Below are 64,464 nucleotides of genomic sequence, written 5' to 3' on the forward strand. Positions count from 1 at the left end.
ACTAGCAAAGGAACTCCACCGAAAACTGAAATACCTAGTAGAAGACTCATGCCACTCCATCCACTCCACCCAAGAATTCCTGAACATCATCAAAGACATCAAAATAGAAGAGGATGAAATAATGGTCTCCTTTGATGTAACATCCCTATTCACATCAATTGACATCAGCTTGGCCAAAGAAACACTGACTGCACTACTGGACGAACCAAGGACACAAACACCAGACAGCACCTCAAGCTAGTAGACCTATGCCTCACTACCCACTTCAGCTTCAATGGCAAGACCTACAAACAAGTCAATGGAACACCCATGGGATCACCAATATTAGGCTTCTTAGCAGAAGCAGTAATGCAGAGTCTTGAACAAACAGCCCTCCCCACGATCCAACCCAAACTTTGGGTCTGCTACGTGGATGACACCTTTGTCATCCCAAAATGGAACAAATTAGAAGAAACCTACAACATCATCAACAACATCCTTACTGGCATAAATTTCACAAAAGAGAAGGAGAACAACAACAGACTCCCCTTCCTCGATGCCACTGTGGAAGGAACAGTCAATGGAGTACTGCAGACCAGCGTCTACAGGAAAGCAACACACACAGATCAGATACTTTACTACAGAAGCAATCAGGTCAGGGAGCATCTAAGGAGCAGAAGAATCAAGATTTCGGGCATAAGTCCTTCCTGGTGAAGGGCTTATGCCCAAAACATCAAATCTCTTGCTGCTCGGATGCTACCTGACCTGCTGTGCTTTTCCAGCAGCACACTCTTGACTCTCATCCCCAGCATCTGCAGTCCTCACTTTCCCCTTCAGAAGCAATCATCCTAACACCCACAAATGGAGCTGCATCAGGACATTATTTAAACGGGCCACAACACACTGCAGCATCCAGGAACTACGAGCAGTAGAAGAAAAATACCTATGCAGCATATTCAAGAAGAACAGGTACCCAATAAACACAGTCTGCCTATTCCTAAACAACTAACCCAAACAAGTAGACACAACACGCCCAGACACTTTAGCCACACTACCATATATCAAAGACATCTCGGAGATGACTATCAGACTACTCCGACTCTTGGCATCATGGTAGCCCACAAACCTATCAACACACTGAAACAGCTATTGATGAACCTAAAGGACCCTATACCAACAATCAGCAAAGCAAATGTCCTTAGCAAAATATCCTGCAAGGACTGCAACAAACACTACATTGGATGGACAGGCAGAAAACTAGCCACCAGGATACCTGCACACCAACCAGTCACCAAAAGACATGACCCACTATCACTAGTATCCTTACATACAGATGAAGAAGGACACCACTTCAACTGGGACAACACATCCATCCTAAGACAGGCTAAACAGAAACACACATGGGAATTCCTAGAGTCCTGGCATTCAAACTGGAACTCCATCAATAAACACATCGATTTGGACCTCCATTTACCAACCTCTGAGAAAAAGAACCAGAAATGGTATCACCCACCCGAACAGACCACGACACATAAATAGAAAGCGGGACAGAACACCAGCACTTCACCAGAGGCTTACTGATGATGTTACCTAGCATGGTGATGAAACGCCTAAGAACAAACCTACCAGCTCAGCCAGCAAACCTACCACCTGAATTTCAACCTGAGCTACAACGTCGCAGTTGTTAAGATAAACACTGTTAGAAGGATACTTTTATGCTCAAATATCAGTTTAAATTTGGCAATTACATCTATTTCAATGATATGGTCCTTGAGTTAGCTGTTTAGAAAGGACTCTGTAGAAGCTGAAGTTTTCTGATGGCAAGTTCCTGATGTATACATTTAACTGTGCATTTGCTGTGGTTACAAGTACTGTCTGATTTACATGTTTGGAATTGTGAATGTTGTTAGCCTCATTGTTATATTTACTGCAAAATTTGACCAAGAATTACACTGACCACTATTACAGTCTCTGTTCTAATACACCTAATGTTCTGGCAAAGATGTGTGGTCACAACAGCCTTGGCACAGGCCAAATGTAAGTTTGCCCTTTAGATCATCATTTGTGCTTAGCTGTGCAGTAAACAAAAGTCAAGGTACTGTATACTTTAAGGAATTGGCTGTGCATCACAAAAATAAGTGGAAGGTGGGTTGCATGTAAATCCAGAAACTGTTTTTTGATTGGCTATAAACTGGTTCCAAAACATGGGTCGTTAATCTATTTTAATGCAAACAGTGAATTTGACCTCGTGGCTCCAAGGATAATGACATTTTGATGCATTTTGCCAATTGACATTGTGTAACACTTTGTGATCTGTGCATCAGCAAAACAAGTGATTGGCAGCAGTGCAAACCACTTGAGACTTGAACCACGTCTAGGAACTTTTCTTTATAGGAATTGAATGGGCCAATTATTCCCTTAATAGGCAAAGATGGAGCATCTTACAGTTCAACACCTCAATGCATCTAAATAAGATGAAATAAAACATTTAAAAATATATACGTTTTAAAAAACCAAGTAAGTTAAATGCCCAGAATTGGGGGAGGCAGTGGTGTACTGGTCGTGCTGCTGAATAAATAATATTGTAATCTGGAACCTGGGGCTAAGGTTTAGGGGATGTAAGTTCACATCCAATAATATTGGATTGTGAAATTTAAATTGAATTCAAAATATGAAATTGAAAGCTAGCCTAATGATGACCATGATCAATTGTCATTAAAATACTTTTCTGGTTCACTAATGTTCTTTAAGGAAGTGATGACCGTATCTGCACGTGCATGAAACAATAACATGTCCAAGCTCTCATCCAAACCACAAATTAATCCAAATGGCATTTACCTGTTATGTCTCAAATTGCCCAGACATGTCCTGTTTGTGTTAGTCAGGAATTACTAGACAGGAAATTGAATTGGACTAGCCACATAAATACTGTGGCAATAAGAGCAGGTCAAGGTGTTGAGATTCTACAGCAAAAACTCACATCCTGTCTCCCCACGGCCTATCTACAAAGCACAAGTCAGGAACTGATTGAGTACTCCCCATGTGCCTGGATGAGTGCAGCTCCAACAACATTCTAGAATCTCAACACCATCCAGGATGACGCAGCGCATTTGATTGGTACCCTATCAACTACCTTCAACATTCACTCTCTTCACCATGGATACACATGAGATCAGGGTGTACCATTGAAAAAATGCATTGCTATAACCCATTAATGCTCCTTAGACAGTATCTTCCACTACCACCCAGAAGGCAAGGGCAGCAGATACATGTGAACATCACCGCCTGCAAATTCCCCTCCAAACAGCACACCATCCCTGACTTGTTACTGCTCCTTCACTATCATGGGGTCAAAATTCTTGAACTCTCTTCCTAATAGTAAAGTGGATGTATCTACATTGCAAGACTGCAAGCAGTTCAAAGAAGACAGCACACCACCACCTTCTCAAGAACAATTAGAGATTGATAATAATCCTTACCCAGCCAACAATTCCCAGATTCCAATAAAAAAAATTAATAAAAAGACATTGCATCATCCTTTCTGTGACAAAAACACAGAACTTTGTGCCTAACAGATTGCTGGAAATTGTTTCACCACAATGGACTGCAGTGATCCAAGAAAGAGACCCACTACCACCTCCTTAATGGCATTTAGAAATGAGTGAATATACTACTCATTATCAACCATGCCCACACCCTGAGACTGAATATAAAGGAACTATGTACACTGCAGGAAAAGTCCAATATTGAATTGGAAAACGTTGACTGCTTACTGCCTTATATGACCTACTGCTATTGGAAAGAAAAAGACTTGCATCCACACACTGCTTTCCATAATTCCAGGATATCACAATGCAAATGAACCAGCTTTTGCCATTCATATTATAGACGTTTGCCAGACCCCACCCTCCTCTAGCTTATCTCTCCATGCTTCAGGCTCTCTGCCTTTATTCCTGATGAAGGGCTTTTGCCCGAAACGTCGATTTTACTGCTCCTCAGATGCTGCCTGAACTGCTGTGCTCTTCCAGCACCACTAATCCAGAATCTGGTTTCCAGCAGCTGCAGTCATTGTTTTTACCTAGTTGATTTTAACCCTACTGCGAATCCTCTTGCAAGGATGCCTGCCTTGAAGAAGTTTTCCTCCTCTCTCTACAAGAATCTCAGGGAGTCCTTCTCCCACTGCAACTCCCAGGTCATTTCCTCTGCCCTGAAACTCTTCAACCATGTCCTGAAACAAACTCGCTACCACAGCCACATTTGCTTCCTCAGTGCCTGCCTCCGTAACCAACTCATCCCACTCGGACTCCGGACCACCTTTAAACCAGCAGAGTTCGGACCCGAACAGGACAAACAGTACAGACTACAGATCCAAAAACACCAGCAACAGTTCTCCTTCAAGATCCTCCGCTCCACGCTCGCAGCAATGCGCCGGCAGCTAACCTCTCTACAGTCAGCCCTGCCTCAGCTGAAGGCTACACTCTCTCAGAATTGCAATGGATCCACTCTGTACTACATCCTCAGGAGAATTCATACTCTCAACAAACAGTATTTCAATTCCATCTCAAACATCAAGAACTGTAAGTACAACAAACTTTTATCTACCCATCCCTATAACCAGCGCTCCTCAAACATTCCAGAAGATTCCCCCGGCCTCTGGAACTGCTAAGACGCCATCAGCCATGCGGCTGGTGCAGCTGCCACCCCCATGCTGATTGATGATGCCACTTCCGCCCCCTTCATGGCCACTCCCACAACCACTTTCGCCCCTCACAATTCCTCATGCATCACACGTGACATCACTTCTGGCCCTCACATCATCGCTGATGTCACACGCTCAATGACTTCTGCCACCCCTACTGCCGTGTCTGCCACCACTTCCGCCCCCACCAACGCCACTCACCTGCATTCTGCTGACACGCCCCCCCCCCCACAGATCCCACTGTCACCATTCCCGGCCCCCAGAACCCTGAGGGGAACACCACCCCTGCTCATGACTCCACCCCCATTCCCCCCACCATCACACCCACTCCAGTTACTGGCTCCACCCCCACTCCCAGCTCCATACCCACACCAGATCCCAGCTCCCAGCCCTGCCGAGTTTTCACCATCCCTCCAGACCTTCCCCTCACTGAGGACGAATGATCAGTCCTCAGCAAAGGACTCACCTTCATCTCCCTCTGTCCACGCATCAATGAATTTAATACACGCCGTGATGTCGAACACTTCTTCCACCGCGTCCGCCCCCGAGCTTACTTTCACAATCAGGACTCCCACCCACCTTCCGAGAACCCCTTCGCCCACCTCCAACACACTGCATCCACCTGGACACCCCGCGCTGGCCTATTACCTGCCCTCGACCTCTTCATTTCCAATTGCCGCCAGGACATTAACTGCCTCAACCTGTAAACCCCTCTCCCACTCCAACCTCTCACCCCTACAATGCACAGCCCTCCAATCCCTCTGCTCCAATCCCAACCTCACCATCAATCCAGCAGATAAAGGGGGCGCAGTGGTAGTCTGGCGCACTGACCTCTACACCGCTGAAGCCAAACGCCATCTCGAGGACACCTCTTCCTACCGCCCCCTCGACCATGACCCCACCTCCCATCACCAAACCATCATCTCCCAGACCATACAGAACCTCATCACCTCAGGAGATCTCCCACCCACAGCTTCCAACCTCATAGTCTGGGAACGCTGCACTGCCCAGTTCTACCTCCTTCCCAAGATCCACAAGCCTGACCACCCTGGCCGACCCATTGTCTCAGCATGCTCCTGCCCCACTGAACCCATCTCTACCTACCTTGACACTGTCCTATCCCCCCTCATCCAGATACTCCCTACATACGTTCGAGACACCACCCACGCCCTAGACTTCCGTTTCCCCGGCCCACAACAACTCATCTTCATCATGGATATCCAATCCCTCTACACCTCCATCCACCATGACCAGGGCCTCCAAGCCCACCATTTTTTCCTCTCCTGACATCCCCAACAGTACCCTTCCACCGACACTCTCATTCGTTTGGCCGAACTGGTCCTCACCCTTAACAATTTCTCCTTCGAATCCTCCCACTTCCTCCAGACCAAAGGGGTAGCCATGGGCACATGTATGGGCCCCAGCTATGCCTGTCTCTTTGTTGGCTATGTAGAACAGTCAATCTTCCGCAATTACACCGGCACCACTCCCCAACTCTTCCTCCGCTACATTGATGACTGCATTGGCGCCACCTCGTGCTCCCGCGAGGAGGTTGAGCAATTCATCAACTTCACCAACACATTCCACCCTGACCTTAAATTTACCTGGACCATCTCTGACACCTCCCTCCCCTTCCTGGACCTCTCCATCTCCATTAATGACGACCAACTTGACACTGACATTTTTTACAAACCCACCGACTCCCACAGCTACCTGGATTACACCTCTTCCCACCCTATCTCTTGCAAAAATGCCATCCCGTATTCCCAATTCCTCTGCCTCCACCGTATCTGCTCCCAGGAGGACCAGTCCCACCACGGAACACACCAGATAGCCTCCTTCTTTAGAGACCGCAATTTCCCTTCCCACGTGGTTAAAGATGCCCTCCAACGCATCTCGTCCTCATCCCCCACCTCTGCCCTCAGACCCCACCCCTCCAACCGTAACAAGGACAGAACGCCCCTGGTGCTCACCTTCCACCCTACCAACCTTCGCATAAACCAAATCATCTACTGACATTTCTGCCATCTCCAAAAAGACCCCACCACCAGGGATATATTTCCCTCCCCACCCCTTTCCGCCTTCCGCAAAGACCATGCCCCCCTACAACCCACCCTTCCATCCTGGCACTTTCCCCTGCCATCGCAGGAACTGCAAAACCTGCACTCACACCTCCTCCCTCACCTCCATCCAAGGCCCTAAAGGAGCCTTCCACATCCATCAAAGTTTTACCTGCACATCCACTAATATCATTTATTGTATCCGTTGCTCCTGATGCGGTCTCCTCTACATTGGGGAGACTGGGCGCCTCCCAGCAGAGCGCTTTAGGGAACATCTCTGGGACACCTGCACCAATCAACCACACCGCCCTGTGGCCCAACTTTTCAACCCCCCCCCCCCCCCCCTCCCCACTCTGCCGAGGACATGGAGGTCCTGGGCCTCCTTCACCGCTGCTCCCTCACCACGAGACGCCTGGAGGAAGAACGCCTCATCTTCCGCCTCGGAACACTTCAACCCCAGGGCATCAATGTGGACTTCAACAGTTTCCTGATTTCCCCTTCCCCACCTCACCCTAGTTCCAAACTTCCAGCTCAGCACTGTCCCCATGCTTGTCCTACCTGCCTATCTCCTTTTCCACCTATCCACTCCACCCTCTCCTCCCTGACCTATCACCTTCATCCCCTCCCCCACTCACCCATTGTACTCTATGCTACTTTCCACCCCCACCCCCCCCAGCTTATCTCTACATGCTTCAGCCTCTCTGCCTTTATTCCTGATGAAGGACCTTTGCTCGAAACGTCGATTTTACTGGTCCTCGGATGCTGCCTGAACTGCTGTGCTCTTCCAGCACCACTAATCCAGAATCTGGTTTCCAGCATCTGCAGTCATTGTTTTTACCTAAACTGCTGTAAGCAACCTAGCAGTTTCATTTCTCCAGTAATAGCTGTTCCAAAAACATTTAATGAACTATCAAATGCTTTGTGATCAGAAAAATCCCTATATAAGTGTAAGTTTTGTTTTGTTCGTAATGCTGGTTCAACAAAGTGGAAAGGGAAAAAAGAACCACTATTGGGCTAAATATTATACATTGATATCGACAGCTGTTTCTCTCTGTTAACATAAACAGGAGTTTCTGATGCCTATTAAACTGTTAGACATAACCAAAACCGTAAGAATTTTATATTTAAAGCTTAATATATACACATTTCACAACAAGCAAATTTACAACAAATATTGTAAGATATATTCATCTCTGATAATAAGCGAAATAAATCTATTTTTAATAAACTGGTGTAATTTTTGATAAATTGATTCATCTTGTCCCAGCTTTAGTGTCATGTTAATGGTATAAAATACAACTAATTAAACATGATTTTATATCACTATGCTCATTGGAAAGTGGTTCCTTGAACAATGGTTAGGTTTGTCGAAATGTGTTGAAATGTTGCTGTTAATAAGAAGGAGAAAGCTAACTTTGATTGCATTTAAGGTGATCCATTGAAGGGGAATTCTGATGGTGATTCCAAACATTGTGAGGTATAAGATTATCATAATAAGCCAGTAATAATAAGCCAATAATACAGTAATGACATAATCACATAATCTAATGAGGTTATTTGGAGAAGTGGAGTCATACAGTTACATAGCATGAAAACAGACCCATTGGTCTCTAACTTGTCCATGCCGATCAAGTTTCCCAAACTAAACAAGTCCCATTTTCCTGCGTTTGGCCCATATCCCTCTTAAACTTATTCTGTTTGTGTACTTGTTCAAATGTCTTTTAAATGTAATTGTACCTGTATCTACCACTTTCTCTGGCAGTTCATTCCATAAATGCACCATCGCATTCTGTGTGAAAACATTGCCTCTCAGATCCATTTTAAATCTTTCCCTGCTCACCATAAACTTATGCCCTCTAGTTTTGAACTAGTCTAGGGAAAATACCTATAATATTCAGCTTATCTATGCTCCTCATGATTTTATAAACCTCTATAAGGTCACCCCTCAACCTGCTGCAGTCCAAGGAAAAAGTCCTGGCCTATCTAGCCTCTCCTCATAACTCAAGACTTTGAGTTGTAGTAGCATCATTGTAAATCTTTCTTGCACCCTTTCCAATATCTTTCCTACAGTAATGCGATTAGAGTTGTATGCAGTATGTCAAAAGTAGCCTCACCAATGTCATGTACAACAGTAACATGATGTCCCAACTCCTAAACTGAGCAATGAAAGCAAATGTGCCAAAAGACTTCTTCACCACACTGTCTACCTATGACACCACTTTCAAGGAATTATGTACATGAACCCCTGGGGTCTCTCTACTTGACAACAGTACCCAGTGCCTTTACCATTAACTGTGTAAGTCCTGTCCTGATTTGTCTTACCAAAATGCAACACTTCAAATATATCTAAATTAAACTCTATCTGCCACACCTCAGTCCAATGGCCCAAGTGATCAAGATCCCACTGCACTCTTAGGTAACCTTCTTCACGGTCCACTATACCACCAATTTTGGTGTCACCTGCAAACATACTAACCATGTTTTCTATATTCTCATCCAAACCATTCATATAAATGGCAAACAACAGTGGATCCAGCACCGATCCCTCTGGAACACTGTTGGGATCACAGGCCTCCGTCCGAAAAACAACACTTACTGACCACTACCATCCAGCCAATTTTGCATCCAATTTGTGAGCTGATTCTGGATTCCATATGATCTAACTTTACTACCAGTCCAACATGCAGAACCTTATCAAAGGTCTTGTTAAAGTTTATATCTCGGCTCTACCCTCATCTATCTTTTGGTTAGGTCCTCATAAAACTCAATCAAGTATGTGAGTCGTGATTTCCCATGCACAAAACCATGCTGATTATCAGTCCTCGCCTCTCTAAATGCATGTAAATTCTGTTTCTCAGAATTCCCTCCAACAACTTATCCCACTGACATCTGACTCACTGGTCTATGCTTCTTCTGTTTGTAGCTTTTCTTAAATAAAGGCATAACATAAGTCACCCTGTAAACTTCCGGCACCTCACCTGTGGCTGTAGGTGATACAAATATCTCTGTTAGGGTCTCTGCAATTTTTTCCCCATCTTCCCACAAAGTCCTGTTGAAATATTAGTATGAAGAGTGACTTTATAAGGCTCCACATTACCAATGAAGGCTGAAAATCATCACTGCACTGATAATGACTCATAAATCTATTTTACCCAGAGAATAGGAATTTGCTACCACAAGGAGTAGTTGAACCAATTAGAGAATAATCCTATTATAGTAACAATCAAGGGCAGCTAGACAAATATATCAGGGAGAAAGGAGTAAAGAGTCATACATCACTGAAACAGACACTTCAGTCCCACCAGTTCATGCTGAACATAATCCCAAACAAAGCTAGTCCCACCTGCCTGCTCCTGGCCTGTACCCCTCCAAACCTTTCCTAATAAATGTACTTATCTAAATGTCTTTTAAACATTGTAATTGTACCCACATCCACCACTTCCTTGGGAAGTTCACTCCACATTCGAAACACCCTCTGTGTAAAAAAGATTGCCCCTCTTGTTTTTTGTAAATCTCTCTTCTTTCACCTTAAAAGCATGCCCTCTAGTCTTGAAATTCCCCATCCGAGGGAAAAGATGCCTAACATTAACCCTATCCATACATGTCATGATTTTATAAACTTCTATAAGGTTTCATTTTAATCTCCTATGCTCCAGTGAAAGCTGTCCCAGCCTATCCAGCCCTTCTTTATCACTCAAAACTTCCATAGCTGGCAACATCCTAGTAAATCTCTTTTGAAGCATCTCTATCTTATTAATGTCAGAAGTTGCACAACACCAGGTTATATCCCAACAGGGTTTATTTGAAACCATAAGCCTGAAGACTTCACCCGACGAAAGAGCATCACCTTGAAAGTTTGTGATTTCAAACCTGGTGTCATGTGACTTCTGACTGTTCACCCCAGGGGAGGCAACAGCCTAATGATATTATCGCTGGAATGTTAATCCAGAGACCCAGTAATGTTCTGGGGAGTTGAAAGTATAATGCTGGAAATGTACAGCGGGTCAGGCAGCATCCGAGGAGCAGGAGAATCGATGTTTCAGGCAAAAGCCCTTCATCAGGAATTGCTGATGAAGGGCTTATGCCCGAAATGTCGATTCTCCGGCCCCTTGGATACTGCCTGACCTGCTGTGCTTTTCCAGCACTACACTCTCGACTCTGAGCTTCAGCATCTGCAGTCCTCACTTTCTTCAATATTCTGGGGACCCAGGTTCAAATCCTGCCACAGGAGATGGTGGAATTCAAATTCATTAAATATTTAGAATGACCATGAATCAGTCGTTGATTGTCTGGAAGAAGTTGAAACTTTATTGCTGGAACAGCACAGCAGGTCAGGCAGCATCCAGGGAACAGGAGATTCGACGTTTCGGGCACAGGCCCTTCTTCAGGACGTTTCGGGCACAGGCCCTTCTTCAGCTGAAGAAGGGCCTGTGCCCGAAACGTCGAATCTCCTGTTCCCTGGATGCTGCCTGACCTGCTGTGCTGTTCCAGCAATAAAGTTTCAACTTTGATCTCCAGCATCTGCAGACCTCACTTTCTCCTGTCTGGAAGAACCCATCTGGTTCACTAATGTCCTTTAGGGAAGGACACTGCCATCCTTACCTGGTCTGGCTACTTGTGACTCCAGACTCAAAGCAATGTGGTTGACTCTTAACTGTCCTCTGCGCGATTTGGGATCAGTGATAAGTGCTGGCCTAGCCAGTGACACCCTCATCTCGTGAATGAATAAACTTTAAAAAACCAGTCTGGCACCTCCACATCATAGCTTGATAGTAACCTTTCCTATAACTGCTGCCTCACAGCACCAGGGACCTGAGTTCGATTCCAGCCTCAGGTGACTGCGTGGAGTTTGCACATTCTCCCCGTGTCTGCGTGGGTTTCCTTCGGGTGCTCTGATTTCCTCCCACAGTCCAAAGATGTGCAGGTTAGGTGAATTGGTGTGGTAAACTGCCCATAGTGTTTAGGTTAGGTGCGTTAGTCAGGGGTCAGTGTAGAGGAAATGGGTGTTGGATGGGTTACGCTTTGGAGAGTTGGTGTTGGACTGAAGGGCCTGTTTCCATGCTGTAAGGATTACTATGGATAACTGGACACGATATATAGAATCAGAGAGGACAGAGATGACAATCACCAGCAAAGGGCATTCAGGGACAATGGGCCTGTTTGTGTTTGCAGTACATGGTCCGAGCTGTGGAGACTTTCTGTCTGTTAGGGGTGGTGGGGGGTCAATCAGCCGGTGACGCAAGGCAGGGGCGGTGTGAAGTTTGAATGACGTCTTTGTGATCCAATAAGCGGCTGGCGTGGACGGTGGGCGGGGCCGGCGGTGTGGCGGTTGGCCAGCGGCACAGGAGTGAGAGTTTTTCTCCGGGAGAGGTGAGAGTGCGGGCGGCAGCGCGAGCTCGATACTTGGACGTTCAACATGACGGACGCGAGGGACCCGGCTCGTGACCAGCTTCGCAACTGGCTCTGCACGAAGGCCGACAAGGTGAGCGCTTCCATGTTGTCCCCCCCCCCCCCCCCCGGCTGGGAGAAGTAAACCCTCGCTCACTGATGTTTCTCGAAGACCCAGCACCCTCCCTTTGAGGGGGTGGTGTCACTTTTCCATGATCTTTTAACCTTCATTTGTTATTGTTATTGTTATTGTTAACCGCTTCTTATAGCCTTAACAAGGGAGGGGGACAATGCACTTGAACTTATGACTTTTATGCCTACTTGGGTTAAAAGGCCAGCAATATCCTTCTCTCCAATTTCGCCCCCCCCCCCCTTCCCCAAACTTGTGCGTTTGCTGCAAAGTGAGCTTTCTTTTTTTTTTAACAAAATCTCCTATTCTAGATATCCTTGTGGCAGCTATAACCGGAGCAGGTCAGTCAGTGCAGTGTTTACATTCCTGCAGTAGGTCCCATTCCAGTGTCATTGTCCAAAATATCTCTGCATTTGTAGACACTGAACGGATTTCTTTTGTTTTTCTTTTTTGCAGGCCCTGCCTACGAGCCCTGCTCTGAACCGATTGGCTGTGTTGTTGTCTTACCCGACTCATCAGTTGCAACTTCTTTTAAGTTTTAAGCCCTTCGAGAGAACTAAAAGATGAACTCCATTATGAATTGGGTGTATTGGTTTTTGGGTGCCCTGAGAGGCTTCAGATTTATCCCCTGTTTGTGTTTGTTTTAATCTGTGAATTGCATCATGTTTAAGAAATGGATCCTAGAGCATGCAATTAGCCCTGCTCCAGCATTTGGCAGAACACGTTCTACCTACAGTCTGTCCTTCTGCATTATTCCCATAAATGTCTAATTTCTTGGGTGGCACGGTGGCACAGTGGTTAGCACTGTTGCCTCACAGCGCCAGAGATCCGGGTTCAATTCCCGCCTCAGGCGACTGACTGTGTGGAGTTTGCACGTTCTCCCTGTGTCTGCGTGGGTTTCCTCCGGGTGCTCCGGTTTCCTCCCACAGTCCAAAGATGTGCAGGGTCAGGTGAATTGGCCATACTAAATTACCCGTAGTGTTAGGTAAGGGGTAAATGTAGGTATGGGTGGGTTCGCTTCGGCGGGTCGGTGTGGACTTGTTGGGCCGAAGGGCCTGTTTCCTCACTGTAATGTAATCTGTAAATCTTCTTAGCTAAAACTCTGTTGACTTCTATCTTGACCATCCACAGTCTTCAGAGGTAGAGAATTCCAAGATGCACAACTCTTTCCAGCAAATTTCTCCTTGCTGTGTTCTAAATTATTAATTAATTATTGACCTATTAAAGTCATAGAGATGTACAGCATGGAAACAGACTCTTTGGTCCAACCCGTCCATGCCGACCAGATATCCCAACCCAATCTAGTCCCACCTGCCAGCACCTGGCCCATATCCCTCCAAACCCTTCCTATTCATATACCCATCCAAATGCCTCTTGAATGTTGCAATTGTACCAGCCTCTTCCACATTCTCTGGCAGCTCTTTCCATACACTCACCACCCTCTAATTGAAAAAGTTGCCTGTTAGGTCTGAGATTGTAGTACTGTGTTCTACGTTCCCCAGCCAGGGAAACTTTTTTTTGGCTTCAGTCCTGCCCAACCCCTGAAAAATGTTCTATTTCAATTAGACTGCTTCTTGTTTAATTCTTCTAAACTCTTAAGAAATGTAGGTCTACTCATTCTCTCTTTGGACAAACCACTTCTCTTCTGCAGAGCAAGTTTATCCTTTTGGTATAAGGGCCAAACTGCGCACACTATTCTGGTGATTTCATCTAAGCTCTATGTAATTGTAAGACTCTTGTTGTTTTGGTACCACAAGCCTTCTGTAACTCAAGCTAATCTACCTTTTGTCTCTTGGATGTATAAACTGAAGTGTTTGTCATTGTTCTGATCATTTATTAAATTCACTTTTAATGTTACAAAATGTGAAAATTGATGCAGGGCAAAAAGTGCCCCACACCCACATGTTGTTTTATAGAATCACCCTCCAGATAAAATTTGAAGCTGTATAATGGCTTTGATAAGATTAGCTTTGTGGCCTTGATTAGTGAGCCAATCAGGATTTTCATTGTGGAAGATATTCCTTTAAATATTCCTTTTAATATTCCTTTTTGTAGAGGTTTATAAAATCATAAAGGGCATGGATAGAGTGAATAACCAAATCTTTTTTCCTAGGATAGGGAAGTCCAAATCTAGAGAAAATGGATTTAAGGTGAGAGGGCAAAGACTTAAAAAGGACCTAACTTTTTCATGGTGCATGTATCAAGTGAGGTGGTGGAGGTGGGAACAATTACATAATTTAAAAGGCACATGGATGGATATATGAATAATAAGGGTTTAGAGGGATATGGGTCAAATGCTGGCAAATGGGATTGGATCAGATGAGTTGGACCAAATAATCTGTTTTCATGTGGAATGACTGTATGACTCTGAATATGTTTCAAGGATCACTCTTGTGTTAAAGATTAACAAAGGAGAAATCTTTGACAGTGCAAGAGTAACGCAAGATTTCTCACTATAAATAGACAGTGTACTGAGCACAGTTCACTTTCCTGATTTAATGTTTAGTGGATTTGTGTATTCTGAACTGTGGCCTGATGATACTTGTTCTTGTTTGTAGTTCAGGAGACCTGGTATGACACATTTATCCAGCAAAGTGACCCAGAGTTTGGTGACTTCTCTTCAGCCTGTCCAATAACAGGCAGCCCAAGCAATGTCTGGATCATGGAGTATACAAAATCAACTTGGTAGAGGCTGATGCTCATGAACCAGAGAAAAATATCAAGGATTATAAAAATCCAGGCATATAAATTTCCAAAAATTCTGATTTTGCTAGGTTGCTGATTCTGTTATTCAGCATTGCTTATTACCACTACCATTTAAAATGGACAATTGCAACATGTCGAGTTAGATTGGATCTGGGATAAGATGAGGGATGGGGAAATAAGCAAACCAGTTTCCTCATTTCCCCTCCCCCTCTTTCCCTCCCCCCCCCACCACCACCACCACCACCACCTTATCCGAGATCCAACCTTCTGCATCGACACAGCCCTCTTCACCTTTCCATCTTCCTTCCCACCTATCCACTCCACCCTACTCTTACCCTTCAACTTCATCTATCTATTGCATTCTTAGCCTCCTTGGACTACCCCCCTCATTCCTGATAGTTATGCTCGAAACATTGACTCTCTTGCTCGTTGATGCTGCTGACCAGGACTCCATACTTTGACAATATTTATATATTCAAGTTCTCAAATCTTTTGAAAGTGAGAGGCAAAATTGACAGATTTTAAACTTTGTAACCCTAATATAAACACAGAAGTTGTGCACAAGAAAAAAATGATTAAATTTATAGAAAGTGCTGACTAATCTGTTTATGGAAGAATAAAATCTGGGGCACTTCATAGGGCTTTTATTGAGAGTGCAGAACTATATTTGGAAGGAGAAATGTTCCCAGCAATTTTAATTTTTAAAAAGAAAATAAATTCCTAAAAATGAAAACTAAAGGGTGTAAATAAGCAGATTTACAAAAATTTGTAAGGGAGTAAGATGTTAATGTTTGTTTTTGTCTTGCACTCAACATCAACCCTCAAGTATTTGTTTATAAATCCTGTGTGAACTATCTTGTGACAATAAATAATAGGTGCAGGAGTAGGCCATTCTGCCCTTCGAGCCTGCACCACCATTCAATATGATCATGGCTGATCATCCTTAATCAGTATCTTGTTCCTGCCTTATCTCAATAACCCTTGATTCCACAATCCTTGAGAGCTCTATCCAACTCTTTCTTAAATGAATCCAGAGACTGGGCCTCCACTGCCCTCTGGGGCAGAGCTTTCCACACAGCCACCACTCTCCGGGTGAAGAAGTTTCTCCTCATCTCTGTCCTAAATGGTCTACCGGGTATTTTTAAGCTGTGTCCTCTGGTTCGGCATTCACCCATCAGCAGAAACATGTTTCCTGCCTCCAGATTGTCCAATCCTTTAATAATCTTATGTCTCAATCAGATCCCCTCTGTCTTCTAAACTCAAGGGTATACAAGCCCAGTTGCTCCAGTCTTTCAGGATAAGGTAGTCCTGCCATTCCAGGAATTGACCTCGTGAACCTACGCTGCACTCCCTCAATAGCCAGAATGTCTTTCCTCAAATTTGGAGACCAGAGTACTGCACACAGTACTCCAGGTGTGGTCTCACCAGGGCCCTGTACAGCTGCAGAAGAACCTCTGCTTCTATACTCAATCCCTCTTGTTATGAAGGCCAGCATGCTATTAGCCTTCTTCACTACCTGCTGTACCTGCATGCTTATCTTCATTGACTGGTGTACAAGAACACCCAGATCTCTTTGTACTGCCCCATTACCTAAATGGAATCAATTTAGGTAGTAATCTGCTTTCCTGTTCTTGCCACCAAAGTGGATAACCATACATTTATCCACATTAAACTGCATCTGACCGCTCACCTAACTTGTCCAGGTCACCCTGTAATCTCCTAACCTCCTCATCACATTTCACCCTGCCACCCAACTTAGTATCATCAGCAAATTTGCTAATGTTATTACTAATACCACCTTCTGTATCATTAATATATATTGTAAAAAGCTGCAGTCACAGCAATGATCCCTGCGGTACCCTACTGGTCACTGCCTGCCATTCTGAAATGGAGCCGTTTATCACTATTTGTTTCCTGTCAGCCAACCAACTTTCAATCCAAGTTAGTACTTTGCCCCCAATACCATGCGCCCTAATTTTGTTCACTAACCTCCTATGTGGGACTTTATCAAAAAGTTTCTGAAAGTCCAGGTACACTACATCTACTGGATATCCCTCATCCATCTTCGGAGTTACATCCTCAAAAAATTCCAGAAGATTAGTCAAGCATGATTTCCCCTTCATAAATCCATGCTGACTCTGACCTATCCTGTTACTACTATCCAGATGTTGTAATTTCATCCTTTATAATAGACTCCAGCATCTTTCCCACCACTGAGGTCAGACTAACTGGCATTTTCTGTTCTTTAATAAATTGTAGGAGGCAGCAGTATTTTTTGGCACACCTTTGGAGAAGTTGTACCTTTTTACTGTGATTTATGGATGGAGAAACCACTGCACATATACTTTCTTTTTGCCAGCCAGAGCCATAGGAAAACAGGCTTACGACGGTAGTCTGTGGGGGACAAAGTTTCAGAATAAAATGCATTTGGTTGGCAATAATTGACGTTTTAAAGGAAATGGGAAATAAGTTATAGTCGTACATCTACTGCATTTGGCCAGTTCTGTCTATTTGGGCTGATGTGGTGCAGTGATCGTATCCCTACTTCTGGACTGTGACACCCAGGTTCAAGTACACTTGCTCCATAAGAGTGTCTCTCATAAAAGTTCTGAACAGGTTGATAAAAATATCTATATCGTTAATGGAAGTGAATTCCGATTGGAGGAATTGGAACAAGATTTTTTTTTAATACCCTATAGTGTGGAAACAGGCCCGTCAGCCCAACTAGTCCACACTGACCCTCCGAAGAGTGACCCGCTTCCCCCTAACCATTTAACATAACCTGCACATCTTTGGACTGTGGGAGGAAACCGGAGCACCTGGAGGACATGGGGAGAATGTGCAAACTCCACACAGTCGCCAGAGGCTGGAATCAAACTTGGTCCCTGGCGCTGTGAGGCAGTAGGGCTAATCACTGAGCCACCGTGCTGCCCTATTCAATTCAAATATGTTCTGGATTTGCAGCAAGAGTTTTGGCAATATATTAAGTTGGAACATGCACAGAAACAGGTGCCAGAACTGTTGTACCTGATAATTGGAGGTTTTGAGGCTTTTCTTATTTTAGATGGAACACAACCTCCTATATCAATACAAAGTGAAAAGTTAAAATGTTTGTGCCTGGACTTCGATGTAAAATGGTGAGGTTTTTACGAATGTGGAGTGGACAGAAAAAGATGATTTCAGTTTCTGTGCTTTTCAATGTGCATTTTCAGTGGCTTAAGACAGCCGACTCCATAAATTGTCCCTTTGTGAGTTTTGTAATTTTTGTCATTTCTTTAGAATGTGGATACCTTAACTACTGGAGGTGGCCAACCTATTGGTGACAAGCTAAATGCCATTACGGCTGGGCCTCGAGGGCCAATGCTTATGCAGGACACTGTATATCTTGATGAGATGGCACACTTCGACCGGGAAAGGATCCCTGAGCGTGTTGTACATGCAAAGGGCGCAGGTCAGTTGAAACTTTGGCTAATGAATTACATTAGTCATTGGTAAAATAGATATCAGAATGTTAGGTGAGACAGTTTTAATGAGAAACCTATTGTGTTATGTTTCACAATCAATATGTCAGTGTACTTTTATGATAACTCCATCAAAGAATGTGACCTGAGGGTACAAATTAAAACTCCATCTTAACTCTAGACACTTGAAGCATGACATGCTGATGAAAGCATTATGTACTGTGTAAATGAATAGTATGATACAATGACAGGTGCATTTCCCTGAACTAGTAATGTTTAAATATAAAAGTGAGCTGCAGTAAACATTGTTAGATTTTACAAAACCATATTACCTGTAATGAGCTTTGCAGTGTTAATTAATGCATATTAAGGCAGTGTTTCTAGGACCTGGGCTGAGAGTTTAGTTTTACAATTAATGCCAGCACCAAGGCACATCACCTTAGAGAAATGGGGGTGAGCTGTGAGTGTGACCTTGGAAGTGTCGACATGGTGAAGACAAAAGAATGGCAGAACTAGCACAGTCCTGGCTCAGATCCCTGTTGCCAGGTTTCCAAGAATTTAATGTTTTGACCAATTTTATGATGTTTGAAATCTGCCTAATTTACCTGCAGCTCTTGGATATCCAAGTAATGGGGAAATTGATCATGCATTATTCAAGTGTCAGCTCTGGTAGAATATGAACTCAGTTACTTGTCCATCTAAAATGACCACCTTTAGTTGCAACGAAGAAATTTAAGAAAATACGTGGATATGTTTGATCACCATTATTGCACTATTTTCTGTCTGAATCTGTCTAGGAGCTATGGAAATAGCTTAATTAAGATGCAAAGCTTATCAACACAAGCTAAAAGGACACACCATCTTGTGGATCCAGGGTGATCAAAGCTGTCTTTGACTTGTTACACTTGCATGCTTTGGAGTGACACCAGGACCACACAACTTTGACAACAGAGGAAATATTTTCAATCCACTCTTTTAATCATCTTAACCTCCATTAAACCACCTGCCTCCAGCTGCTCACTTTTAAGATGATCACTATTTGGGACATTCCTGATAGAACTATTATCCTAAACTTAGCTTGGTGCTAATGTTTATAAAGCACTTCTGAACTCCAGACTTAATAAAGGGAAGCTTTAGACATTTCCCTTCTCGTGTTCTTTCTTGTACCCCCACATCTCCAACCCATCGTCTTAAATCAAATCACTATATATTTTCCCTTATCAAAGGGAATGGGATATATATTTGAAATTTTAATTTAGTCTGTTTTTAGACACCAGATGTAATCTCTTCTCAGTCTAAACACTTCAGAAGCTCACAGCATTCTTTCCAGAAAGGGCATGTCCTGGAATAGCTGCTGGGACTAGGGATAGGGTGGAACATCTGGGTAAAATGACCAGGGCCCAGGACACCAGCGGGTCCACCATCCTTGGTTTGAGTTGGTGGGGGGCTCACTGTCCTCTGGTGAGGGCTATCAGTTTGATCCCAAGATCCAACTGAGCTTTTTAATTGCTACAGATTTAATGCACATCATAGGAGCTGGAATTTCTGCAGCTCTTGGTATCAAACCTGTATTGCAACATCAAATTGTTAAAGGATGTATAGTGTAGTCATTTCAGTTACAGGGCTCTGAAGGGGGAATGCAGTGGCACAGTTGTAATGACAGTATTCTCGAAATTTAAAGGTTTATCAAAGTGGATCACTTCACACTTTTCCAGGTTGAACTCCATCTGCCACTTATCAGCTCAGTTCTTCATCCTGTCAATGTCCCATTGCAACTTACGTAGACAGGCAGGAGGCTGGAAGAACATAGCAAGCCTGGCAGCATCAGGAGGTGCAGACGTCGACATTTTGGGTGTAACCCTTCTTCAGGAACAGCCCTTCATACTATCTACCACTCCAATCTTCATGTTATTGGCAAACTTACTAACCTATCCTTCCACTTCCTCATCCAAGAATTTTATAAACCTCAGAGGTCCCAGAACCAATCCTTGCGGTGCAATACTGGTCATAGAGTCATAGAGATGTACAGCATGGAAACAGACCCTTCAGTCCATGACAATCAGATATCCCAACCCAATCTAGTCCCACCTGCCAGCACCTGGCCCGTATTCCTCTAATCCCTTCCTATTCATATACGCATCCAAATGCCTCTTAAATGTTGCAATTGAAACAGCCTTCACCACATCCTCTAGCAGCTCATTCCATACACGTACCACCCTCTGTGTGAAAAAAAGTTGCCCCTTAAGCCTCTTTTATATCTTTCCTCTCTCACCCTAAACCTATGCCCTCTAGTTCTGGACTCCCCGATCCCAAGGAAAAGACTTTGCCTCTTTACCCTATCCATGCCCCTCATAATTTTGTAAACCTCTATAAGGTCACCCCTCAGCCTCTGACGCTCCAGGGAAAACAGCCCTAGCCTGTTGAGCCTCTCCCTGTAGCTCAGATCCTCCAAACCTGGCAACATCCTTGTAAATCTTTTCTGAACCCTTTCAAGTTTCACAACATCTTTGCGATAGGAAGGTGACCAGAATTGCACGCAATATTCCAACAGTGGCCTAACCAATGTCCTGTACAGCTGCAACATGACCTCCCAACTCCTGTACCCAATATTCTGACCAATAAAGGAAAGCATACCAAACGCCGCCTTCACTATCCTATCTACCTGCGACTCCACTTTCAAGGAGCTGTGAACGTGCACTCCAAGGTCTCTTTGTTCAGCAACACTCCCTGGGACCTTACCATTAAGTGTATAAGTCCTGCTAAGATTTGCTTTCCCAAAACGCAGCACCTTGTATTTATCTGAATTAAACTCCATCTGCCACTTCTCAGCCCATTGGCTTATCTGGTCCAGATCCTTTTGTAATCTGAGGTAAACCCCTTCGCTGTCCACTGCACCTCCAATTTTGGTGTCATCGGCAAACTTATTAACTGTACCTCTTATGCACGCATCCAAATAATTTATGTAAATGACAAAAAGTAGAGGACCCAGCACCGTTCCTTGTGGCACTCTACTGGTCACCAGGCCTCCAGTCTGAAAAACAACCCTCCACCACCACCCTCTGGCTTCTACCTTTGAGCCAGTTCTGTGTCCAAATTCTGGATTAGTGGTGCTGGAAGAGCACAGCAGTTCAGGCAGCATGCGAGGAGCAGTAAAATCGGCATTTCGGGCAAAAGCTCTTCATCAGGAATACAGGCAGAGAGCCTGAAGGGTGGAGAGATAAGTGAGAGGAGGGTGGGGGTGGGGAGAAAGTAGCATAGAATACAATAGGTGAGTGGGGAAGGGGATGAAGGTGATAGGTCGGGGGGGGGGGGGAGGGGAGGGTGGAGTGGCGAGGTGGAAAAGAAGATAGGCAGGTAGGACAAGTTATGGGGACAGTGCTAAGCTGGAAGTTTGGAACTGGGGTGAGGTGGGGGAAGGGGAAATGAGGAAACTGTATCCAAATTGCTAGTTCTTCCTGTATTCCATTAGATCTAAGCTTGCTAATCAGTCTCCCGTGGGGAACTTGTCGAACGCCTTACTGAAGTCCATATAGATCACATCTACTGCTCTGCCCTCCTCATTCTTCTTTGTTACTTCTTCAAAAAACTCAATCAAGTTTGTGAGACGTGATTTCCCACGCGCACAGCCATGTTGACTATCAGTCCTTGCCTTTCCAAATACATGTACATCCTGTCCCTCAGGATACCCTCCAACAACTTGCCCACCACCGAGGTCAGGCTCACCGGTCTATAGTTCCCTGGCTTGTCTTTACCGCCCTTCTTAAACAGTGGCACCACATTTGCCAAGCTTCAGTCTTCCGGCATCTCATCTGTGACTATTGATGATACAAATATCTCAGCAAGAGGCCCAGTAATCACTTCTCTTGCTTCCCACAGAGTTCTCTGGTACACCTGATCAGGTCCTAGGGATCTATCTACTTTTAACTGTTTCAAGACATCGAGCACTTCCTCCTCTGTAATCTGGACATTTTGCAAGATGTCACCATCTATTTTCCTACAGTCTGTATCTTCCATATCCTTTTCCACAGTAATTACTGATGCAAAATATTCATTTAGTATCTTCCCCCATTTTCTGTGGCTCCACACAAAGGCCACCTTGCTGATCTTTGAGGGGCCCTATTCTCTCCCTAGTTACCCTTTTTTGTCCTTAATATATTTGTAAAAACCCTTTGGATTCTCCTTAATTCTATTTGCCAAAGCTATCTCATATCCCTGTTTTGCCCTCCTGATTTCCCTCTTAACTATACTACTTCATTTATACTCTTCTAAGGATTCACTTGATCTATCCTGTCTATACCTGACATATATGCTTCCTTCTTTTTCCTAACCAAACCCTCAATTTCTTTAGTCATTCAGCATTCCCTATACCTACCAGCCTTCCCTTTCGCCTTGACAGGAATATACTTGACCAAGTTTTGGGCTGAATGCTTTTTATCTACCACCTCCCTCTGTCTTCTATGGGCTAGCCAGATTTCCCTGTATCTGATGCCTGTTTACTTTGCGAATGAGTTACCCCCCCGTGGGGAACTTTCTCATATGCCTTGCTAAAATTCATGTACCCCACATCCACTGCTCTACCTTCATCATATTTTGTCACATCCTCAAAGCATTCAGTAAGAAATGTGAGGCATGAACTGCCCCTCCCAGAGCCATGCTGACTATCTCTAATGAAATTATGGGTTTCCAAGTAATCATAAATCCTGTGTCTCAGAATCCTCACCAATACACTACCCACTAGAGCCGTGAGACTGACTAGTCGAATTCCTAGGATTAGCCCTATTCCCATTCTTGAATGCCTATATGTTGCTCCCTATACCATGATCTTTTGCTTTCCTCAATATCCTTTGGCATCTATCAAATGCCTTTTGGAAATCAGTACAATACATCCACAGATTTCACATACTGTCAACACCCCTTCAAGGCTACTTTTGCCAATCTAATTTGGTTAATCTTCATGTAGATCAAAATTACCTTGGGTTCTTAGAATCATAGAGATGTACAAGATGAAAACTGACCCTTCGATCCAACTCATCCATGCTGACCAGATATCCTATATTAATCTATTTCTATTTGCCAGCACTTGGCCTATATTCCTCTAAACTCTTCCTATTCATATACCTGTCCAGATGCCTTTTTAATACTGTAACTGTACCAGCCTCCTCCCCGTCCTCTGGCAGCTCATCCCATATATTCACTAACTCTGCATGAAAAAATTGTCCCTTGGGTCTTTTTTTAAAATTTTTACACTCTCACCTTAAATCTATGCCCTCTAGTTCTGGACTCCTCCACCTCAGGGAAAAGACCTTCTCTATTTACCAACAGTGCCCCTTATGACTTTATAAACCTCCTATAAGCCTCCTCGGCGTCCGATGCTTCAGGGGAAAACAACCTCAGCCTATTCAGCCTCTCCTTATGGCTCAAATTCTCTAACCTGGCAACATCCTTGTAAACCTTTTCTGAATCCTTTCAAGTTTCAGAATATCCTTCCTACAGGAGGGAGACCAGAATTGCATGCAATATCCCAAAAATGACCTAACCGATGTCCTGTACAGCTGCAAAGTGACTTCACAACTTCTATACTCAATACTCTGACCAATAAAGGAAAGCATACCAAATACCTTGTTCATTATCCTATCCACCTGGGGCATCACTTTCAAGGAGCTTATGAACCTGCACTCCAAGGTCTTTTGATCAGCAACACTTCCAAAGACCTTACCATTAAGTGTATAAGTCCTTTGGATTGAACAATGATACACATGCCTTGACTGCATTTCCAGTTTATTCTGAACATTGTCCACTCAAGCCAAAAGCTGATGAATAAAATGCGGCCACCTTTTAGGGCAGTAATACTTATGTGCCCAAAATGAATAAATCAAAAATAAAGGCTCTTTGTGATTATACTGTTCCTTTGAGTCCTGTACGTTAATGTGATCTTGCACAGTGCTCTAGTTCATTGAACTTTGAACATTGTTGCATGTGTTACCCTTCGATATACAATGTGTACGTTCGGGTATAATTAAGGTGACTGAAGTGAAATTTGAAAATGAAACGGGCGACTGTTAGAGCTTATGACTGTCTTTTTACCTTTCTGTTAGGTGCCTTTGGCTTCTTTGAGGTGACCCATGATATTTCGAGGTACTGCAAAGCCAAATTATTTCACCCAGTTGGAAAGAGAACATCTGCATCTGTCCGCTTCTCAACAGTTGGTAAGAGTTCCTACTCTTCTTTTTTTTAAGGTTTGGGGTCAATTTTGTCTGCTTCCTTTTTTTTTGTTTTTGTTGTGCGTAAGTAATGTTTTTCCCCATATCAAAGGTATCAAATCTGTCTAGCTTCCTTTTTTGATATTAAATGGTGGATTGTAATATTATGGTTCTGGTACTTAATAAGTAATCGAGAGACCAAGATTAATAATCCCAGATCAGATCCCCCAATGAGAGTTTACAGTTTCATTTTAAAGGTTGAAGTTGGATCAATAATGAATACCACATTTTTGGTTTCTCATGAAAACCCAGCCAATTCATAAATATTCTTCTGAGAACTGCCATCCTTGCCAGATGCATATGTGAGTCATCAATGTGGTTGATTCTTAACTGCATCTTAAAGGAAACTTTTTTTTTTAAGGCTGTTAATGTACAAGTTTCAAAAACATCAGGTTAATTTGCACTGCTTTATTCAGTGTTGTGAGCCAGTGACCAATCACTTGCCTTGGCTGTAATTCAGTTTATTCTGAACATTGTCCACTCAAGCCATTCAGTTGTTCAAAAGCTGACGCATAAAATTGCTGGCACGTTTTAGGGCAGTGATGCTCATGTTCCCAAATTAATAAATCAAAAATAAAGGCACTTTCTGATTATACTGTTCCTTTGAGTCTGTAGTTTATCACTTCTTATCTTGTCTAAGTGTTGGGAACGTATTGTCTGGGAAATTTATATTATTCCATGACTTGTCACTTAGCATAGCATTGAGGGGAGTGTGAGGGAGGGGGGGGGGTGTCCATTTTTAAATTGCTAGGTATGTTAGTTACCTGGAAGAATCAAAAAGAAATTTAATACATTCCTATGGATTGGCATTTCAATCTGAGATTTTTGGTGTTGCCTGTATATTAGTACAGCAACATTTAAGATGCATTTAGACAGACACACATGAGTAGACCGGCAATAGAGGGATATGGAGCATATACAGGCAATTGGATTAGTTTAGAATGGCATTGTGGTTAGTACAGTTATGGTGGCCAACGGGCCTGTTCCTCTGTGGTACAGTTCTGACTTCTAATTCTCTGTAATCCTCTCCACAGCAGGCTATTCACAGACATGTTAAATTATACTGCACAGTTTCAATTTTAAAAGCTAAACAGCTTCACTATACTCCTTTTTACATCAGTAGATATAATTTGAAGAAATAGTCAAAACCAAAACAGTGCCTTGTTCTGCAGACTTGCTGGATATTTGGATATCTTCATCTGACTGCACATCAAGTGAACAATTTGTCTGCAAATCCACGCTGCACTTCAGAAATTAGCATCTTAATTTGTTTATCTGAAATCACAAAGCCTCCCTTGTTTCTTGTAGGCATTTTCATGTTGCCAAAAGACAGAAATTGCATATTCTAAAGTACAGCAAAATCTCAACTCTACAAACACAACAAATGGTTTCCTGAATATTTAAACAAATGTTAGCAGAAATCTACAGGCCTACAAAGTATATAGTTTAATTAAAGTCAGCACAACAAGAACAGAAATGCACATCTTGCTTTTCAAAAAAAAGCTTGACTTTTTCCTTTTAAGAAAAAGGTGAAAATATATCAACAAGAAGTGTAGGATACAATGACAAACTATGGAATAATGTAGTTGCCCACTCAGCAAAGGCCATGCCAAATAAGAAGTGATAAAGAGCCAGGTTTCTAAACTATGCTCATGGTTTCAGAGTGGCAGAGGCCTCCATTATTGACTTTGCTATCTACTAGGACTCACCTGCTGTAGGAGAAGGGCATCCTGAGTTCAGAAAATGCTGTATTTACTATCGAAGATTAACATTGTTATGTTTTGACATGGCTCATGCCACACAGATTTCAGTACAGTTTTCTTGATGTGGGCAATGGTTGATAATGAAGGCAGTGTTGTCTTGAACTAGTTTGTTAGTTTTATATTCAACCGTGGGCATTAATGTGTAATATATCTATAGCTTGTATTGGCATACCAGTACTTAGCATGAACCCAACATTAATAATTTTCTATGTGAAGAATTCCAGCAGAAGTGAACCATTACCATTACACGTGCTTTTGCCACGACTGCCTTGGAGCTTTTGCTCATCCCGGTCATCACCGAAAAGGAAAGATCCACAAGCCTAAAACCTGTAAGTGCAGAGCAGTGAGAACAATTGAAATCTGTCTTAGGAAAAAAAGCATTGGAAGCATTTGGCTTCCCCATCCAGGAGGAACCAAGATTGCTTTGATGAAGACAAATTAAAATCCAAGAGTTTCTTCCAAAGAATCAGGAAAGCAATTTACAACTTTGAAACAAACCAGGATGAGACCACTATAAAGGCAGTAGAAAGGACTTGCTTTAAATCAGGAATTCTTGTGTTCTAATAGGTCAAGAGTAGCAGATTACAAATTGACTACAGTCACCAATGATCATGCATCTACTAGAGAGATGAGCATTTCCTTGAATTTCGTCTGGAAAGCATCTGCTATCATCACTTCACTTCAATTTTCAGTTGATGTGCAGTGCACAGGTAGTTCTCCTGTAACACTATATAGTTGCTTTCCAGCGAAACCTCGCTTAATAGAAAATTGTTAAATAGAAGTAATGGGGACTGGAGAAAGCGGACGTGGGGGTAGACCAGCAAAAATCACAATCACTCAAAAATCACCCAAAGGCCTAACGTGCACACAGTATAGCACAGTCTGAATGAAAGTTTAACTCTCGTTTATTAATGAATCAAAAATAACAATAACATTGAAAAAATATTGTTAATGCAGGAGTCTCGTCGTCATCATCACTATTGTCAGGTGCAATTTTGGTTGCAGAAGTGAAATGGCTGTGGTTGATTTGTCTTCTGACTGTTTGTTTCTTTCTTGGGGGTTGGTTTAAAAAAGACATTCAGTTTTTGCTGCTTCGCCCTACTTCTGAATTGAAGAAGCTGTTCACAGGGTGCCAAATAATAATTTACTGAAGGAACTGCAACCCTGCTGTGTTCTGTGTTGTATTCATTGTCCTCTAAGAGCTGCAGCTGCCTCTCAAATTCCCTCAGGATGGAAGACAAAAGAGAAGTGCAAGGCTGTCATGGTATTACATCCTGGACTTCATCTTTTTTATCTCCAGCTTCCATTTCCCCTTATCAACAAGCTGTTGTAGATCAGTTGTAGAGAGTGGAACTCAAGCAGCTCGTCAACATCTTCAATTTTCACTTCTTCAAACCTAACCTGCTTTGCAAGGGCAACACAATGCTCTTTGATATTTGGAAGCACCTCTTTAAAGCTGCTGCCAAACTGCATGCAGCAGTCCTTACTGACATCATCGAGGAGAAAGTGAGGACTGCAGATGCTGGAGATTAGAGCTGAAAATGTGTTGCTGGAAAAGCGCAGCAGGTCAGGCAGCATCCAAGGAACAGGAGAATCGACGTTTCGGACATAAGCCCTTCTTCAGGAATGCTGAAGAAGGGCTTATGCCCGAAACGTCGATTCTCCTGTTCCTTGGATGCTGCCTGACCTGCTGCGCTTTTCCAGCAACACATTTTCAGCTCTTACTGACATCATCCCAGGCCTCTACAATAATGTCATAGCATTCTTGATGTTTAAGCTCTTCAAAAATTGAAGAACTCTGTCCTTATCCCCATCAGTAGCTGCAATCAGCCTCTTGAATGTGCATCTTAAATAATAAGCTTTAAAAACCTGATATTGCACCCTGGTCCATGGGCTGAATGAGAGAGGTTGTGTTTGGAGGTAGCAGTAGTGCTATGGTGGCTGAATGGCTTGGTGCATTATCCTGGATGAGGAGAGCCTTGAAGTCCACTTTTTTTTTGTTTGCAATATTATTTAAAAGCACCTTCCAGAACATCATCATCAGTAAGCTCAGAAACAAATTCCCCTTTAGTCAACCTGTTTTGCTTGACCTGTAGTGGATGCCTGGAGTAGACTTGGGGTAACCTTTCAAGGCTTGGAGGTTGGCCTCATTCCTGAAGAAGGGCTTATGCCCGAAACGTCAATTCTCCTCCTCGGATGCTGCCTGGCCTGCTGTGTTTTTCCAGCATCACATCTTTCAACTCTAGTCTCCAGCATCTGCAGTCCTCACTTTCTCTTTGGAGGTTGGCAGACTGGTACACCACCACAGGCTTAAGCTTTAAGTCTCCACTAACATTGGCAACCAGCAGCACAGTCAGAGAATCCTTTGCCACCTCAAAGCCTGGAGCATGTGCTTCATTGTTAGAAATGTAGGTTCTTGCTGGCATTCGCTTCTAGTATAAACCTGTCACATCCAAATTGAAGATTTGACCTAAGGTATAGCCGCCTTCATCAATTTTTTTTTTAAATAGGAGGAAATACCAGCGCAAGCCTCTCATCTGCATAGGTAGATTCACCACTTTGTTATGGAATGCATAGCATTTCCTAAAGCCAGGCACATCTGCAGGATTTTGAGTACTGTTCTTTCTATTTTCATAAATAGATATTATGTTGAGAGAGATTGTCCCAAGTCGCTTTTTTTTTGTTTGATCATCTTTCCAAATATTTAGAAACCTCTCCATCTCCTCAAGTTTCTTTGGCTGTGACCTCTTAGATTTGCTGGCACTCAGACTTGTTCCAGCTGTACAGCTTGCTTTAATCTTTTCATATTTGCCTCGCATGGTGGGTGAGGTAGACTCCCTTATTCCTGTTAAGTGAGCAGTATCCCGTTGTCTCTGTATGCCCAAAATGCTTTATAGCATCTAGCTTCTCTTCCAGTGTTATAGTCTTTCTTTAGCATTCACCATCTGGATGCTGTGTGCTAACATTCTTGACACTATGCCCCTCCATGTTTTGCAAAAAACAAATCTGAGTAGATTGTGTGATATGTAGGTACAAGAACAAATTAGAGGCAAATGGTACGTTTTAAGAGTAATGCAGTCCTGCAGGAATTATACAATATTCTCGTTTTTGAGGGAGAGCAATGAGTATTCATTAGTTTAATTTTTGAGATGAAGCTGCTCAATGTATAGTACTGTACCCCTCTCGTGCTCTACAACAGCTGATGTCAGCGCATGCCCAAAATAGCACAGAGACCTTGGTACTGGCAGTGGTGCATGCATGGAATGAAGTGTGTGAAATGATCACTGCTGGAATCGTGCTATTGTGAACAGAAGTAAGCATTCTCAAAAGTGCCATTCCCTAATTATTCGGCAACGTTATAGCCAAATTGTGCTGCCAAAATACGCTTTTTATGAGAAGTATCTGTATATCCAAAGATTCTGTTATTGTAACATTCAATCACTTATTATTGATTTGATTGATCTACCTATCTATCTATAGGTGGTGAATCAGGTTCTGCAGACACCGTCCGTGACCCTCGAGGATTTGCTTGTAAGTTTTACACTGAGGATGGAAATTGGGATCTAACTGGTAACAACACCCCCATCTTCTTCATCCGGGACCCTCTCTTGGTTAGTGATTGCTGAAGACTGGCATTTAATGTCTGTGTTGAATAACAAGTCCGTTGAATATTATGGAAAGATAATTCTTCCCATAATGCTTTGAATGCATTTCTCCAACTTTTCAAATAGTTTTATCTAAGATATATTCTACTAAAATCTTTTGTATGAATCTGTTAAAAATATTTTAACAGAAAATTTTCTATTAAAATGTCAAAATCAAGATGTTGTTTTGCTTCCAGAAGTACCTTGCTAAGAAATTCATTACTGAAACACATGGGAAATATTTCCAGTGTGATAGTGATAGATAACTACAATACTCATTAGGAGAAGCCCCAATTTTTCATGTGACTTTATTTCCCTCTTTTATCTGTGTACTTTTATCATAAATGCTTAAGAACAACATCTATGGTACTGAAAATATAACTTTTTTATGTTGAAAGTTAGAAATTCTCTTGATTTGAAAGTGAGCAAGTGGGAAAATAAGCTCCGCAGGCTGACGTCCCTTGCAGGTGGTTACAAGATTGAGTGAAATTTATCATTTATGGTGTTTTATTTGCCTTTTGAGGATAATTCTGATATGTATTTATAATGGCAATTAGATAACTAAGGTCATTGCCTTGTAATTATATTCAAACTTAAGCAGCGATGCCACTGTAAGAAAAGGGTTTACTTACTCCATTACAAAATACGTAATGGAAAAATGCACTTGTGGAAAGTAAAATTTATTAATCACTATTGCGTTTATGGTTTGCCTCTCTGATTCTGCTTCTCTCTCCTTCTCCTCCTTTCTCCTTTCACTGTGGTATGTGGCAATGTTGCCACTTTAAAAACCAAGGACAAAATGACCTTTTTTGAACAGAGGCCTTAAAGGCAAAGGTGACAAAGAGTCTAATTTAGCAATGAAAGGGGAGTGACCAGTTCTCCCAGTTCAGGTTTTTTTTTCTAGTTTGGTTTTAGCTGTAGCAGGCACAAGATGGGTGGATCTAGGAGAGTTGCAAGCTTAGAGTAAAGAATTCTTCGGTCTTTCTTCTGAAATCTCTCTTGGATGTTGTTCTCGTGCCTGTAAGAATCTGTGTTTGAATTTACCTTTTTTGCTATTGGATGGGTTTGAGGGGTTACAGTAATCGAACAGTTAATTAGTTAAGTTGCTGTGTTGGGTTGGTTATTATTCTGAATTCCGCTTTCTTTTGTTTGTGTTTCAACTGTAGTCATAGAATCAGAGTCATAGATGTACAGCACGGAAGCAGACCCTTCGGTCCAACTCGTCCATGTTGACCAGATACCCCAACCCAATCTAGTCCCACCTGCCAGCACCCAGCATATATCCCTCCAAACCCTTCCTATTCATATACCCATCCAGATGCCTTTTAAATGTTGTAATCGTACTAGCCTCCACCACTTCCTGTGGCATCTCGTTCCATACACGTAACCACCCACTGTGTGACAAAGTTGCCCCTCCGATCTCATTTATATCTTTTCCCTCTCACTCTAAGCCTATGTCCTCTGATTATGAACTCCACCACCACAGGGATGTTTGAGTTTCTCACCATTTTACACACAAACATTCTGCTTTTTCTGTTCTTCCTGCAAATCCACACAACGCCGACAGCAAAGTAGCTGGTTATGATCGGATGTAGCAAACTCTGTTACGCTCAGTATCTTCATGTTGCAATGTAATAATATCCAGTCAGAAACCTACCCTCACTCATAGAGGAAACCTCCCTGGGACTGGAAGTGTGGACTGGGTAGGAAATGGGGATTTTAATCTGTCACTGAGCTATTTTGGAAATCTATGCTGCACATGGACACTTCTCCACATTACATTCCATCTGCCAATGACTTGCCCACTCGGTGAAGCTGGCTGTATCGGGTCACAGCCCCTTTGGTTGTCCCCACAGCTTTTTCTCCCACCCAACGTGGGTCTTGTCAATCACCCTAGAGACATTCCATAGAAACATTTGAAGATAGATAGGACCAGGGGTATGCCAGTCGGTCTCCCAAGCATGCTCTGTCATTTGATATGATCAAGACTGATCTTCGAGCTTCGTTCCCTACTCCCATCCTCTTTCCCCCCCCAACCACTCAGGTCATCTTGGTTCATTTAGACACAAGAACCAAACTGAGATTGAGAGAGAGAGAAAGGTTGTATATGAGCAAAAAAGAAAGTGAGAGAGAGAGATTGTCTTGGAGTTGGCAAGACTATATGAGCGTGAGATTGTGTATGAGAGGAAGAGATACTTATCCCGGGTGTTTAAATAAGTTCTGATTTGCTAAAGAATGATTTGACTGGCTGCATCATATCTGGAACACCCACTTCATGTATGCCTTTAAAATAAGAAAAAGCTAGAGTCTAGGCTACCTTCTTAAAATATTTTGAGGGGTTCTGGCCTGGTTCATAACTTGTATGTGTCCTTGGCTTTCATGGCTGTCTTCAGTCTTAATTTTATTTTGACAATTGTCATAAGAAATGGAGAAAAATGCATTTATATTCCTGCCTGATGAGTGTGAACATTATCTCTCTTGCACTCTCTAAAGTACACAGGACTCAAAATGAAGAGTCGAAAAGGTATGCAATTTTTTTTCTTAAAACACATCATTTGACTTTGAAGCTTTTGGAATTAGCCTTTCCTTGGAGCAGATTTGGTGGAAATTAATAGTTTATATTGTGATACAGCTGCTTGAACATTTTTGTACCCTTGGGGGAAAAAAGTGTGTTTAATGTGTAATTCACTGACAAACTGGTATCATATCTGTAGAAAAATATGTTAACTCCAGCCCAGATTTCTGGGGTAGGCAAAGGTCTTCAGATAGACATATCTGGAAAAGGATAGTCTAAATAATAGATATATTTAATTATGTTATAGTGAAATATGTAACTCTTGTTTTGTTACGTTATTTTGAATTAACAAAATCTGTTACTGAGAAAAAGATGCCAGATGAAAAGCAATTCCAGAAAACCATTTTTGAAGGAATACTGGGAGCCTGTTGGCTGAACTATGGAATCAGAATTGCTAACTTTGGGTTGGTTTATTCCATTATAAATGTGAACATAATAGTAACAAAAAATCCAAAAAATCAAATCTGAAATTTTGTTTTTTATGATTTTCTGTTTGATAAAATGGCTGCGTTTTCAAAGTGATTCATATGTTCATATTCCTCTTTCTCTCGCTTTCTATTTTCAGTTTCCTTCATTTATCCACACCCAGAAGAGGAACCCCCAAACCCACCTAAAGGATGCGGACATGACCTGGGACTTTTTTTCACTTCGTCCAGAGACACTTCACCAGGTGAGAATTTGGGCAGTCCTTGAAACACAGTGAGCTGTTGGATGGTAGGAATTAATGTGTACAGGTAGAACTACAGGTAGTTCTCCTTTAAAGCGTTCCTGTGCAACATTATTATAGAAAATCACATAATGGGAAAAACCGGGTTGGTATGAACCACCAAAAATATCAGTAAAAATCAAAACTAAATAATAGCCAAACACACACGGAAGCATTGTCTAAGTAAATCTTTAAATCATATTTTAATGTAATAATACAGTATTTTTAACACTTTGACACTAAAATCACAGAATACTGCACTGTACCTTTCACGGAGCTCTTCACCAGCGTGCAAGCTGACTGACCACCTCCAGATTCTCCCCCAGTTTGAAATAAAGTTCCTTCCAAACGTAGACTATAATTCACAGTTTCAAGGCTTGCAGCGCTAATTGCATTTCTGCTTCAGCTGAACACACTGAATTTGCATTTTGCAGACAGGATCACTAGGCTGTCTTTTGCTGTTTGGGTAAGTGCCGGAAATGGATTTGCATAACAGCAAACAGGAGTTGTCTCTCTTTCTAAAATAAAATGGTCCACAATTCGCTAATCACTTAATAGCCAAATCGCTTTTAATAAACGTGCATTATAGGAGAACTACCTGGATGGGATCAGCACAGTGAGGGCACTTAAATTGCTTTTGTTAATTTGTCTAGAAGTTGATATTTCCTGAGCAAAGCATTTTCTTGACGTTTTATATAAATCCATGCTTATTTTGATGGTCTGTATGTGGTTTACTTTGTTTTCCCTCTGAAAGTGGCTTAATAAGTTTTTGAAGTTTCCTGTTTGCTTTCTTTTTTTTTTGTTTTGCTTTAAATGTTGAGAAGCATTAGGAATGAGAGATCATGTCATAACTAAGCTGAAAGTTATGAAATTACACTATCTCAAAATGCTAGCAACTTAGGACTAAATCAGTTTGGGGTATTCGGTCAGCGCAAACAAGTTGGACTGAAGGATCTGTTTCAGTGCTGTATAGCTCATGACTGTCCTACTTTAAATTTGTTTATAAAGGTAAAATAGTGGAAATCTGAAATAAAATGACAAAGTTTAATTAATACTCAGCAAATCTGACAGCAGCTGTGGGAAGTGAAACTGTCGATGCTTGAGTTCTGTGACTTGCCATAAGAAGTAGAAAAAGTCAGAAATGTATTGGGTTTTGACCAAATGAAAGGACAGAAAGGTGGGAAAATGGAGGGATGAAAGAACAAACTGGAAGGTCGGTGCTAAACTAACAGTGACTGACAAATGCTGTCATGGTGCCAAAGAGATGGTACTAGGACAAGAAAAGCAATAACTAAAGGTGTGAGTGGCTGCTTTCTGAAAGCAAATAAACAGGACATCCCAGCAAAGAGAAAGAAAAACAAGATAACGAAGAGATTGCAATTTGAAATTAATGAACTCCAATGAGTTTGGAAAGCTGTAAAGTGCTGAATTGAAAGAAGAGGTAACATTGCTCAACCTTGCATTGATCTTATTTGAAACACTAGAATTAAAATGAAAAATTCTCAAAGCACTGAGAATCTTTGAAATAGCTTTGTACGTTGGAAAGCTAGTGAAAAGTGGAATGCTGGGATCATGGAGTGGGGAATCTATTTCCTGCTTTCTTCTCCAACACCAGTGTAGTTTATTTCCAGTTAACTTGAGGCTGAGGGGCTGAGTCCAAGTCAACTTCTCTGACAGCAAAGTTGTAATCGTGAGTTCTACAGTACCGAAAACAATCCTTCAGCCCTTCAAGTCTGTAGTCTGTGCAGGTCAAAAACAACCACTTAACTGTGCTATTTTTTAGCACTTGACCCATAGCCCTGGCATCGCAAGTGCACATCTAAATACTACTTAACTGTTATGAGGGCTTGTGTGTCTGCCACCCTTAGTGCCAGTAAGTTCAAAAGTCCCACCAGCCTCTGTGTGGGGGAGGGGAGTGGATTCTCGCATCTCTTCTTTAATCCCTGTCCCTTACCTTAAATCTACACCTCCTGAGTAAGAGTTTATTCCTGTCTGTCATCCTAGTAACTTCATACACCATAAACTTGTTCCCCCCTCGATCTCTTCTGCTCCAAGGAAAATAGCACCAGTCTATACAATCACTCTTCATAACTAAACCTCCCCAGGCCAGGCAACATCCGGTAATCTTCTCCACACACACACTCCAGCGCAAACACTTCCTTCCTTTTTATATGAATTCCAGAACTGCACATATGGTATGTAGAAAGTGAGAATTAGCAGCTCCAATGTGTTAAATCCTATTCAGTCATTGCACTTAACTCTTGGTTTTCAGAACTGGCATTTTGACTTTGTTCAGGTTTGTCACTGCTGCTATCTTTGTCATATCAGCTGGATTGTGAGCAGTCTGTTTTCTGGCATTCTGCTGATGAATAATTCAATGTGCTTTTCAATGTTTTTACTTAATCTCTTTCTCAGTCGGTGTCCTGATTGCACCTTGCCAATTATTGGGATGGAAGGGAGACCCATAGTTGAGTCTGTGCTCAATCTGCTATGATGTGCATAGGATATATTTTTAGATGCAGTATTTCACTATCCTAGGTTGGCTTCCTGTATAGTGATCGTGGAATTCCTGATGGATATCGTCATATGAATGGGTATGGGTCGCATACTTTCAAGCTGGTAAATGATAAAAAGGAGGCAGTGTATTGCAAATTCCATTTAAAGGTACAGTAAAATTTACTGATTTGTGGTTATAACTTTGGGTGACAGAGGTCAGGGTGCAGACTTTGATAACTCTAATCACAAAAAAAAGAAATACTGAAATTTCTAATGACCTACATAATGCAGCTGTGCTAATTTCTCAATGATTAAAGACTACATAAACTATGGATTTTCCACACCATCGCGTCTGTAGCATATTAGTTTAGTTTGGGAGAAGGCTAATGAAGGAGTAGTTTTATTTATCTGGGGACAATTAGATTAAGATTACTCTTTGGAAATGACTTCAGGTCAGTACAGCTGGCAAAGAAATGGGGACTGATTGAGCTAAAACTACATAATCATTCCTGTTGCTAAATAGTTACAGTTTTTTAGTTTGAATATCTAAATCATGACAGTTACTGTGTTTACGGGAAATGAAAGCAAACAAAATATGACGTCCCAATGTTTAAAAGTCTAAAGCCAATGTGCATGTAGCTGAATTGATAGGATTTAAAAGTAATGACTTTTCACAGACAAATCAAGGCATCAAAAATCTTACTGTTGAGGAGGCTCGCCAGCTGACTACTGACGACCCTGACTATTCCATTCGTGATCTCTACAATGCTATTTCAACTGGAAATTATCCGTCCTGGAGTTTCTACATCCAAGTAATGACTTTTCAGGAAGCACAAGTACATCGATGGAACCCCTTTGATCTCACTAAGGTCAGCTAATGAGGTTTGCAAATTACAGCTTAGTTAAAGATAATATTTCTTAAGCAAGGCTCTCAAAGCTGTAGGTTTTATTCAACCAATTGGAGTGTGATCAATACCGAATAAATTCCTCAAACTAAATTTTAGGCTCAGCTGCCAGGCCACTCAGCCACTGCTCCCCCCCAGTCAGGATGAAACCATTGTGAATTTCTGAAATTACAGCTCCATTTAAACCATTGGAGCAAAGAAGGAAGAGAGGTCACTTGATAGAAGTGTACAAGGTGATGAGAGGCAGAGAGAGATTTAGTGGCCTGAGATTTTTTTTTCCCAGGGTGGAAATGGCTATCACAAGGGGGCATAATTTTAAGGTGATTGGTGCAAGGTTTAGGGGAGATGTCAGAGGTAGGTTCTTTAGAGCGGTAGTAGAGTCAGACACATTAGGGACATTTAAGTATTTCTTGGATAGGCCCATGGAAGATAGTACAATGAAGGGTATGTAGGTTAGTCTGATCTTATAACAGGATTAAAGGTTGACACACCATCAAGGGCCGAAGGGCTGTGCTATACTGTTCTAAAGTGTAAACTTGTAGTAAGTTCCTTAATCCTGCAATTCCTTCTCAATATATAACTAAAAGGAAGTATAATTGGGTCAGACTTTGTCAGCCAAAGGTTTATGGTTGGTAATTCTTTCTTGTTGAATATTGATCAGCTCTCTAAGTGGTGTACGTTCTATTAGAACTTGATCTTGCAGCATGCTGCTTTTTCTAAAAAAAAAACTTATCTCGACCTATTCCTGAAAATCCTCATTTTATGAAGATCCAATGATGGTATGAAAGAGCTGGGATGATCTAGGTTAAAAATCACACAACAACAGGTTATAGTACACATTTATTTGGAAGCAGTAGTTTTCAGAGTGCTGCTCCTTCAGGTCGTTATGGAGTATAAGATCGTAAGACACAGAATTTATAGCAAAAGTTTACAGTGATGCAACTGAAATTATATATTGAAAAAGACCTGGATTGTTTAAGTGTCTCATCTTTTAGAATGACCATGTTGGTTTCAGTTATTTCATGTGTAAATCTCAGAACTTTGTTTTTAAAGTTACATTCTCAAGTGAACTTTAACAATAGGTGCCATGTCAGCTCAGATAATGCATTGAAGGTTTGAGGTGCCCTGTGTGAGGCTGTCTGTGGCCCAATGTTCAGACTGATTCTATTCCGAAAAAAGGGATTTACAGAGTCTTACATGGATTCACGCAGTTTTTGTGGGAGGGGGGAAAGAGTAAGACGCAGAGTGCGAGGCAGAGACAGAGCGAGTGCAAGAGAGAATCCGCAAGACAGAGAGCGTGTGGAGAAACATGGCACCTATTGTTAAAGTTAATTTGAGAATGTAAAGTTTTTTTTTAAAAAAATCTAGGATTTACACATGAAAGAACTGAAACCAACATGGTTTCTAAAAGATGAGAGACTTAACAAACAATCCAAGTCTTCTTCAATATATAATTTCAGTTGGATCACCGCAGTATACTTTTGCTATAAATTCTGTGTCTTACGATCCACAACCACCTGATGAAGGAGCAGTGCTCCAAAAGCTAGTGCTTCCAATAAACCCTGTTGGACTAGAACCTGTTGTTGTGGGATTTTTAACTTTGTACACCCCAGTCCAACACTGCCACCTTCAAATCATGGAATGATCTAACTTGATAGGTCTATTGAGCAGTAGATTGTTAGAGTTTGCTGTCTGTGTCTCTCTTTTTTTGCAAACAAGTGGTTTCTCTTATTCCTTTGTTTTTAATGATTGAGAACAGTTCCACATTTGTGAAAACTAATAGAATAAATAAGAATGTGATTGCCATTAAATATGCTAAAGATTCAGGATGCTGCTGGATAGCTCATTATAATGCTTTTTTCACTGCTCCAACAGAGAACAGAAGTAATGTTGAAATAGTAGCTAAATGATAAATATATTGAGTAGTTACTTTAAGCTTTGTCGAAGTTTTAAGCATTGTGCTCAATCTTACACTCCATGTTGTAGAAACAATATTGAATTATTGGAGAATCTCCAAGACTGACCCTGAGGCTGTTTTTTATTTTTAAAAAATTTTGCAATAGCTTCATTTATGAGCAAAACTTACGAAGTTGAGGAGAAGGGTAAGGGAGCATGGTAGAGACCATTAAGTAGGATTTGGATTCTGAGTAAATGAATCCCTCAGATTCAAATAATGTTAAGGATGTGAAGATTTCCAAACATCAACTGGGACTGCCATAATGTTAAAGGTTTGGAGAGGACTTTGTGTGTATAAGAACATTTTCTGATTCAGTATGTGGATGTACCTGCAAGAAAAGATGCAAAACCTGACATACACTTGGGAAATATGGTAGGATAGGTGACTGAGATGTCAGTGGGGGAAGTATTCTTGTGCCAGCGACTATAATTCTGAGCTTTAAAATATTGATGGAAAAGGATAGAATGGCTGTAAAAGTTCAAGTTCTAAGTTGGAGGAAGGCTAATTAGGTATTAGGCAAGAACTTTCTAAAGTTGATCGGGGGCAGATGTTCGCAGGTAAAAGGATGGCTGGAAAATGGAAAATCTTCAAAAATGAGATTGAGAGTCCAGAGATCGTATGCTCCTGTTAGTGAAGAGCAAGGCTGGTAGCTGTAGGAAATGCTGGATGACTAGAGAAATTGAAGTTTTGGTCAAGAAGGAAGCATATGTCAAGAATAGACAACAGAGGTCGAGTGAATCTCTAGAAGAGCATAGAGACAGTTGAAGTATACATAAAAGGGGAATCAGGAAGGCAAAAAAGGGACACGAGAGCTTTGGCAAATATGGCTAAGGACAATCCAAAGGTGTTCTTCAGCTATATTAAAGACAAAAGGGTAACTAGAGAGAATAGGGCCCCTAAAGATCAGCAAGGCCATCCATGTGTGGAGATAATACATGACTATTTAATTAGTGTTTACTGTGGGGAAGGATATGGAAGACCGATGACATGAAGAAATAAATGGTGACATCTTGAAAAGTGTCCATATTACACAGAAGGTGGTGTTGGATGTCTTAAAACGCAGAAAGCTAGATAAATCCTCAGGATATGATCAGGTGTATCCTATAATTCTGGGAAGCTAGGGAAGAGATTGCTGGGACTCTTGCTCAGATATTTGTACAATTGATAACCATAGGCGAGTGGTGGGAGACTGGGGGTTGGCTAACCTGGTGCCACTATTTAAGAAAAGTGGTAAGGAAAAGTCAGCGAACAATTGACTTGAAAGCCTGACATTGGTGCTAGGCAAGTTATTGGAAGAAATCCTGAGGGGCAGGATTTACGTGCATTTGGAAAGGGAAGGACGGATTAGGGATAGTCAGCATGGCTTTGAGCATGGGAAATAGTGTCTCACTAACTTGATTTGAGGTTTTTTTGAAGAAGTAATGAAGAGGATTGATAAAGGCAGAGTGATGGATGCAATCTTTACAGACTTCAGTAAGACCTTTTGACAGGATTTCTCGTGGTAGACTAGTTAGCAAAGTTAAGTCACAGAATAGAGGGAGAACTAGCTATTTGGATTCAGAACTGGCGTGAAGGAGGGTTACTTTTCAGACTGGAGGCCTGTGACCAGCGGTGTGGCACAATGATTGGTGCTGAGTCCGCTGCTTTTTGTCATTTATATAAACGATTTGAATGTGAACAAAGGAGGTATGGTTAGTAAATTTGCAGATGATACCAAAATTGGAGATGTAATGGACAGCAAAGATCTTTACCAGATGGGCTGCAGAGTGGCAGATGAAGTTTAGTTTAGATAAATGTCATGTGCTGCATTTTGGAAAGACAAACCAGGGCAAGATTCATACACTTAATGATAAGCTCCTGGGGAGTTTTGCTGAACAAAGTGACCTTGGAGTGCCGGTTCAGAGCTCCTTGGAAGTGGAATCACAGGTAGATAGAATAGTGAAGGTGGTGTTTGGTATGCTTGCCTTTTATTGAGTATAGAAGTTGGGAGGTCACATTGCGGCTATACAGGACATTGGTTAGGCCACTATTGGAATATTGTGTGTAATTCTGGTCTCGCTGCTATAGGGATAATGTGAAACTTGGAGTTCAAAAAAGATTTAAAAGGATGTTGCCAGGGTTGGGGAGGCTGAAGAAACTGGGGCTATTTTCCTTGGAGGATCAGAGGCTGAAGGGTGACCTTACAGGTTAGCATAATCATGAGGGATATGGATTGGGTAAATAGAAAGGGTCCTTTCCTTGGGTTGTGGATGACCAAGACTAGAGGGCATAGATTTGAGTTGAGCAGGGAAAGTTTAAAAAGGCATTTAAAGGCAACGTTTTCAAGCAAAGGATGGTGCATGTATAGAATGAGCTGCCAGAGGAAGTGGTGGAGGTGGGTACATTTGCAACATTTTAAAAGGCATGTGGATGGGTGTATGAATAGAAACCATTTAGAGGGATATAGGCCAAATTCTGGCAATTAAGACTAGATTTATTCAGGATATCTGGTCAACATGGACAAATTGGACCAAATAATTTGTTTCTGTGCTGTATATTTATCAGAGTCGAGAATGTGGTGCTGGAAAAACATAGCAGATCGGGCAGCATCCAAGGAGCAGGAGAATCAATGTTTGGGGCATAAGTCCTTCATCAGGAATGGCTTATGCTTGAAATGTCAATTCTGCAGTTCCTCGGATGCTGCCTGACTTGCTGTGCTTTTCCAGCACCACATTCTCGACTCTGATCTCTAGCATCTGTAGTCCCCACTTTCTCCTCCCTGGTATATCTGACTCAATAAGTAAACCAACTTTTTTTTTACCAAAAGCACAGTGGATTTTAAAAACCAGCAACCTGGAATGGTGGGCATTCATCAGTTTCCTTTAGGCAAAGGGGTACAGTGCTTCTGATTTCTTAATCTAAAAGAACCTGATGAGAGGTTTCAATGTTTGGCAAGATCAATAGTTGTCTTCTATACAAAAAAGTATTTCTTTTTAATTGCAAATAGATTTCTGTTTCTTTCTAGGTTTGGCCTCACAAGGAATTTCCGCTAATCCCTGTGGGGCAGTTGGTCCTCAACAAGAACCCAATCAATTATTTTACAGATGTGGAACAGATAGCTTTTGATCCCAACAACATGCCACCAGGCATTGAACCTAGTCCTGATAAGATGCTTCAGGTATGATTAAATATGTGGGCTTATTAAAAACATTAATTATGGAGGGTTTGAAACTCCATTTAATTTTCTGTCTTCTTTCCTGGTCCAGAGATTTTTTCTTTTTTTTTGTCTTGACGTGCTACTACACTGCAGTTCCATTACTCTGCACCCACAACCCAACCTAGGATGCTCTCACTTGCTTCGAATAGTCTGGTTCAATGAAGATCTGCCACAGTTCTGTAGTGATGTTCCTGGTCTAGAAACCCAGAGCTCAGATCACTGACAACACAATGTCTGCAAATAAAAATTACTGCGTTGTGTAGTTAATCATAAGGGTCCTGATTTCCTTAATCTGGGACTGGGTCCAGAATAACGTGGTTAACTCTTAATGATTTCAGGATAACGAGGGATGAGCAAGAAATGCTGTCTTGCAAATGTTACCAACTTAAATGTTTTTTGTAGTTTTCTAGTCCTTATGTACTATTCGGAGAGGTATGCTGTAGAAAAATGTACTTCATAATTGTGTTTACTGAGTCACCCTTGAGTTGCATGTACATGCAAGTATATTTGTTTGTCTCTTACTCCGTACCCTCCCTCATACTACTTTGTCGTATTTCTGTATTGGATGTAATAAAGGAGAAAAAGAATTAATTATTCAGCAGACCAATTCCCTAGACTCTCAGTGAATAAGTTGATAAGTACAATGTTAGGCTGGGCTGCACAGATTCTAGGAAAGACCGGTAAATGAAATCATTCAGCATAGATTGAATTAGTGAATGAAAATGCACCTGTTGTGCATTTATTCTCCTCCGTCTATGTAACTGTCCACTGAGTGAGTAAGTCTAATGGTGTTCCCATTGGAATCAAGCCTTCGATACATTGGTAAACTTCTCTTTTTCACAAGATCTGACTATGTCTTGTATTCATTTTGAAGTAGTGCAGTGCCTTATTTCCTCGATCTTTATCAATATCCTTTCTCTGTATTATTAAGCTTTTGTTTCTGTTCGAAATCTAACTTTTTAGCTAGGTAAATATTAATCGTTCCTGGAACCAAATGTTAGTATATTTCATATGCTGACTCTGTATAAGCCTCCTGTTTTTTTCAAGGCAGAATAGCCTTCTAATAAAGTTCAGTTGCTAATCAAACTTGTCAAACCATAATTGGATCAGCTTAGAGCAGCAGTAATGTAGCAGCTTTACAGAGGTAATTAGGCTTATTCTGATCCTCAGTTTATAAAACATAATGCATGCATCATTTGCAAAGTCTTGCACAAGTAATATCCTTGGACTCCATGAAAAATATAACTGTCAGCAAAGCTTGTAGGGAAACCTCTCCTAACTTAAAAGCAAGAGTCGATAAAATACCTCCCAAGTATAACTTGGGTGCTGTCAAATAATTGAAATCGAAAGGTATGTCTAATTAGAAAAAAAAGTTAAATAATCCCAAAAGTTATCTGCTATTGAATTGATTGGCTTTATTGGTTTGTCACTGACACCAGATACTGATTTAGCAATTGTTGTCAGAATGAGCTGGAATATTTTTCTGTGAAAGAAGTTGCCTTTTTTTTTTAAACCCCTGTATGTAATTCTCCAAGTGACCTGCTTTTGGATCTCCAGTCTTTTTTAGCCTATCTTTGGGACTATTTCAGCATTGTACCTCTCTGGTACACTATCTCCATAATTTTAATATTTTGAGAGGTTTGGCTAGGACATCAAGTTTAAGATGCATCTTCGAGTTTATACTGCTCTGACCTCTGGATACAATTAAGTTATCTAGTTGCTTTGTTTCAGGTCATTCAATAATATGACATTAAATGCTGGGTTTACTATTACTCCAATCGCTTCCTACTTCTCCTTCAGCTATTTCTGAGCCAGGGGCTTGCTGTTGATGCTCATTTCTGTTAGTTTCTGAAATGTGCATTTTGTGCTAAACCTGTGAAGACCTTCAGCATTAACATTGGCACAGTTACACATTTTTATAACATTGCCCCAGTTGTTTTGGCCAATCTGCTGTAAAACAGCAGAAAATGCTGTCTTTTCCTTTCTCTTCCAGGTGCTTTGGGAGAGATCATCAGACTATGCAGAGGGTGGTATATGTATGGAATGAGTTGCCAGAGGAAGAAGTGGAGGCTGGTACAATTACAGCATTTGAAAGGCATCTGGATGGGTATATGAGCAGGAACATTTTAGAGGGGTATGGGCCAAATGTTGACAAATGGGAATAGATGAACTTGGGATATCTGGTCAGCATGGACAAGTTGGACCAAAGAGTCTGTTTCCATGCTGTATATCTCTATGACTCTGTTACTGTTTTCCATAGTATCACTGAGATTGGGAATGTGAAAGATATTGTGAAGAAATCTGGAATGAATCCCGCTTTCTGTAGTTCTGAATATATTTGTTAATGCATCAGTTCACAACAAGTAAAGTTTAATAACGTTCACACCAGTTCCATTTACATTTTCGGCTTACTACATTTTGAATGTCTGCTCTGCATTTTGTTTCTTTATTCTAAAGTATTCCTTTGTGGTATGTGGGATAAAAGTGGTTTAGTTTCCATTCCAACCAGAAAGATAAGAGAATGGGAAGCAAGGGGATGTACCTACATTATGTCAGAAGGAAATTAGAAGATCAGGAGAAAGGGGACAGGGACTGGACTGCCAAACTTTAAACTGATTTATTAAAACCCAGTGCTGCTCATTGATCTTATCTTTCATAGCTGTATCTCTCAGGCTCATTTAATTGTATAAGCTGGCTGTATATTTCAACTGGGGCCAGTTGAGATTGGATGACTTTAATTACTTTGTTATTTTAAAAAAAGCCATCTTGGTTTTAGAATTTTTGAATTTTAAACTTTTGAAAGAGAGATTCTCAGGAGAAAGTAGTTATAAATTCATTCCTTCGTAATGTCAAGTCTGTCTGAATGGATGTCTAACTACTCTCATTTTCTTCCAATTCTCTCATAGGGTCGCTTGTTTGCATATCCTGATACTCATCGTCATCGCCTGGGTGCTAACTACCTTCAGCTTCCTGTGAATTGCCCATTTAAGTGTCGTGTGACTAACTACCAGAGAGATGGACCCATGTGCTCAACTGATAACCAGGGTAAGCATTCTACCTTCATCTGGGAGGATCGACTTTTGTACTAGATCACTGCAATGATGGTGGGAGTAGAAGAGCAAGTTGTCCTGCAGTTCCTCAGTGACAACTGTCTTGACTGCTGGTGAGCAAAGACTACAAGAATTGGATTGAATGCGGCATTCTGTTGTGATAAGAAACCTCTGTGGATGTAGAATAAGTGGAAGTATAGTGTCAAGCAAAATTAAGAGAAATGTGTTGGCAAGCGGAGAAATTTATAACACAGAAGGAAGTCATTTAGCTCATAATGCCTCTGCCAACCCAAAAAAAACCCATTAATTTCAATTTTCAGATACTGTCCCATAATCCTATAGATATGACACTTTAAAAGCATTTGAATATAACTTCAGAGTTCAGCGGAAGGTTTTTCCTCTATCGCTAACTTACAGACTATGATTTCAAGATCCCTATCTCCCTCGGGGTGAAAGAAAATTATCATGCAATCCTCTCTAACCCGGTCACCAATTTACTTTAATTTGCGATCCCTAGTTATCGATCTGTATGCCAAAGAAAATAGGACCATTCTAACGACACTCTGAGCCCTCAAAACTTAATATATCTCAATTAAATCTCCACGTAGCCTGTTCTGTACCAAATTAAACCCCACAGTTGAGAGTCTTTTCTCTGTTTAAAATTTTTCAGTGCTGACTGCATTCTCAAAAATTTCATCAAATTGTCTATGATTTAAATCTTAGGTCTCCCGGACTTCAAGGTTTAAAAATTGACCAAATTGGGATTTCAGTACCTCATTGTAGTTAATAAGGCGCCAGTGAGAATTGCTGTAAATTTATTTCTTTTAAACAAACCAAGTCTATTCGGTGTAAAGGCAAGAACATGTTGTACGGTTTCCATAGCAATTGCCTTTTCATCCCATGTAACTGATCAGATCTGCACAATCCTGCCGAGTTTCACTTGAACATTAAACACTAATGAAGTTTTTGAGCTCTTTTCCTTGCGTTTTACTAGGCCCTGGAGGCTCCTGTGTAATTCCAAATTCATAGCAGGTTGTGGAGGAAGGTAGAGGCAACTGGTTGAGGTGTAGCTTTCAACAGTAAGAATCTAAACTGTCTATACTCTTGTGTATCAGTTTAGTTGCAAAAGAATCAATGTTTTGGGCATTAGCCCTTCATGAGGAATGAGGCTTGTGAGCCAGGAGGGCTGAGAGATAAATGGGAGGAGGGTGCGGCTGGGGAGAAGGTAGCTGGGAATGTGATAGATAGATGAAGGTTGGGAGGTGGGTGGGGGGTAGTAGTAATGGAGCAGATAGGTGGGAAGAAAGGACAGGTCAAGAGAGTGGTGCAGATTTGGAGGCTTAGGACACGGATAAGGTTGGGGACAGGAGAAATGAAGAAATTGGTGAAATCCACATTGATCTAGTGTGGTTACACGGTCCCAAGGAAGATTGGGTGTTCTTTCTCCAGGCATTGGGTGGCGAGGGTTTGGCAGTGGAGGCAGCCCTGGACCTGCATGTCCTTGGTGGAGTGGGAGGTGGAGTTAAGTGTTCAGTCAAGGGACGGTGGGGTTGGTTAGTGTCCCAGAGATGTCCCCTGAAACAATCCACAAGTTGGCGACCTGTCTCCCAGAGACCACATTGTGTGCAACAGATACGGTAGATGACATATAGGGAATACAGGAAAACTTCTGTCAGATGTGGAAGGATCCTTTAGGGCCTTGGATAGAGGTGAGAGGGTGGGTGTGGGCGCAGGCTTTGCACTTCTTGCGGTGGCAGGGGAAGGGGGCTGGTGGGGCGCGTGGATCTGAAAAGGAATTGTGGAGGGAATACTTTCTGTGGAATGCAGATAGGGGTGCGGAGGGAAATTTATCTGTTTGTAGGTGGCAGAAATGGTGGAGGATGATGTGATGTATCTGGAGGTTGGTGGGGTGGAAGGTGAGGACCAGGGCATCTGTCCTTGCTGTGATTGGAGAGGTGGGGTTCGATGGTAGAGGTGCAGGAAGTGGGGAAGATGTGCAGGAGGATGTCGTTGACCACGTGGGAGTGGAAATTGCGGTCTTTGAAGAGGGAGGCCATTTGGAATGTTCTACGGTGGAATTGGTCATCCTGAGCACAGATGGGGTGGAGGTGGAGGAATTGGGAATAAGGGATGGCATTTTTACAGGAGGCAAGGTGGGAGGAAGTGTAGGCCAGGTAGCTGTGGGAGTCGGTGGGCTTGTAGTGGATGACTGTGGTTAGTCAGTTGCTGGAGATGGATAGGCCTAGGAAGGGGAGGGAGCTGTCAGAGATGGTCAGGGTGGAAGGTGTTGGTGAATTTGATGAACTGTTCGACCGCCTTGTGGGAGCACGAGGTAGTGCTAATACAGTCATCAATATGGCTGAGGAAAAGGTGAGGGATGGTGCCAGTGTACCTGCAGACGTTGGACTACAGAGGCCGGCGTAGCTTGGGCCTATGTGGTTTGGAGAAAGTGAGAGGATTGGAAGGAGAAGTTGTTGACGGTGAGGACCAGTTCACCCAGGCGAAAGAGTCTCAATGGAAGAGAGGAAGAAATGGAGGGCTTGGAGGCCTTCGTTGTGGCGGATAGATGCATACAGGGACTGGATGTCCATGGTGACGATAAGGCTTTGGGGGCCAGGGAAACAGAAGGAGGTGGTGAAGGGCATGGGTGGTGTCCTGAACGTCGGTGGGCCATTCCTGGACTCTGGGTCAGGACTGTGTCAAGGTATGCAGAGATCAGTTCGGTTGGGCAGGAGCAGGCTGAGACAATGGGTCAACTGGGGTAGTCAGGCTTGTGAACTTTGGAGAAGGTAGATCGGGTGGTCTAGGGTTTTCAGACTGAGGTTGAATGCTGAGAGTAGGAGATCCCCAGAGGTGATGAGGTTGTGGATGGTCTGGGAGATGCTGGTTTGGTAATGGGAAGTAAGATCGTGGTTGAGGGGATAGTAGGAAGAAGTGTCTGAGAGTTGGTACCTGGCTTCAGCAGTGTAGAGGTTGGTGCATCGAACTACCACTGCACCACTTGTCTGCTGGTTTGATGGTGATGTTGAGGTTGGAGTGGAGGGATGCAGGGCTGTGCATTGTGAGGGTGAGGGGGGTGAACAGGTTGAGGTGGTCTAGTCACGGTGGCAGTTGGAAATGGAGATTAAAAGCGGGTAACCGACCAGGACTGGTGTTCAGCTGGAAGGGGTGTGCTGGACGTGGGAGAAGAGGTCCTCTGAGGGTGGGTGGGAGACTTAATGGAAAAAGTGGGCTCTGAGGCAGCGGGAAAAAATATTCTAGGTCACAATGCAAGTCAAACTCATTAAATAGTGAGATGAAGGTGAGGCCTTTGCTGAGGACTGGTTGTTCATCCTCAGTAAGGGGCAGGTCTTGGGAAATGGTAAAAACATGGCTGGGACCTAGGACCTGGTGTGGGGCAAGAGCTGGGAGTGGGGGTGGAGACTGCCACCGGAGCGGGCATGGTTATGGGGTCGAGAGCGATATCAGCAATGGAGGTGACACACACCATGGGGGCAGAAGTAGGGCCTGTGGTAGTACCCGGAGAGGCACAAGTAGCTGTGCTGCAGCTACTGTGGGGCTTGAAGTGACATGCATGATGTGTATCTCGTTGGCGCCAGTGGCGGTGGATCTTGTAAATCCTGTGGCACAAGTGGAGGTGGTTGTCTACCCAGCGATTGCAGAGGTGGTTGTCTGGACAGCGATCACAGCATGGTCAGCAGTGGCTGCAGTCTGGAACAGCAGGGGCAAAAGTAACATTATCACTTGCTGCGGTGGTCTTAGCTGGAGCGGCTGTGTGGCTAATGGTGGCAAAGCAGTTCCAGAGGCTAGGAGAAGCTTCTGGAATGGTCAAGGAAACCTGAGTATTGAGGTAAGTACATAAAAAATCGTTTAATCTTCCTGTCTTTTATATCCAATATAGTGTACTGTATCTGTTCCACTTGACGTGGTCTCCTCTACATTGGGAAGGCAGGTCACCAACTTGTGGGTTATTTCAGGGAGCATCTCTGAGACACCTGCACCAACCAACACTACTTCTGCCCCATGGCCAAATGCCTTAACTCCCCTCCCACTCCGCCACCGCTAAACCATAACCATGCCTTGGAATCCTGCAACCACACGGGATAAATGTGAATTTCACCAGTTTCCTCATTTCCCCTGCCGCCACCTTATCCCAGTCCCAAGCCTCCAACTAGGCACCACCCTCTTGACTTGTCCATCTTCCTTCCCATCTATCCACTCCACCCTCCTGTCCGAATTATTCCCCTCCCTTCATCTATTTATCACATTGCCAGCTATCTTCCCTCCAGCACCACCCATTTATCTCTCAGCCCCTCTGGCCCACAAGCCTCATTCCTGATGAAGGGCTTATGCCCGAAACGTCAATTCTCCTGCACCTCAGATGCTGCCTGCACCCCACACTCGAATCTGATCTCTGGCATCTGCAGTCCTCACTTTCTCCTACCGGTTTAGTTTATTTTTCAATTGTAAATCTCATTATCTCTGAAAGAGTCAGGAGTCCAAAGAACAAGGTCTAATTATATGGCAAGATAAGATTGGTGAAACATCACTTGTCCTGAGTTGTAGGAAAGTAGATTTCCCTGGCGTGATTTCAGTCATACTGAATGTAAAACAGCTGAACTGTTTTTTTTCCCTCTATTAATGAGACTTGAATTGCTTGCTTCATGAATGTGAAGATAAATTGCAGAGAAATTCCCTGAGGTACTGTTATGTTGTTGAGTGCACCTTCAGTGACCTATCAGAATTATCTTTGGAGAATTGTAGGCACAGGCAGATGTATTGTCACCTACTATCTAAATCATTCCTTTCATGCATCATATTTTCACCATTCTAAAACTTTGTCCATAAATGGAGAATTTAAAAGCTTCTCATAACCCTGGATAATTTATCCTCTCCTGAACTGACAATTAACACTTGGTGGTCTGTGTTGGCAGACTGTTTATGGAAAAGTTTGGATTGGCAGTGGGTTATCTGACAAGATGAGCATCACAGCCCTTGATGATATCCTCTCCTAAACAAAGTATCAGTACTGTGGTAGTAAAAGCTGATTTCTTTGTCCTCTGGTGTAGGTGGTGCACCAAACTATTATCCAAATAGTTTTGGTGGCCCTGAAGCTCAGCCTCTAGCCATGGAGCACTCTTTGGCTGTAACGCAAGATGTTGCTCGGTACAACAGTGCCGACGATGATGATTACTCTCAGGTAAGTGCAGTAGAATGTCACTGCATGAAAATTTGCTTATTCTTTTTCCTTCCCTGGTTGTCCTCTCCCTCGCCTCCAGTCCCTTGCCCTCGCCTCCCGTCCCTCGCCCCCCGAAAAATGCATCTTGTGTTCATTAACCTTTTTGATTGTTTCCTGATGTACTAATGTTTTGAATGTACGTGAGTTTAGGGCTATTTCTATGTGAGGCTGGGTCATGTCATATTTGCTACGTGCTACTTTTGAAAACTGAAACAACCAGTCAGTACCCCTCAATTGAAAAAGCTGTAATACAGCTTTTTACCAATTTAAATGACTTGCAGTGTTTCTCCACTATTGCCAAATTGTCTGACGTACAGTTTCATAGGTCAGAAGTTGAGGAGAGGTAAGAAGAGGGAAGGGCTATAATAAAAAAAATACAGTTACAATCTATAACTGTTATCTTGAGCAAAGAGAAAGCAAATGGCAGGTTACAACAGTGCTTTATTTAAACCAGGACCCAAGCTGTGTTCACCATGTTTATCAGTACATTGGTATTATGTCATGGGTTTTCCACAGGGACATCGTAACCAAATGAGGAGATGCAGCCACATGGGACCTGGTTGAATTGTGAATCGGCTTGCTATCTATTTATCTTGTAGGACTTGGGTTTGATCCAACCCAGAATGGGTCAAAAAGGTACCCATAATAATTCAACAAAGCACAAAATAGACCATTATTTCACAGTGACAATATAATCATTTTGATAAGGATTTCTGGTGTGGGAAATGGAAATGGCACATTACAGTCAGTGTTATCACATTCAGTGATTTGCACTAATGCTTAGTGGTATAACAAGTGCTGTACCATACAATTTTGACTTTTCTGTATCTGAGCCTTAATGTCCCTGATGAGAAACTGGCTTTGATTGTTATTGTAACAATCGTCACTTACTTAATTTTCTGGTAGATATTAGTACTAATCAACTATCCGAAGTGTGCATTTATAATATTCAACAACTTAATGGCGTTTCAGTAGCTCAGCTGGTCACTAATCTTTTGTATGAATTTTGGTAATGACATTTTATCAGGCAGTTGTAGGTCTGACTGATCTGGATGTCAGAGTTAAGATACATATTTACCAGTTAAGCGTTAACTCGATGGTTGCATCAATATGTAAGCGAGATCAAAATCCTCAGTTTGTTTTGAGGAATATTTCAACAAGCTTAAAGGTTCAGTGCAAAATCTTCCAAAAGTGCAGCATCTATCTGCCCCACAGTGTTACTAGTTGTATATTAACATTCTTATAACTTTCTTTCCTAAGAGGAAAGATTTTTCACTTGCTTCACTTATTATTGAGATGAGATCCAAACTGTCATTTGCAAAGTCCAAGGTTTAAAACTAAACCCTTCCGAAATGATAATGCTTGATGCCATTTATCTAGTGCATTGGGATCATAGAATCCGATAGCACAGAAGGTGCCATTCACCCCATCATACCTATACTAGCTATTTTAAAATGTCCATTAGCCCATCAGTCTGCTGCAAAATTGGAAGTCCGCCAGATTGGTTTATGCTGCCTCTTTATTGTCAAATCCTTGTTGGCATTTATGTTCAAGAAATGAGCTCCTACAAGCACTATTTTGCATAGCTTTTGATTTTTTTTTTGTCTGGACCAGGTAACCACATTTTATCTGAAAGTGCTGAATGCAGATGAGCGTCGAAGACTTTGTGAGAACATAGCAGCCCATCTCAAGGATGCTCAGCTTTTCATTCAGAACAGAATGGTGAGTTGAACGTTATTTGAATAAGATGTTTAGCTTCTTTTGGTTGTTGCAGAAAAGAAAACTGATACCTCATCAAATTTTATAGATGTTGTAAAACAATTTGGCTTCTGATAGAAGGAGCAGTTACCAATATTCCTTTCTTCAGGAGGTGACTTTTCTCTAATTGGTCTGCCTCGTGATTGAATTTTCCTCAGTATTTTGCTGGCTTTGAGGGCAAATTCAGTCAATCCCATATATTTTGATCCCTGCACAGTGACTTACTGACCTCAATATTTCACTATAGGGAAGAACCTTGTTGAAACTTGTTACTTTTCCACAGAAAGGATGGTTTGCAGAAACAGTGACCAAGAACCTGGATTTACTAGAAAGAAAGACTTGTACTTGTGCCTGTGTTAATGTGTTGGTATGTGATCTGACCTCTCGGGAAGATCTGTGCCACAAAGAGATTCAAAGAGAAATTCAGAAATGTACAGTGATAATGGCTGTTTTGTAGAATGCTACTGTTCAAGGACAAATGTGTATTCAGACTATAATCATTGTCTTTCTAGGTGTGTCTGTTAAGCAAAGTTCATCCTGACTATGGTGCTCAGGTTCGCACATTGCTGGAGCAGTACAATTCTAAATGTCCTCAGAAGGTACTCTGTCCATTTTAATCTTTTTACTCAACTTTTAATTTAATTGTACTTGTTATCTCTTCCACCATTACGACCTATTTATTAAATTGTTTGTAGTCTTTTCCTGAACCATGTGGTTTCCTTATGACCACAGAATTAAAACTTACTTTCCCAGTCAGCTTGAATTATCTTTAAGCTACATCAGCCATCTTTTGTTTGATCCCACTTTCAGTACTCTAATGTAGATCTTCCTTGTGTGGAGTGTCCAACATTCAGTGGAAATAGCCAGTAATTTGCAGACATTTCATACCTTTCACTCTCAACAAATTATCTTTATTTCTTCCTAGTTTTCATCTTCATATTTTCTGGGATAGTATTTCAGCTTTATAGTATGTCTTTACAGGCTCAGGAAACTGTGTGGCATGGTCACCAGGTTTTGTTTTTACCTTCTTGAATGAAAATTGAAAAGTACAATACTATATTGATTGTCCATCTGTTATGTACCAAGCCAGGCACCCTCAAAATATTTTAAGAAGGTAGCCTAGACCCAAATTTTTATTTCTTTTAATGGCAAATGTGTAGTGGATATTTCAGGTGTGATGCAGCTGGTCAAACCACTCTGCTTTGAGCAAAACCAAATTTATTGAGACACGCAAAAGAAAATGAAATTTAGAATAGCTTAACTATTGGAAAACATAACCAACCCAATACAGCAACTTAACTAAGGATGTTCAAATCAGTAACATCCCATAAACACACCCTTTACCAAAAAGGTAAATTGAAATGCTAATGCTTATGGATAGGAGGGAACAACTTCCAGAGTTTTCAGAGATAAAAGTCAGTTAGGAATCATCTGCTGAACCCTTAACCTTAATGTTTCTGCACTCCAAGCAGCTTTACATGGCTACAGCTAACCAAACTAGAAAAAAGCTTGCATTGGAGACCTGGCCACTCCACTATCATTAATTAAACTAACCCCTTTCCAGACCCCTCAGCGCTTCTGCCTTTGACTTGTCTTGAGAAAACTCAAGGACAAAATAACCTGATAAGTGACTGCGTTGTCACAACCCTTATTTGAGTGAGTAATAATTTCACCTGCATATTGTGAAATTGGTGTCACATGGTTTGGAGCAGAAGATCACATTCCCCGAATTCTCAGGTGTGTCTATGTAATTATTTGGAACCCTCCACTGTTATTGTACAATGCTTGTGAGTTAATGGATTTATCCAATTCAATTTAGCCACTTACCTTTGTGAGATTTAAGTTTTCAAACTCGATTGTTAATTTTGTTCTATATCCAATGGGTCATTGTACCCATGACCAAAATAATGTGTTCTGACTGAAGCTGCTAATTCTATACAGATGTGGACCCTATATCTCCTTTTTCTGTGTAGCCTAATGCGCCACTAGGCAGTGACTGTTAAGAACTTGGATGCCAAGGGAAATGGTGGGGTTTTTTTTTCCAGTGAAGAGAAAATATATGGAAAAGACTTATCATTTTATTGACAAGAACTTGTAGCTGGTAACATTTATGTTAAGTGTGTGCACGGTCAGCTTGAGGGAGCCCTGATTTACACCTCTTAGACTAGGGCTCATCAGATGTAGGAAGCAGCCATTGAGCCTGCTCAGCCATTCAGTGAGATCATAGCTGATCTGATAATCCTTAACTCCACTCTTCTGTTTTTTTTTCCCTTAACCATTGATTCCGTTACTAATTGAAAATCTGTGTATCTCGGTTTTGAATCTATTTAATGACCCAGCCCTGTCTATGGAGATGATACTCCTCATCTGGTTTAAATGGGCAACTGGACAGGGTAAATGCAGAGAGGTTGCACTTCCACTTGTGGGGAGGTTGACCTAATCAGCCTTTCCATCTGACAAAATCCCTCCATACCTGGGATCAACCTAGTGAACCTTCTTTAGATGACCAAAACTGTTCTCTATATTTTTGGTGTATCTTCTGATTTGGTCATGGAAAGAAAAGAGTAAGGCAGGTAAAGCAACACCGGGAGCATGAATGCTGGAATCTAAATCTTTGCAGTTGTTGAATTGGTTTGCAGTTTTTTTCAGTTTGGTAAAATGAAAGGACTGTAAGATGAATGGCCAAACTGAGCAAGGCACTATAGTACAGGATGCTATTTAAATGGGAGGAATAAAAGGTAATGTGTAGGTAGTGGGGTGCAGTATAGTGTTTTTGAAGAAAAGAGCAAGAATCTGTAAGGGTCATTGCCTGCTTGGTACCAATGTTTAGTACATAACTTCACTTCCAGATCGAAGATAATAGTGTAATCAGAAGAATCTAGTCACTGTGATCAGTGTTGGTATCATACAAGGTGTGAGATTATAGATGACAAAAAAACTTTATCATTTAGTTTTGAAATAGGACTTTGAATTTGTGCTATGTGGGTTTTGGTCTGAGGACACAAAGGAGTTTAATGATTAACTTGTCAGTATTTCCATTCCCTACAGTGTGGAAACAGGCCCTTTGGCCCAACAAGTCCACACCAACCCTCCAAAGAGCAGCACACCCAAATCCATTCCCCTACACTTACCCCTGACTAATGCACCTAGCACTACGGGCAATTTAGCACGGCCAATTCACCTAACCTGCACATCTTTGGACTGTGGGAGGAAAACTGAGCACCCGGAGGAAACCCACGCAGACACTGGGAGAATGTGCAAACTCCACACAGACAGTTGCCCAAGATGGGAATTGAACCCGGGTCCCTGGTGCTGTGAGGCAGCAGTGCTAACCACTGAGCCGCATCTGGAGCTATGATGAAGAAAACAGTATGAAAATAAAATTCTTAAGAGTGTTGATGGAAATTTGTTTGCATCTGGGAGTTTGAGTGGATAATCTAAATATTTCACACATTTGGCTACTTTCAGTTGGAGGGATTCAGATTTATTTTTTTTTGCGAAGGGGAAATGTCCATAGCTTGATATGCCTTTTGATTCCAATGCACAAATGTCCTGGTAGAAGTTAGTTTAGGACTGTTCAGAATGGATTACCTCCATTTGAGAGTTACAGATCAGAAGTGTTTGATTAAAATCATGGAAAGGTTATTTAAAGCTGAGAAATTTAGCTGTGTGAATAGTCAGATTCCTTAATTAGCTAATAAGGACAGCTTATATAGCTTAAATGGAATGCTACTATTTATTGTAAAGGAAATTTAAATGCAAAAGTAAGAAGGTTATGCTTCAGTTAAATAGGGCACTGGTGAGACCATATCTGGAGTACAGTGTTGGTGTCTGGCTACCAAAGCATACAAATAGTAGTATTCAGATGCAGAGTAATTTTGTTTTACTATTTTTGTGACCTCTAACTTTATCTGCTAAGTTAAAAATCTCAATACCAGGTAATAATTCAACAGGTTTATTCGGAAGTACTAGCTTTTGGAGTGCTGCTCCTTCATTAGGTATCTGTGGAGCAGGATCATAAAATACAATTTATAGCAAATGATCAGTGTCATGCATGATATGATATATTGAATAAACCTAGATTGCTGTTAAGTCTTTCATCTTTTAGAATGGGTTGTGGGTTTCGGTTCTTTCGAATCATGTACTCAAGATAACTTAAGCATTTATATAAAAGGTGGTATCTTAGCTTAGACAATGCATTAAAGGTGTGAGACCCCACCACCAAAATGGCAGACACAGAGGAATTCACCAAAAGACAGACTCTAACCTCCACATGGAGCTCAGGTGAAAGCTGTCCCAGTAGTACAGTCCTGTTTCCCAGAATGCTGCTGCCAGTGCCCATGAGTCAAACAGAAAGCAACAGGCAGTATTCATGGAGAGAGCACGAGCAAACTTGTCAAGTTCAAATGACTCCCCTTCAGAGCTGACGTGAACTATGGAGGCGACAGCAATTATACTCATTTCTCCTACATCAGTCTTTGAGCCAAACATTTAATACTCTCATCTTATTTATCCAGTGTCAATTTGCTGGTGGATCTGGAGAATTATTGTATTATGTAATTATTATATTACCTTTTTGAGGTTTTGCTTTTTTAAAATTTGGCCCTAGTGCTTCCCTACTTTTACTTGTTATTGGTACCTCTGCAGACCAGAACCACTGAATCCTTGCTCCCCTTGCAAGTTCCTCTTGAGGTTAGAGCAAACCCGAGCAATGGAGTGGCAAAACAACCCTAAACACATCAAAATCACCTGCAAAAAAGACAGAAGAATAATCAGAATTTTGAACTATGACAGTTAATGGAAGGAAAATATAATTGTTGTCCAGAATAAGGAGTTTGTTTTGGGGACTTTAATCTGCCTAGTGTTCAACTAGAGAAAAATGAACCCACCAAAATTGAATGTTGGACAACACTGAGGCAGAGTTACTATGCCAGTATCTAATTGTGGAATGAAGTTAAGCAATTAAACTTGGTATGAAATTAGTACCCTTTCTGAAAATGTTTTCTGTTTTGTAAACTGTAAAAACCAAGTGTTTCAATTCTTAACTTCAGTATTTGGCCTTGTTATTATAACTTGGGTGTTTACCCATGCAGTGTGTGAGCAGATGAGCATTTAAAAATGGGTGCTAATATTGGGTGTCTTTCTTTTACAGCCCGTGGTCAGAACCTACAGTCGTCATGCTTCTGCTGAGAGGTCAAACCTGTGATGGTTTAATGTGAAGCTTTGTGTCACAGCTACAATCAACTTGCCAGAACCATTTATGCTTCAATCATTAGTTAAGATTGAATAATTGATAATGATCCCTAAATTTCAGATCTTGTAACTGAAGCATTTTCTTATTGCATATTTTGTTCGAAAGCTAAAAAGTATTGTCTGATTTAATGCTTGCATTTAAAACCAATGCTACCAAGTTTTTCTCTCTCTCTCTCCCTTCTCCCACCTTTCCTCACTTACATGTGCAAATTCCATCCATTATTTCTTTCAAGGTTTAAAATTTGTGATCCTGAAGATGAGCCTTTTTTAATACTGTGCATCTCTCGCAATGTTTGCTGGATCTGCAGCATGGTATCTGTATGGCTGAGAATTCACATTGGGCTTTTCTACCTCCACTGCTTGCTTTTAACAGCACTTTTACAGATTGTTCTCCCCGTACCTAACTATATTTAACATTTAATCTTGTTACATAGGTTAAGGCTTCTGCTAAGTATAGTTTTGAATACCCAGTGCACAAGCTTCTATCCTTTGTTCTTGCAATGAAGTGTGCAGGCTAATAATTTAGCTAAAAATGTGAATGCTGCATTGAACAATGGAAATTTTAATTTTTGTTAATCTGGGAGGTGATGCACAAACTCAAATTAAATTATTAATACAACTTACAAATGTTATAAATATATACTTGCACAAACGTGAACAGTGGCTCAATTGAGAGTACTTTTGTCTCTGAATGTGAAGGTGATTGGTTTAAAATGGGTAGGAGAGACTTGAGCACAGAAATCTAGGCTCCAGTGTAATATTGACAAATCACTGCAATGTTGAACATGTCACCTTTTGGATATGACATTAAACCAAAAGGTCGGTCTGTCCTTTTAGGTCCAAATTAAATATTCTATGTAAGTATTTTGAAGAAGAACTGGTGTCTTACCTACATCGGTTCAACAACAACTGAATGTCTGGTCATTATCACATTGCTATTTAGAGGAGTATGTTGCATGTCAGTTGGCCACCATGTTGCCTAAATCACAGCAGAGATTGTACTTAAACAGTTCACCATTTGGGGGTGACCTGAGGTTGTGAAAGGCACCTCAGAAATGCAGGTTTGTTTGCTCATCCTTTTACAGGGAATCTTTCATTTTGGAGTGTGTTCAAAGTCTGGTTTTACTGCCTTTTGAGCTGGTGTCAGACGCACCATCCTGTGACTTGTCCTCATTTGATTTTATTTCTTTGTGTTAAATTGTTATCTGTTCTGAGCTGTTATAAGTTTGATTTCCCACTCAAGTGCTTATCCCTCCTGAGTTTGTATTTTTGTAGCCAGTTCCTTTTTGGTTCTGATTTTCCCTTCTCCAAGGCCTTGTATGATGGCATCTTCTGTTTTTTTTTCCTCTATTGCCCAATGATGAAAGAGAAGGTTTTCCCCAGCAGTGACTGGACAGCCAGCAGGCATTGCAGTCTTCATTTGTAATGTCACAGCGTTTTAAAATTAACCCATTCCCTGTTTTGGTAAATGTGAAACTGTGATGAAGATCCATTTAGTCATTGTGAAAATCCAGTTTATTTTTGTTTTTGTTTTAAAAGTAATCAATGAGGAAAATACTGTGATTCAGCAAAGGGCTTATATAGAATCTTTCCAGGGCAGTTCAAAGCATATTCCATCAGTTAAGTCTTTCTGAAGTGAAGTTAGTGTTATAAGGTTCCAAAAAACAAAAAAAAATATAGGTACTTCGATAATCATTTGCTATTAATTCAGGATTAAAATATTAGCCAAGATATCAGTAAAAACTCCCACATTCTTTAAATGCATCTTTGAATTCTTTGATAACCATGTCAGACATGTCTGGAAGGCTTTGGAGAATTAATATATTGCTCACAGTTTAATGGAATACAGATTTGTACCCAAGATTCTTCCCACAGTGAAATCCTGAACAATGTCTATTCCCTGCAACAGGAAAACTCAGAGGAATCTTTACTGTAGGAACTTTGGTGAAGGTTGATAGTGTGACCTATTCATCCGGGCTTACAGCACTTTTCATGGGCACAGGTAATTTCCCGTAAGCCAACTGTTTCAGTTCCCAAAGCATTTTTCTTTGAAGTTGATGTTTGTGGATTGCACACCATGTTTAACAATTCACTCAATTGTGGCAGTTTGTTAATTGAAGGATACATATGCTTGCTGTGTTGTTTTCAGGGATGCAGTAATGCCACTAAATCAAAGCCTACTGGTGTAAACATTTTGGTCAAATTAGCTTATGTGAAAACTAATACTCTAGGGAAAAAGTCACACTTAAATTCAGAAAAAGCATGCATGGGTTTGTAATTTTAAAAAAAAAACAAAGGAAAATATTAGTTCCTCTCCAAGGTTATTGTTGGTTTTACACAATGATAACGTGTAGTTTATATCCATAAAGAGTAATAAAATAAATAACCACTACAAGATGGAAGCTTTACTTTTAAAGTAGCTCTAAAATTTATTCACTTCTTTAAGTGTTATAAAATGAATATATTTTAAAATTGGATTCAGTGATATAATATTCCTTCAGAAAAGCTAGAGATTGAGGTTACTGTTTAAAATTAGACAATGGTCCTTTCATCGTAAAGCTCAGAGTTGACATTTAATTTGGCATCTAGGCATGCTTTTTAATCAATGTAATCTTTCTGAAGAACTACATACATTTGCATTGCAGGTTACATATGCATCTATTCAGCTTATTTGCTCATTTATTAATTAAGTTTAACCCAATCACTACTGAAACAAATGTAATAGGAGATCAGTAGTAATGAGAAGTTGGGACTTGGACAGCAAATTAAACCTGAATAATCAGCATAATCTACGAACACATGAAAGGAGAGTGAAGCCAATTAAATTAGCTGAATATTTGAATATCTTTTCAAATTTTTTTTGTCTCCTTTAAAACTGAGGACTTAACTCTGGAAATACCATTTGTAACTTGATAAAGATGATTTTTAATGCTTAATAAAATTCCAGCAATGTGATAAAATACATACAAACCATAACATTTTGTGTTTGTTTCCAAATATATTCTCTTGAAACTTGTGCCTCCGTATCCTCGGACTTAAGTTCAGAAGCTTCCAAGAGAAGATAATGTGAGGCAAAGATTCTTACACTAATGAATGACAGTTCTCAGTACGGATGGAGTCTAACAACTAGAACTTCTTTTAATCATTTACAAAAAAAAAGCTCTGGCTTTTTGATTGTCCTTAATACTGCCCACCCCAATTGTGAATAAATGGAAAATTTGACAATTTTTTAAAAAAAGTAGTAGCCTTGAAAATCAATGTGATCGTAAACAAGGGGTCTTTTTAACGAACAATATATGCTTGTGTCAAACAAAACTTCACTTCAAAATTGTACATTGATTTTCATGTGTGTTGATTCATACAGCCTCAATTCTTTTTGCACTAAGCTTAAAATAATAGTTCAGAACGAACTATCATTTATGACTATGTTCTGAACTAAACAAATGCTTGAGTAACCCCATTCAAGTTGACACTTAATAGTTCATCTCAGTTGAACTATAGGTTGGGAAGGCAGCAGGATTCAAGCACACCACTAGTATGCATAACCTCCAAATGTGCAGCATGAGAGCCAGTAAAATTTAACTCCAGTGATCTTCCTACACATGTTGAAATCAAAGTTTTCATCTATGCACTTATTTGTTCTAGTGGATCTATCTTTGAGCCTTAAATTTTTAAGTTATGTGTTCAAATCAATTGATTCATTCATCTGAACCTATTTGGGGTCTTGTGGCACACTGGTAGTGTTCCTACCATTAGATCAGGAGTTCAATATGTAATAAAATCTCTGAACAGATTGTTTAAACATATCCACAATTGTTACCTGTCATTTAATTGAAGGTAAGATTAGCTGTTGTTGAAATTTGGGGGTTCTGTGATCATAGTTAATGAATATGGGCAATTGATAATTTGTGGCAATTTTCTGAAAGCTTGGTAAGTTGTGGTTTAGATATGGCACATTAGTTATTCCGTGAAGAAAGGAACTACGTAAATCCCATGACTGATGACAATAATTGACTGACTCCAAATCCATTCTGTTAAATGAAGGAATGGATCCGGGGTACTTGCATATTCCAGATTTCTTTTTCTCCCATGGTACTCCTGGTCTTTCCTCCAGAAGATAATGACTCATGCTGTTGCTCATAGCCTCCTCCATCAGTCCCTATTAATAAACAGTGCGTCTTCTCTGCCTTTGCTGTCTAAACCCCGTCAGCCAGTGACTATGGGTGGTTACTCATGATATCAGGATGACTTGTCATATACCCTATACCTCCAGCTGAGGCTTAGTTGACTTTTTTCTTTCCAAAGAACACATACCTATTTTCACAAGCAACTGATAATAGGGTTCATTTGGTGCTAGATAAATTGATATTAGTTCAAAGGGCATCGTGACTTCAGTGTCTTTCATAATTCTTCCCTTTTCTTTCACATGCTAGAATTTCGGAAAGTTTAGTAATTGCTATAACAGCTATTGAATGAAATGTCATGCTACATAGTAAATACTAGGAAAATTCCATTGTTAAGGGGTTCCAATTTCCATTCACAAATTCATCTTCCTCCTGCTTGCAAAAAAGCAGCAGGATTTCAATTTAAGAACATTGAAACTATTATTGAAGGTTGAGGGGCATCAGGGAAACAAAACTAAAATAATGCAGTACTGGAAATTTGAAATCAATAAAAAGCCAGAAGTACTCAGGCAGCATCTTTGTTTCTCTACCCCAATGTTTCAGGTTGAGTGTTTCTGATGAAAAAATGTACAAGGGAGGAAAAAGAGGTGGGTGGTGAAATGACAGAAGATGATTGGGTTGGAAGCTGAGGAGGGGAGACATCGTATTTAGAACACGAAACAGCAGATAGGCGGGATTATTTATGGTCAAGGTTTCTGTTAACCAGGAGGGAATCCTACATTGACAAAAGGGAAAATGCATTGGTATGGAATGGTGGTATGGAAGGTTACATTGATAACGGATGTTTGCAATTGTAATTTTGGAAGTTGTAGGAGTAAATGGTTCTATAGGGAATCTTCACTAGTAGCTTATCCCTGAAAATGGAAACTTAAAAAGTCAAGAAAAAGAAATGTTGGAGATAAACCATGTTAAGACGAGGGAAGAATGGAAATTTGAAGCAAAATTGATTATATTTTCCACTTGAGGGTGAGAGCAGGTAACAACACATGCTACAATCAATATATAGAGAGAACATAAAGACAGTGGACCCCCATGTGAGACTAGATCAAGGGACTAGGATTCTAAAATCTGTTAAAGTGACAGTAACAGAAAAAGTTATACATATAGGTAGGAAGAGGCTGAACAAGGGGAGAAATTATAGTCAAGACTGAAAGAAATGGGACAGGAATGGGCTTGATCAATGGGCTGAACAGAGTAATCCTCCTGTTTCAGATCTTGACAAGCCAGTAAAATCAGACTGAATCCTTTTTGTTTTAGCCATCTCCACCCTCTCCTTACCTCCTGGACACCTGCATATCCCTTAATTAGGTTCTGCATGTAAATTGAGCAATTGGAAACAAATGATTTAGTAGTGAAACGTTCAGAGTTAAAATTACCACAAGTGATTTGATAGTGGAAATAAACATTTGGTTGATTGTTATAGCACTTCAGATATGTGAAGAATAAAAGAAAATGCAACCAAACTGTATGGGGATGGAAGCCACATAATGAAAATTCCCGTGTTAAGATGAAGTCAGTGATAGTCCTGGAACTAATAGGCTTGATGTTCAAAGTTTGGATAGTAGTCTGGGGATGTTGGAGGCAATGTCAGAGCATTGCCCCTCAGTATCTGCTAGTTAATCGCACAACAAGAGCATCACTGTTAGCAAATTTAACAGCAATGGTCCAGTTCAACTGAAGAGAGTGCAGCAAGTTCAGAGGAAGATAGATTAGAATGAGTTAGGGTAGCAAAGAAATTAAGAACAAAGACTTTTTGCAGGATAATTTTGCTGTTATAAGAAGTGCTAAAATTTTAATTTAGTTACTCATGGCATGTGGGCGTCACTGGCTGGAGTAGCACTTACTGCCTGTGCTTGAGATGATGGTGTGAGCAGTCACCTTGAACTGATATAGTCCACAAGTAGGTTGATCTACAATGCTATCAAGGAATGAGTGCCAGGAGTTTGACCCAGTGACACTGAAAAAACACTGATACGTTTCCAAGTCGGGATGGTGATTGGCTTGCGGGCATGGTGTTCCCATAGGTCTACTGTTTTTGTCCTTCTGGGTGATAGGTGTCATGGTTTGGAAGGTGCTGTCTAAGGAGCCTTGGTGAATTTGTGCAGTGCATTGAAAAGGTTATACACGCTGTTGCTACTGGGCATCAGTGGTGGTAGGAGTGAATGACATCACATCTACAAATGATCAAGTTGCTATGGGAGGTGAAGAAGGAAATTACTGGGGCTCTGAACCAAAGTTTTAATACCTCTCTGGGCACAAGGGATTGTGGGATAGCTAATATGGTTCCACTCTCCAACAACGGTGGTAGAGATGAACCAGGGAATTATAAACAAGTGAGTCTCGTATCAGTGGTAAGGCAATTTAAATTCTGAAGGAGAGAATTAATCTCCACTTGGAAGGGTGAGATTTGTTGAGGGATGGCTTTGTCAGAGGCTGGTCATGCTGAATAAATCTGATATAATTTTTCAAGGAGGTGATCAGGTGTGCAGATGAGGATAGATGAAGTTATATGGATTTCAGCAAAGCCGTGGATAAGGCCCCACACGACGCACTGGTAAAGAAAGTAAAAACACACAGCATCCAGAGTTACTTAGCAAAATGGATCTGAAATGGACTTAGTTCAGATCCTACCATCGACCTTACCACTGAGTAGTCACTTTCTAAAAATAAAACCTTAAGTTATATCAAGAACATGATTTGAAAGAAGTTCTGAGATTTACATATTAATGAACCAAAGCCTGCAACTCGTTCTAAAAGATGAAAGACTTAACAGCAATCTAGGTTTGCTCAGTATATCTTATCAGTTGCATGAATGACACTGATCTTTTGCTATAAATTGTGTCTTATGACCCTGCTCCACAGCTACCTGATGATGGAGCAGCGCTCTGAAAGCTAGTACTTCCAAATAAACCTGTTGGACTATAACCTGGTATTGTGATTTTTAACTTAGTGGTAGGAGACAGAGTGTGGTGGTAAAAGGCTGTTTGTGTGACTGGAAGCTGGTGTCCAGTGGTGTACCATCGAGATCAATGATGGGTCTGTTATTGTTTGTGAT

At 41.3% G+C, this 64,464-nt stretch overlaps 1 protein-coding gene across 1 annotated transcript; it reads left to right on the forward strand.

Annotated features, from left to right (window-relative positions):
- Positions 1-12,065: 12,065 nt before the first annotated feature.
- Positions 12,066-60,195, forward strand: cat (catalase). The gene is made up of 13 exons (XM_043706238.2): positions 12,066-12,220; positions 18,242-18,413; positions 24,519-24,629; positions 29,927-30,057; positions 33,231-33,335; positions 35,910-36,035; positions 36,545-36,736; positions 41,734-41,886; positions 44,832-44,970; positions 50,045-50,175; positions 51,829-51,936; positions 52,485-52,571; positions 57,125-60,195. Exons 1-13 carry the CDS (start codon positions 12,155-12,157, stop codon positions 57,176-57,178), a joined length of 1,575 nt encoding a protein of 524 aa, XP_043562173.1. The 5' UTR covers positions 12,066-12,154; the 3' UTR covers positions 57,179-60,195.
- Positions 60,196-64,464: the final 4,269 nt, after the last annotated feature.

The sequence above is a fragment of the Chiloscyllium plagiosum genome, unplaced genomic scaffold (genome assembly GCF_037043375.1).
Source record: "Chiloscyllium plagiosum isolate Xiang-an unplaced genomic scaffold, Cpla_swu_hap1 HiC_scaffold_18, whole genome shotgun sequence".
NCBI classification, from domain to species: domain Eukaryota; kingdom Metazoa; phylum Chordata; class Chondrichthyes; order Orectolobiformes; family Hemiscylliidae; genus Chiloscyllium; species Chiloscyllium plagiosum.

What these genes read in the sequence shown, in the direction of transcription:
- cat (XM_043706238.2), top strand. Translation starts at nt 12,155, where the DNA reads ATGACGGACGCGAGGGACCCGGCTCGTGACCAGCTTCGCAACTGGCTC. An exon ending in TCTGCACGAAGGCCGACAAG is followed by an intron (nt 12,221 to 18,241) that starts GTGAGCGCTTCC and finishes TCATTTCTTTAG; the next exon opens with AATGTGGATACCTTAACTAC. An exon ending in GTGCTCAACTGATAACCAGG is followed by an intron (nt 44,971 to 50,044) that starts GTAAGCATTCTA and finishes CCTCTGGTGTAG; the next exon opens with GTGGTGCACCAAACTATTAT.